At 47.1% G+C, this 72089-nt stretch overlaps 2 protein-coding genes across 2 annotated transcripts; one reads left to right on the plus strand and one right to left on the minus strand.

The window, feature by feature from the left end:
• Positions 1 to 8559: 8559 nt before the first annotated feature.
• LOC134984467 (zinc finger protein OZF-like) lies at positions 8560 to 35136 on the minus strand (the record flags this gene model as incomplete). The annotated part of the gene is made up of 2 exons (XM_063950038.1): positions 34764 to 35136; positions 8560 to 9740 (listed from the first exon to the last, which is right to left on the minus strand). Coding segments are annotated over exons 1-2 (1554 nt in total), but the record flags the coding sequence as incomplete, so codon positions are not given.
• Positions 35137 to 37103: 1967 nt separating this feature from the next.
• Positions 37104 to 53254, plus strand: LOC134984468 (gastrula zinc finger protein XlCGF17.1-like). The gene is made up of 2 exons (XM_063950039.1): positions 37104 to 37109; positions 51960 to 53254. Exons 1-2 carry the CDS (start codon positions 37104 to 37106, stop codon positions 52782 to 52784), a joined length of 831 nt encoding a protein of 276 aa, XP_063806109.1. The 3' UTR covers positions 52785 to 53254.
• The last annotated feature ends 18835 nt before the right edge of the window (positions 53255 to 72089 follow it).

Consider the following 72089-nt stretch of genomic DNA (forward strand, 5'->3'; position numbering starts at 1 on the left):
CTTCTCCTTATGGGAGATGTTACTCTTCTCCAGACCCTCATCTTGATAGATCCACCACTACTGATGAACAGACCAGTAATGCCGCCCGTTCCATAGCTTCCTCATGCTCCCTTTATTAGCTGAATCTGACCTCTATAATACTTGGAGCATTAGACATCCAGGTGTGCGTGATTATACTTATTACTCTGCTGTACACAGGTCATATTAGAGAATAGACCTTCTTCTAGGTCATTACAATTGATCCCTCGCATTGATCTATTTCTGTATGGGGTGATCTTTGTAAATACTTTTTAGATGTCATTTTGCCCATGTGTATCTCCAGTTTGTATATGTATGACCTCATTACTTTATATATGTACATTTTATTAGGATTAGTGCTTTAGACACCAGTTAGAAACATAGATTCACAGTTGTCTTTCACCTTTGACCTATTGTGAAGGACATAGTGAGTGGGAAGAATATACACAGATTTTAGGCTGGCTGATTATAATAGATATATCTTCCTATTATCAGCATCTCATATGGAAACTGTCTAGTAAGATGTTTGGGGTATTGTATTCATAAGTAGGTGAAAGGGGACAGTTGTCCAGGATAAGATAAATGACGTTATACTGAATGACTACTGCACCCAGCATCACAGACCCTGAATGTAATATCTGGTAAGACAATGTTAGTGTATCCTTGCAGGGTATAAAGCCTAGAGACTTACACATAGCAGGTTAGTTCTGATTGAAGCTAGTTCTGTCTGCAGCGGATATAGACTTCTATAAACCCTCCACAGTTTAATAAAGAGGTGCCCTGAGGGCGACTGAACTATGGCCCTCATTCCGAGTCGTTCGCTCGGTAAATTTCATCGCATCGCAGCGATTTTCCGCTTAGTGCGCATGCGCAATGTCCGCACTGCGACTGCGCCAAGTAAATTTGCTATGAAGATAGTATTTTTACTCACGGCTTTTTCTTCGCTCCGGCGATCGTAGTGTGATTGACAGGAAATGGATGTTACTGGGCGGAAACATGGCGTTTTACGGGCGTGTGGATGAAAACGCTACCGTTTCCGGAAATAACGCGGGAGTGGCTGGAGAAACGGGGGAGTGTCTGAGCGAACGCTGGGTGTGTTTGTGACGTCAAACCAGGAACGACAAGCACTGAACTGATCGCAGATGCCGAGTAAGTCTGAAGCTACTCTGAAACTGCTAAGTAGTTTGTAATCGCAATATTGCGAATACATCGGTCGCAATTTTAAGAAGCTAAGATACACTCCCAGTAGGCGGCGGCTTAGCGTGAGCAACTCTGCTAAAATCGCCTTGCGAGCGAACAACTCGGAATGAGGGCCTATATTGTTTAAACTACTTAATCGATGACTATCATCTGGGACAGATCATGAAACATCTGAGATAAGAGCGGAGTATTCTAATTTGTTCTTCCTATTACTGTAACTGAGTATAACTTGTTGTTTGCAGGTCTCATTGTTGTAACTTAGAGAAATAAATGATTATCCTTTATAATATGTCCTGTGCCAGTCTCCATATTTATCACATTGTATCCCAGAACCTGGTCACTTAAATTTTTCTACAGACAGCAATTTCATGGTCTGATCACACCCCTCTGATAGGGTCCTGGTCGCCTTTTCCCGCTACTCCTCCTTTACCACCTTGGAGATTGCAGGATTATATATTAATGGATGCTGAAGGCACCAGAATTTTTGCAAGATGCCCTGTCCTCCTACTTAGACGTGAACCTTCCTGAAGATACTTCCATTATGAACCACTGGTGTGCCCTTAAGGCCATGGATCAGAAGCCAGAGAAGGGCGTCATCCAAGTGCCAGGGGACAGGTAATCAGCAGGGAATGTGCAGGATTCTGAATGCTGGTTCCCATAAATTCTCAATAAATGTATTATATACCTAAGGCGACGGTAGCAAGACTCAGATGCTGCAAACTCAGTAACAGGAGCCGATCATTAGCCAATTCCCTGAGGCCGGCTGTTACAGGAGCATGTGGATACATGACAGGGGCTGCACCAGATATTTCCTAAGCATTGTGTCACGTGGCATGAGGAACCCCGAGCCTGTGCCCCAGCAAGCAGCCGTACCATGCCAGAAATATATGTAGTTATGGTAGACTTACCGTCGATAATTCTAATTCTCCTAAGTCCACAGTATCCACAGGATATACATTTGGGATATGAGGTAGCGTCAGCGCATTGGTACCAACGATCAAAAGCTTTCGGACTTCCAGAATGCAATAGGCCAGTCCCCTAAATCCCGGCCTCATGGCTCAGGCAATTCAGTTATTGTCCAAAGCTCAAGGCAGAAGCATCATAGAGAGCCCTAATCAGGCGAGAAGAACACACATGCACACCCTTCTGTACGAGAAGGAAGATGTTAGTAGGTGAAAGGATCCTCAAATCAGGTGCGTCAGGGTGGGATCCCTGTGGATACTGTGGACTAAGGAGAAATAGTTATCAACGGTAAGTCTACCATAACTAATATTTCTCCTGCAGGGTCCACAGGTTATCCACAGGATAACATTGGGATGTCCTAAAGCAAATTTAGTGGTGGGGAGGCTCCTGATTGGCAGGAGAATCCTTCGCCTGAATTCAGCATTCTGAGGTATCAAAGGCATAATGTATAATGAATGTGTTAATGGAAGACTATGTGGCTGCCTTACATATCTGTTTAGTTGAAGCACTACGTTGTGTTGCCCATGATGGACCTACCTTACGTGTAGGGTGAGCAGAGATATTAGCCGGAATAGGGAGTTCAGTTTGAGAATATGCTTCTGAAATCGTCATCCGAAGCCACCTCGCCAGTGTCTGCTTGTCAGCAGTCCATCCTCTCTTGTAAAATCCATAGAGAACAGAGAGTGTCTGTCTTTCTGATGGCACTGATATGATCCACATAAATCATATAGGCACGAACTATGTCCAATGATACATCTTCCACAGAAAGGTCCGGCCCTTGGAAGGCCGGGACAACAATTTCTTCGTTAAGGTGGAATTTAGACTCCACCGTAGGAAGATAACAAGATTTGGTTCTAAGAACCGCTTATCTGGATGAAAAATCAGAAAAGGAGCAACATAATAATGCCCCTCAATCTGACACTCTTCTAGCTGAAGCAGTAGCCAGTAGAAAGAGAGCTTTAGCTGTCCACCATTTATGATCCACTTGCTGCAGTGGTTCAAATGGAGCAACTTGAAGGTCCTTTAGGACTAAACTTAAATCCCAAGGCACTGCAGGGTGGTTGGATGTGAAGCGTTTCCTGGAAGAAAGTGCACACATCCTGTAGGTTAGCAATTTTCTTTTGGAACCATACAGACAATGCTTACACCTGATCTCTCTAGGAAGCCACCCGTAGACCTTTATCCATTCCTGCCTGAAGGAATGTTAGGACTCTGGAAACTCTGAAAGACCTAGGGTAAAATTTCCGGTCAGTGCACCATTGAATATAGACTTGCCATATTCGGTGATAAATACGAGCTGAGGATGGTTTCCTTGCTTTAAGCATTGTTTGAATTACCTGTTGTGAGAATCCTCTTGCTTTCAGAATGGAAGTCTCAAGAGCCACGCCATCAGAGACAGTTGATCCAGGTGCTTGTAATAGCAAGGACCCTGACACAGCAGATCTGGATGTTGAGGGAGTAGAAATGGAGCATCCATCGATACCCTCTGCAGATCTGTGTACCAATGTCTTCTGTGCCAAGCCGGAGCTATTAGTATCACGGCGCCCTTTCCCTGTTTTGCATTTCGCATCACCCTGGGTAACAGGGCGATCAGTGGAAACACATAGGCCAGACGAAATTCCCATCTCACTGACATCCACAAAGGTTGTCCTGGGATCCTTTGTTCTTGACCCGTATGCGTGAACTTTGTTGTTCTGACGGGACGGCATGGCATGAGATCTATCTTCAGTAACTCCCACTTGTCTACCAGAGTGTGGAAGAACTCGGGGTGTAAAGCCCATTCAAAAGAAGGGAATAGTTTACACCTGCGCTGGACAATGAAGGCAGCAATCAAGAATCTCTTCCAGTGTTATGAAGACTGGAAACAACAGGGAATACAATGCAAAAGAGGGGGATACTGTCATGCGCCAAACAAAGAAGGGTACCAGATACTTATAATACGAAATGTCCTTGTATGATGTTCACGGTTTCCGTTTCTTATTTCTTTATAATTCACGAATATACAGTCTCTTCCCAATGGATGACCATATGTGAATAGAAAACATAGAAAGAAAATCCAATGTGTAGTAGACTCCTCAAATGTCAAATTAATAATGGGGAATGGAGATAAATCCAGCAGAAATCTTTTACTTTGTGAACATGAAATGGACATTACGGGACCACCAGAAACGTGAGACGGTCAGAGAAGATTGATGCTCACTCATAAGCTTACATCAGACAGCAAATTCCATGCTTATAAAGGTATCGTTGCTTCATATATTCAAAATCTCTCACACTTAAAAGATCAGGAGAATATCACGCTTACACGTGTGCTTACTTGAGACAAGCTGTATATGGTCATGTAGCAGTTTCTTTATCTCCCCCACACGGTCAAGGATATTCCCACAGGTCAACGTCCATGAATTTAAAATAAATAAATAAAAAATACCAATGTGTAGTATTTCATTATAAAATATAGTATAAAATGTGGGTGCAGGTGAGACAGAACCCCCACTCCGTGAGCACACAATGTGTGTAACAGGACCACCCGAGGTGTGCAAAGGATATCATTCTATAAATGCTCACTCTCAAGTTTATACAGCCATATCTCTCAGGCTTTACAAAAGATTAGTTCTTTATAGGCTGATAAGGTAACTAGCCAGGCTTACACATAAGCTTACTTGAAACTGATGTTGTAAATTCCCGTAGCGGTTTCTTTTCCACACAGGTAACGTAGCTCCCAAAAAAACAACCATATAGTGATAAAAACGGTATTTAATGGGTATAAATATATAAAACACACAGGCACACCAAAATGGCCTGACTTGGGTCAATGGAAACAAAATCACAGCTGAGCGGATAAATAACAAAAAGGGCCCATCTATTCTCACCAGTCTGCTGGATGCCACAAGTACAGGTCTGGGTGTCCAAACAACCACCCCACCAACGCGTTTTGACTGCTTTAGTCTTTCTCAGGGTGATGGTGTGTGTCAGATCCCAGAGCCATCTATTTAAACTCTGTATAGTCCCGCCCACTCCTAATTCAATTAGGCAGATACATATATTACTTTGGAAAATGAGGATAATCCATAAACTAAATGTACATTTTGACCATTGAAGCTTGGTACAGTCACCGTTTGATATGTAATAAACAGTCACATTGTACAATTTCCATGGCATTAATGATGTTTACTTCTGTTTTTTCGGGTTGTCATGGCAACCATGACCACTGGCCAATGAATGTCAGAGGATTTAAGCCTATGACCAGGGCCAATGTGTCCGCTCCAAAGACATCTAAATGGGACGTGCTTTCAATTAAATAACTAAGCCAATGAGATTCGGCCCACCAGGTGACGCACTTCCCTTCCCATGCGTTCCACTAGTGCCCGTATGTTACGTTTTTACGTTTCAAACATCAAAATGGGATCGCCTGTGATTCGCATCTCCTTAATATGCGTTCCACCGGCTCAAAGGAATATGGCTGTGCGTTCCAAAACGTTGGAATATTTTACAATAGTGAATAATAAGGATTACCCCTAATTGTTATAGACCATTTTTTCTTAGATGATTTTATATACCTACCGGTAAATACTTTTCTCGTAGTCCGTAGAGGATGCTGGGGTCCATATTAGTACCATGGGGTATAGACAGGTCCACCAGGAACCATTGGCACTTTAAGAGTTTAACACTGTGGGCTGGCTCCTCCCACTAGATTTTACTAAAAGAGCTCTGTAGAGCTCCCCTAGCTGTGACCGGCTCCTCTGGGCTCATTTTCTAAACTGAGTCTGGTAGGAGGGGCATAGAGGCACGTGGAGGCCACACACACTACTGAGCCTCATTTTGACTTGTTTTAAGGACATTACATCAAAGTTGGATCATCCTGTAGTGTGTTTTTCCACTTTAATTTTGAGTGTGACTCCAAATCCAGACCTCCATGGGTTAATTTGATTTCCATTGATCATTTTTGTGTGATTTTGTTGACAGCACATTCAACTATGTAAAGAATAAAGTATTTAATAAGAATATTTCATTCATTCAGATCTAGGATGTGTTTTTTTAGTGTTCCCTTTATTTTTTTGGAGCAGTATACTTTACTCTGCACAACATGGATAAAATATCCTTTAAAGCACAGAAAACAATTCAAGTTACATTATAGTATTGCAGGTAAGTAAAACAGATTCATATCATGAGAGCCAAAACCCTATGGGGGCCATTCAGACCCAGCCGCAATAGCTGCCCGCAGCAGTTTGCTGGTGGTGGCAACATGCACATGCGCAGACACACACATTGTGGTCACATCCCTGAGGGGTGAACGCGGGCGGGACAGGACCATTTTCCAGGGGCTGCGTGATGTCACATCTGCGATCATCTCTGATTAACCCCCTATAAGCTTCCAGAGTGCACCTCATATCTCATCTTTTCCAAGTTACCACAAATGATATGAGATCGTTAGCAGCACTACTTTCAGGATTATTACACAGAACACACATAAAGGCTGACACAGCAAATAACAGTAACACATACAAGGGATTAATTATAAATAAGGAAGCATAATCATCATTAAGTCTAATTATCAACTGGTTCTGTGCGGGACCCATACACCTCTTTACTGCCTCCAGCAGCCCCTGGTACTGTACTGTGACCATCAGCCCTGTCTCCCCCCACTACTGCCACCTGCTTTGTCTCCTTCCACTACTGCCACCATTCTGTCTCCCCACACAACTGCCACCCACCCCATATCCCCCACTACTACCACCCTGTCTCCTTCCACTACTGCCACCACCCTGTCTCCCTCCACTACTGCCACCCACCCTGACTCCTCCCCACTACTGCCACCACCCTGTCTCTTACCACTACTGCCACCACCCTGTCTCCCCACACAACTGCGACCGGCCCCGTCTCCCCCCACTACTACCACGTTTCCTTCCACTACTGCCACCACCCCATCTTCCCCCACTACTGCCACCACCCTGTCTCCCCAAATGCCACCCACCCCACCCCACTACTGCCACTGCCCTGTCTCCCCTGACACCTTAGCGCTGCTTGGGGACAATATTACCCACAGACAGTGCCTCCGGCAGCCCCCGCTACAGCACTACTGCCACTGCAATGTCTCCCCCCACTACTGCCACCCGCCCTGACTCCTTCCCACTACTGCCACCACCCTGTCTCCCCACACAACTGCCACCCACCCCGTCTCCCCCCCACTACCACCCTGTCTCCTTTCACTACTGTCACCACCCCATCTCCCCCCACTACTGCCACCGCCCTGTCTCCCAAAATGCCACCTTCCCCTCCAGCTACTGCCACCAACCCCGCCTCCCCCCCATTACTGCCATTGCCCTGTCTCCACTCTGACACCTTAGCGCTGCTTGGGGACAATATTACCTATAGACAGTGCCTCCGGCAGCCCCCGCTACAGCACTAGTGCCACCACCATGTCTCCCCTTCTCTCATCTCAGAACTTCTTGAGGATTCTTTGTACTGCTGGTAACCGTCCTTCATCTGCAGGTGGAAGAAAGCAGGGCAGTAAGGAGGCAGAAGCTGCTTCTGGTACCATGGACCCTGGTCATGTAGGGCTGGGAAAGTCGGTAAGATTATATAATAGTCACCATCTTACAGGCAGCCAGTGAAGGGAGCAGAGAATGGGTGTTATGTGGCAGGAATGGGCTGGTTAGGTAACAGCCTGGCTGCTGCATTCTGTACAAGCGGTGCAATTATTTTGCTGGGAGACCCAGGTAGAGGACATTGCAGTTGTCTATGCGTGATGATACAAGTACACGTATGACTGTAGGTAGATCTTCTGCAGGAATAAAGTGCTGGAGTCTGGCTATGTTCCTCAGATGAGGATCTGATTGTGGCAGATACCGATGTCTAAGTGTCACTCCACCATCCAGGACACCAAGATTCCACACAGGATCAGCATTTTGTAACTCTGAACCCCCAAGCGCAAGTCTAGTTGGTTTGCAAAGCTGAGCTGTAGCCCTGCCCTTTGTTGGTGAGCTTCTATCACAAGGACCTGTTTCACCAGGACTGAGTCACAATCAACTGGCATTATCCACACTTGGAGCTCAGCTAGACAACCATTTAGGATTGTTATTGGGTTCTCAGTACCTGGAGCAAAAGACAGGTCATCGGCGTAGCAGTGGTAGAGGATGGCATGCCATCTGATTATTTCACCCAGTGGTAACATGTATATTGCAAAAAGCATAGGAGATAGGATAAGAACCTTGAAGAACAACGCATGGCAATGATGAGAATACTCCAGAAGATTAAAATGGTTCCTCACCTGAGTGATGTTTATTGTGTGCAAGAGCTGATTTATTTCTCAGAGTATAGAAATGGCCTCTCACCTGTGTGAGTTCGCTGATGTCTAACAAGATGTGATTTATTTGTAAAACATTTCCCGCACTCAGAGCAAGAACATGGCTTCTCACCTGTGTGACTTCTGTGATGTATAACAAGATCTGATTTCTGTGCAAAACATTTCCCACACTCAGAACATGGAAATGGCTTCTCACCTGTGTGACTTTGCTGATGTGTAACAAGTTGAGACTTCTGTGTAAAACATTTCCCACACTCACAGCAAGAAAATGGCTTCTCACCTGTATGACTTCTCTGATGTGTAAGAAGATATGATTTCTTTGTAAAACATTTCCCACACTCAGAGCAAGAAAATGGCTTCTCACCTGTGTGACTTCTGTGATGTATAACAAGATCTGATTTCTGTGCAAAACATTTCCCACACTCAGAACATGGAAATGGCTTCTCACCTGTGTGACTTCTGTGATGTACATCAAGATCTGATTTGTGTGTAAAACATTTCCCACACTCAGAACATGGAAATGGCTTCTCACCTGTGTGACTTCTGTGATGTATAACAAGATCTAATTTCTGTGCAAAACATTTCCCACACTCAGAACATGGAAATGGCTTCTCACCTGTGTGACTTCTGTGATGTATAACAAGATCTGATTTCCGTGTAAAACATTTCCCACACTCACAGCAAGAAAATGGTTTCTCACCTGTGTGACTTCTGTGATGTCTAACAAGATGTGATTTCCGTGAAAAATATTTCCCACACTCAGAACACGGAAATGGCTTCTCACCTGTGTGGCTTTTCTGATGTCTAACAAGATGTGATTTCCGTGAAAAACATTTCCCGCACTCAGAGCAAGAAAATGGCTTCTCACCTGTGTGACTTCTGCGATGTCTAACAAGATGTGATTTCCGTGGAAAACATTTCCCGCACTCAGAGCAAGAGAACAGCTTTTCACCTGTGTGACTTCTGTGATGTATAACAAGATCTGATTTGTGTGTAAAACATTTCCCACACTCAGAACATGGAAATGCCTTCTCACCTGTGTGACTTTTCTGATGTGTAACAAGTTGTGATTTCCATGTAAAACATTTCCCACACTCAGAGCAAGAAAATGGCTTCTCACCTGTGTGACTTCTGTTATGTATAACAAGATGTGATTTCGATACAAAACATTTCCCACACTCAGAACATGGAAATGGCTTCTCACCTGTGTGACTTTGCTGATGTGTAACAAGTTGTGAATTTTGTGTAAAACATTTCCCACACTCAGAACATGGAAATGGCCTCTCACCTGCCTTAGCTGGCTGATGGGTAATAAGCTTTATGTTCTGTGTAAAACATTTGGCATCTATAGAACACGGAAACACTGTATCTACTGTCAGAGCTGTAACAGATGCACCAATATCAGAGTGATCAGGAGAACATTTCCCAGGATCAGGGGGATCAGCTGATAGAGCTGGATGTATAATTGGGGTAATAGGGTTATCTCCTGGAGAATCCTGTCTTCTGTCATTATCTTTTATGTCACAATCCGGGGATAACATTAGATGTCCTCCTGAGATATTCCTGCTTGTGTGTCCATCTGCTGGAAATAAAATACATTATGGAAATGTGACATTTTCTGTAACAATATTAATCTTGTAAACAATAGTAGAAGACGACTCTCTGGGACACTTAATTGTAAATGTGTGTGTATAATAAAACATAACTTTTAATGACGCTTTATAATATTGTGTCTCAGACTATCATTGTGTCCACCCTCCTGAGAACACTCACAATAACAAATGTAATATTATAATAAGACTTAGATATATCTCTCTCTCTTGTACTGGTAACTAACCATGAAGTATAAATGGAGATGTAGTCACTCGCCAAGTCCTATGTCAGCACCAATGTAAAACAATGGATGAGGAACATATCGTATGAATTGGAGATTCTAGCTGAACAATAACATCAGTCATATGAGCTGATGGATCAGAGAAATGTCTCCTAACGTTACTCCTGGAAGCATTGGTAAGGTAGCATTCCTTTATGTGTGTGCTCATACGCTGGTAAGCCTGTATATGTGTTACTCACCCTTATATAAGGTATATTGCTACAGCAGAGTAGGTGTGGAACAAGGTACTTTACATGCAATACACCATATGATATCCTGTAATCATCATCATCTGCTAGATTATAATCAACTTTCTCTTATGTCCTAGAGGATGCTGGGGTCCATTTAGTACCATGGGGTATAGACGGGTCCTTTGGGAGCCACTGGCACTTTAAGAGTTTAATAATGTGGGCTGGCCCCTACCTCTATGACCCTCCTACCAGACTCAGTTTAGAAAATGTGCCCGGAGGAGCCGGTCACAGCTAGGGGAGCTCCTAGGAGGTTTCTTATTTTTTTATTTTCTAGAGTTAGTTAGGTTACAGGAAGGCTGCTGGCAACAGCCTCCCTGCTTCGTGGGACTTAGGGGAGGAGTAGGAACCAACTTCCTGAAGAGTTAATGGTTCTCTACTCCGCTGACAGGACACTGAGCTCCTGAGGGTGCTGATCACAAGCCCACGAGGCGAGTACTCACTCCTGCAGCATGGCCGCCACCCCCTAACAAAGCCAAAAGAAAGAAGAGTGGCGAGTACAGTGCCGGCTTCCCGGTTAGCAAATCGCCGGCAGATATGGCGGCACAAGGGTGGGAGCACAGCTCTGACAGGCTGCGCTAAGGAAGGCTCAGCAACACACAGTGTAGGCGCTTTGAGGGGCGTCCTGAGCCAGCAGCGGATAAACCCTACACTGGTCACGCAGCTAACAGGGGCTAATCCCCCTGTTATCACTAAAATCCTCAGGCCGGTATAAACAATTAGTGCGGGAAGCCGCTCGCCATTACAAGGGGCGGGGCTTCCTTTCAGAGTGGATCCAGCACTCACCAGCGCCATTTTCTCCCTGCAGATCATAGGAACTAGGACACTGACAGGGAGCGCTGCCCACCCTATTAAGGTTAGTCAGCGCCGGGCTTTTATCATAATAACTGTCTACAGGGGTGCTGTGTGGCTGGCTCCTTATACTCTGTGACTCTCTGAAGGTACTCTGGGGGAAACTGTGTCTGACATTTTCCTGTGTGTGAGTGTGTATATCCACATTACTATGTCTAAGGACTCTGTGTCCTGTGCTGCAGAGTGTGTATCTTCTCCTGAGGAGACTATTCCATGTACTCAGGACTGCAATGTGCTGTCTCAGCCTTCTGAATCCGAACCCCCATGGGTGGATAATTTAAGGGGAATAAAATCCCAGATTTCAACAAGGATGTCACATACTGAGAAAGAGACGCAGGTTTTGAGAAAATCTGTAGTGGGTTTGAAGTATTCAGCTCCCACTACTTCATCTAAATCCCCAACTATATACCCCAAAAAAACGTACACTTGTCCAGATAATGCAAGCTGACACTGATACAGACTCTGATACAGGGGACGGTGATGGGGATATGCAGGGGGGGGGGGGTGCATCCCTTGCTAAAGGGGTGCAGCTAATGATTGAAGCCATTAGGGATATTTTGCATATTTCTGAGAAGGTTCCGGAACAAGTAGAGGAATCTTATATTACAGTAAATAATAAGTACTCGCTTACATTCCCTGCTTCTAAGGAGTAAAACTCCTTGTTTGAAAAATCCTGGGAAAACCCAGAGAAAAAATTCCAAATCCCTAATAGAATTCTCATTGCTTTCCCTTTCCCTGAAGAGGATAGGAAGAAGTGGGAAAACCCACCTATAGTAGACGCTTCTGTATCTAGGATGTCTAAATAGGTGGTTTTACCTGTCCCTGGTTCAACCGCCTTAAAGGAGCCGGCTGATCGCAAGATTGAGACTACGCTCAAATCACTATACACTGCTACAGGCGTGGCTTTAAGGCCCACTATTGCTTGTGCGTGGATTTCTAAATCCATAGTAAAGTAGTCAGGCATCTTACTAGAGGACTTAGATTCTATGGATAGGAGCGACATTGACTTTTTACGTCACATACAGGATTCTGCAGGTTTCATGGTGGAGGCCATGAAGGACATTGGCCTGCTACTTCCATGGCTGTCTCGGCACACAGAGGACTCTGGATACGCCAATGGGCTGCAGATGCAGAATCCAAGAAAAGTGTGGAGAACCGGACATTCAAAGGTCAGGCACTATTTGTGGATGCATTGGATGCGTGGATTTCCACAGCGACTGCGGGTAAGTCGACATTTCTTCCCTCTGCAGCAGCCCCAGCTAGGAAATCTTATCCTACACCTACACTGCAGTCCTTTTGGACCGCAAAATTTAGAAAATCCAATCCCCCTCCCACCTTTTTTAGTGGAGGTCAGGGAAGATCCAAAAAACCTCACCAACATGTTCCCAGGAACAGAAACCAGGTTTTGCTTCCTCCAAACACTCAGAATGACAGTGGACCTCTCAGCCTGGAGATCAGACAGGTGGGAGCGACACTAAAAGATTTCAGTCACATCTGGGCGTCATCATGCCTAGACCCCTGGGTGACGGATATTGTTACCCAGGGGTACAGACTGTATTTTCAGGAACTCCCACCTCACAGATTCTTCAAATCAGGTTTACCAGCATCGCTGACAGAAAGTGCTATTCTACAGGAAGCCATTCAAAAATTGGTACAAACAAATGTCATTGTTCCAGTTCCACCTCACCCAAAAACCAAGGGTTATTACTCAAACCTGTTTGTGGTACCAAAACCGGATGGTTCGGAAAGGCCTATATTGAACCTGAAGTCGTTGAACCCCCCCTACTTGAGGGTTTTCCAATACGAGATGGAGTCTCAGAGAGCGGTGATCTCAGGTCTGGAGTAGGGGGAATTCCTAGTATCCCTGGATATCAAGGATGCGTACCTTCACATTCTAATCCGGCCACCACACCAGGCCTATCTATGGTTTGCAATACAGGACTGTCACTATCAGTTCCAGACATTGCCATTTGGCCTCTCCACAGCACCGAGGGTGTTCACCAAGGTCATGGCGGAGATCATGCTCCTCCTACTCAAACAGGGAGTGAACATAATTCCATATCTGGATGATCTGCTGATAGAGGCATCTTCCAAGGAGAAGCTGTTGCAGAGTATTGCGCTCTCAACAACTACTCTGGGATCATGGGTGGATCCTGAACCTTCCAAAGTCACATTTGGAACCGACAAGGAGACTGCCCTTCCTGGGGATGATACTCGACATAGAAGTGCAGAGGGTGTTTCTACCGCTGGAGAAAGCGTTGGTCATCCAATCAATGGTCCGAGATGTCTTGAAACCTCCCCGGGTACCCGTTCATTGGTGCATTCGCCTTCTGGGGAAGATGGTAGCCTCCTACGAGGCTCTACAATACGGAAGATTCCATGCACGGTTCTTCCAGTTGGAACTCCTGGACAAGTGGTCAGGATCTCATCTTCACATGCACCAGCAGATATGCCTGTCACCGAAAGCCAGAAATTCACTACTCTGGTGGCTACAAACTTCGCACCTGCTCGAGGGCTGTAGGTTCGGGATTCAGACTTGGATTCTTCTAACCACGAATGCAAGCCTCAAAGGTTGGGGAGTAGTCACCCAGGGGGAAAACTTCCAATGAAAGTGGTCAAGCCAGGAATTGGTCCTTCCAATAAACATTCTGGAACTAAAGGTCATATACAAATGGCCTTCTACAAGCGGCTCATCTTCTGCAAGATCGAGCCATTCCGGTTTAGTCGGACAACGTCACAGCGGTGTACTACATAAATAGGCATGGTGGAACGAAGAGCAGAGCTGCAATGTTAGAGGGAACAAGAATCCTCCTCTGGGCAGAAATATACACACTGGCGCTGGCGGCGATCTTCATTCCGGGAGTGGACAACTGGGAAGCGGACTTCCTCAGCAGACACCAGGAGAATGGAGCCTCCACCCGGAGGTATTTACAGAGGTAACAAGCCAATGGGGTGTACCTCAGATAGACATGATGGCCTCTCGCCTCAACAAGAAGCTTCGGAGGTACTGTTCCAGGTCACGAGACCCACAGGCAGTGGCGGTGGATGCCCTGGTGACTCCGTGGGGGTTCAAGTCAATGTATGTGTTCCCTCCACTTCCAGTCATCCCAAGGATTCTCAAACTAATAAAAAGATCAAGAGTTCCGGTGATCATCATTGCTCTGGACTGGCAAAGGCGGGCTTGGTACGTGGATCTTCTGGCATTAGTGCTGGAGGATCCGAGGCCCCTTCCTCTTTGCGAGGACCTTCTACTGCAGGGGCTGTTTTCCTATCAAGACTTACCGCAGCTACGTTTGACGGCATGGAGGTTGAACGCCAGATCTTAGCTCGGGAGGGCATTCCAAATAAGGTTATTCCAACTCTGATCCAAGCTAGGAAGGGAGTAATGTCTAATCATTACCATCGGCTTTGGAAAAAGTATGTGTCTTGGTGTGAATCCAAGAAGTTTCCTACGGTGGAGTTTCAACTGGGACATTTTCTCCTCTTTCTGCAAGCAGGTGTGGATGTTGGCCTATGCTTGGGTTCCCATCAAGCTCTATATTTTGGCATTTTCTATTTTCTTCCAGAAACAATTTGCTGCTATCCCTGAGGTTCAGACTTTTTTGAAAGGAGTTCTGCACATCCAACCACCCTTTGTGCCTCCTATGGCACCTTGGGCTCTTAGTGTGGTGCTGCAGTTCCTGCAATCGGATTGGTTCGAACCTTTACAGGAGGTGGACGTAAAGTTTCTTACTTGGAAGGCGGTCATGTTAGCCTTGGCTTCTGCCAGACGTGTGTCAGAATTGGGGACATTGTCGCACAAGAGCCCCCACTTGATTTTCCATGAGGATAGAGCTGAGCTCAGAATGCATCAGCAATTTCTCCCTAAGGTTGTGTCGGCTTTTCATATCAACCAACCTATTGTGGTGCCAGTGGCTACTGACACCTCAATTACCTCAAAGTCCTTGGATGTCGTGCGGGCTTTGAAAATCTATGTGAAGAGAACTACTCATCACAGGAAGTCGGACGCACTATTTGTACTTTATGATCCCAACAAGATTGGGTGTCCTGCTTCTAAGCAGACAATTTCAGGCTGGATCAGGCTTACTATCCAGCATGCTTAATCCACGGCAGGATGGCAAATTCCAAAACCTGTTCAGGCCCACTCTACCCGTAAAGTAGGTTCTTCCTGGACAGCTGCCCGGGGTGTCTCGGCTATTCAGCTTTGCCGAACAGCTACTTGGTCAGGATCGAACACGTTTGCTAAGTTTTACAAGTCTTATACTTTGGCCTCTGAGGACCTCAAGTTTGGTCAATCAGTTCTGCAGGAACCTCAGCACTCTCCCTCCTGTACTGGGAGTTTTGGTACATCCCCATGGTACTAAATGGACCCCAGCATCCTCTAGGACGTAAGAGAAAATAGGATTTTAATTACCTACCAGTAAATCCTTTTCTCGTAGTCCGTAGAGGATGCTGGGCGCCCGCCCTGTGTTTCGTCTAACTGCATTGTCACTTAGTTCAGTATTGTTGGTTCAGCCGTTGCTGAATTGTTCCAAGTTGGTTAGTTTGGCTTTCCTTTTTGTTATGTGTGAGCTGGTGTGAATCTCACCACTATCTGTGTATTTTCTTCTCTTGAAGTATGTCTGTCTCTTTGGGCACAGTTTCTAGACTGAGTCTGGTAGGAGGGAAACCAGCCCACATTATTAAACTCTTAAAGTGCCAGTGAATCCCAAAGGACCGGCCTATACCCCATGGTACTAAATGGACCCCAGCATCCTCTACAGATTACGAGAAAAGGATTTTCGGTAGGTAATTAAAATCTTATTTTTACATCCCCATCATCAGTGTCTTAACTCTATATTCTCAATAGTAATAAGGAAGATGTGTGTACGGTAAGTATGATATAGAGAATTACATATCAGAATCTATACTGCTGCCGCCGCTTCTCATACGTGTGCTACTGGCAGCAGTGAACATCTGAGTGAGAGTGCAGGGAAGACAGCAGAGTCTGATGAGAAAGAGATTGGATCTGCCTTTGCAGGGATGTACCACACCTGTCACCCCTGTTATTATATAAAATAATAAATAAGAGGGGCGTGGTCCATCCAGACGTGCTTTCTGGAGCTCTCCTCACTAAGTGGCTTCTTATCTACCCTACCTGATAGCTCTCAGCTGCCGCTGGGACCAAGACCCAATTTATTAAGTCCCCCACTCCTACTGCGCTAAAGCCGCTCGCTCCAATCACTCCGGGCACTGTTCACTGCTGCAGCCTAGTGACGCCTATGAAGCCATGGGCTGTATTCTGGGGCTATGTGCGCCCAGTCTTTTCTGTATGCTCCAGACACCTGACTTGGAGGCACTTTTGGCTCAGGCGGGAGTACTTGCTCTCCAGATAACATGGGTGCGCAGCTTCCGCTACTGTTGGGGACAAGCGTTGTAGGGAGGTCATACAGGCACGTGGAGGCCACACACACTACTGAGCCTCATTTTGACTTGTTTTAAGGACATTACATCAAAGTTGGATCAGCCTGTAGTGAAGTTTTCCACTTTAATTTTGAGGGTGACTCCAAATCCAGACCTCCATGGGTTAATAAATTTGATTTCCATTGATAATTTTTGTTTGATTTTGTTGTCAGCACATTCAACTATGTAAAGAACAAAGTATTTAATAAGAATATTTCATTCATTCAGATCTAGGATGTGTTATTTTAGTGATTTTTTTGAGCAGTGCATTTTGCCATTTGTGTTTCTCTGTGCTGAGTACTTCACGTCTGTGGTCACGCTGACCTCTAGTGGAATATCTCGCTCATTACTGTGTTATTTGAGTTGCATTACATCAGGTTTACTTGAAATTTTGGCTCAGATACCCCCATCACCCCGACTAAGAATGTCATTTTGAACTGAGTCATCTTGATGTAACCACCTAACAGCGTACTACTGCTCCTTTTATTTATAGATCGTTTGTATTTTCCTATCTCTGAGAGGTCAGTCTCTTTGTTGCCGGCTTATCATGCCTCCAAAAAAGGTTAAAAAGGTACCAAATCGGCCCCACCTGTCCACCTCTTTGGTACCTCGAATTCAGGTGGTCCTTCTGAGACCGCTACAACATCATCTGCTTCTTCTTGTCAGATGCACAGCCCAGCTGTAATAGCTAAAGACGTCTTAAAACACTCTAGATGGTCATGTTACTCAACGCTCTATACATTCTGTTATCTGCATTGAAGGACTGAACTAACCTCAGAACTTAACTCTAATATTCAAGCTTTGAGGTCCAGTATCAGTGAGATTGGCACACGTACAGACTAACATGAAAGAGATTGTTGCGTCTCACAAAGATCTGATTTCAGCACATGACACCCTTCAGGAAGACCTGGTCTCTATTCGTGATAAAATCATTCATTTAGAAGACAGGTCTCGGAGAAATAATATCAGAATAATGGGCGTTCCGGATTCTGTTACAAATTCTGAGCTTTATGATTATGCCACGGTTCTCTTTTCAGAAACTTCCACCAAAGGATTCTGTCGAGGACCTTCTTATTGATCCATAGACTCCCAAAGTCCAACCAGGCCCCTATCCAAGCACCGAGGGACACTCTGCTCAGGGTCCACTTTTTTCATATTAAAGAACGCATTCTACAGGCTGCTTTGCGTTCCTCATCCACAGCTGAGTGCCTGGATAATCTGTAGATATTTCCAGATATTTCTCCTGTGACGCTGGCCAAAAGGCATCTATTCCACCCAAGGAAATGTACAATACAAATGGGTATTTCCTACTAAAGTTATTGTAATGTGAAACGGCGACTTCGCACTGATACCTTCACCCGAGGATGGCCCTACTATTCTGAAAAAATAGGATTTGAATACCTACAGGTAAATCCTTTTGTCGTAGTCTGTAGGGGATACTGGGATAGTCTTAGTACCATGGGGTATAGATTGGGTCCATTGGAGCCTGTCACTTTAAAACTTCTTCAGAGTGTGCTGGCTCCTCCCCTCTATGCCTCTCCTGTAGACTCTGTCTAGGAAAACGGTGCCGAGGAGATGGACATACTTTGAAAGGAGGAAAAGAGACAAGAAAGTGGTGACAGAACGAACCAGCACACAACACAACACAACAAGAGGATAGCAATACTAACCACAACTTGAAAATAGGGACAGCAAAACCAGCCCCAAACTACAACACACAAGAACAACTCTTGCTGGAAAATATCAAAGCACAGAGGTGGGGGCCCAGTATCCCCTACGGACTACGAGAAGAGGATTTACCGGTATGTATTAAAATCCTATTTAATGTCCAAGGGGATACTGGTACTGTGATGGTCTTAGTACCATGGGGAAGTTCCAAAACTATATACCGGTGGGAGAGTGCTGAGACCCCATCAAAACTGACCAAACTGAAGGTCCTCATTAGCTAACGTGTTGAACCTTTAAAACTTTACAGCGTCTTCGAACCCAACCAAGTAGCTGCCCAGCATAACTGCAAAGCTGAGACACCCCGGGCAGCCACCTAGGAAGAACCCACTTACCGTGTGGAGTGGGCCTGAACAGACCTCGGCAGCAGCAAAGCAGCCGAAGAGTGAGCCTGTTGGATCGTAAGCCTGATCCAACACGCAATAGACTGCTTCGAAGCAGGACAACCAATCTTTGAAGAATCATAGAAAACAAAAAGCGAGTCTGATTTTCTGAGATGAGCTGGCCTCTTGACATAAATCTCCAAAGCCTGAACCACATCCAAGGATATTGGTGTAACAGACGTGCCAGTGACAACCAGAACCACCATCGGCCAATTGATATGAAATGCTGGCACCGCCTTAGGCAAGAATGTCTAGCGAGTTTTATGCACCGCTCTATCCTCATAAAACACCAGAGAAGGACTCTTACAGGATAAGGCCCCTAATTCCAAAACACGCCTCACTGAAGCCAAGGCCAACAACACGATAGCCTGCCATGTCAAATACTCCATGGCCACCTTGTGGAAAGGTTCAATAAAACCGATTGGAGAAAGGCCAGAACCAAACTGAGAACTCACGTCGCTGTGGGAGGCACAAAGGGTGGTCGAATATGAAGGACACCTCTCAGCCAATTGTTCCCTGGAAAGAAAAAGAATAGGCTGAGAATTTAACTTTTATGGAGCCTAAACGTAGGCTCACATCCACAACAGCCTGCAGGAAGTGCAAGAAATGCCCCAGATGAAAATCCACAGCAGAATACTGTTGACCCTCACACCAAGAGACACATTTTTTCCATATGCGATGGTAATGTTTTGATGCGACCATTTGGCCGGCTTTCAACATAGTTGAGATAACCTTGCCCGGAATCTCTTTACTGGCAAAAATCCTCCCAATATACTTCCACTGCATCAAACGTAGCCGTGGTAAGTCTGGATAGACGAACGGCCCTTGTGTAAGATGATCATCCTGAACTGGCAGAGGCCAGGGGCCTACGAGCAATAAGGCTAGAATGCCTACAGGGCCAGTCTGGGGCAATCAGAACTGCCTGAACCCTGTCACTTTAAGTCCTTTGAGAACTCTTGGAATTAGAGGAACTGGCGGGAACAAGTACACCAACCGATAAATCCACGGTGTTGCCAAAGCGTCCACTGCTGTGGCCTGTGGATCCCTCGTCCCAGAACAGTAACGCAGAAGCTTCTTGGTTAGCTGAGAAACCAACAAGTCAATTTGGCGGTAGCCCCACTGATGAAATATCTGCTGAAACATTTGCCGGTACAGGCCCCATTCCCCCAGGTGCAGATCGTGTCTACTGAGGAAGTCTGCTCCCCAACTGTCTACTCTCAGAATTAATATGGCGGAAATGGCCTTGGGATTCCGCTCCACCAAGAGGAGTATCTGTGACACCTCCCTCATTGCAGCTCTGCTGTTTGGACCTCCTTGTTGGTTTATGTACACCCCAGTTGGCGCGTTTTCCGACCATACCTGTATGGCCTGATACTGAAGGATATAAAGAGGTCAGCAGAAGGGCATTGTAAATCGCACTGAGTTCCAAAACATTTATCGGAAGGGAAGCCTCTTGATCAGAGTACCTTCATGGGAACCGAGCCCCTAGGGTCACTGCACCCCAACCATGGAGCCTTGCATCCGTTGTCAACAGACTCCAATGATGAATTCCAAAGTATCGACCCTCCGGGAGGGAGATCAGCAACCACCATAAGAGGGAAATCCTGGCATTTGGTGAAAGGCACATCATCTAGCGCATGTGCAGATGTGACCCAGACCATTTGTCCAGGAGATTCAGCTGGAATGGTCATGCATGAAATCTTCTGTACCGAATTGCGTCGTAGGAGGCCATCATCTTTCCCAGTAAGCGTATGCAAAGATGTACCGAGATTTTGTTCAGCTTCAAAATGAAACGTACCATCGTCTGAATTTTCTTTGCCTTTTCCATAGGAAGGAACACCTTCTGAGACACTGGGGTAAATTTACTAACATTCGTAATTTTCGGAAAAAGGTCAAAGTTCAATCACGAATGACATCGAAAGTGTAAAACTGCAACTTTTTGAATTTATTACGACTAATTTACTAAGCTGTCGTATTCGGGTTTTTCTTTTCTTCCGATGTCGATGTCATTCGTGTTTTTTTTTTTATTTTTACGGCAGTGATTAGCAAAACACTGCCGACTTTTTTTACAATGAATCTCGGCCGGATCTTTGTGATCCGTGCTGGGGTTCATTTTAAAAAAATAAAATAATTAAACAATGTAAAATCAGAAAAAAAAATTGCGTGGGGTCCCCCCTCCTATGCATAACCAGCCTCGGGCTCTTTGAGCCGATCCTGGTTGCAGAAATATGGTGAAAAAAATGACAGGGGTTCCCCCATATTTAAGCAACCAGCATCGGGCTCTGCGCCTGGTCCTGGTTCCAAAAATACGGGGGACAAAAAGAGTAGGGGTCCCCCGTATTTTTAAAACCAGCACCGGGCTCCACTAGCTGGACAGATAATGCCACAGCCGGGGGTCACTTTTATATAGTGCCCTGCGGCCGTGGCATCAAAAATCCAACTAGTCACCCCTGGCCGGGGTACCCTGGGGGAGTGGGGACCCCTTCAATCAAGGGGTCCCCCCCCAGCCACCCAAGGGCCAGGGGTGAAGCCCGAGGCTGTCCCCCCCCATCCAATGGGCTGCGGATGGGGGGGCTGATAGCCTTTGTTGTAAAAGAAAATATATTGTTTTTAGTAGCAGTACTACAAGTCCCAGCAAGCCTCCCCCGCATGCTGGTACTTGGAGAACCACAAGTACCAGCATGCGGCGGAAAAACGGGCCCGCTGGTACCTGTAGTACTACTACTAAAAAAATACCCAAATAAACACAAGTAACACACACCGTGAAAGTATAATTTTATTACATACATACACACATACATACATACTTACCTTATGTTCCCACGCAGGTCGGTCCTCTTCTCCAGTAGAATCCAAGGGGTACCTGTTGAAGAAATTATACTCACGAGATCCAGGGGTCCAGGCTCCTCGGGGAATCCAGGTGTAATCCACGTACTTGAAAAAAAAAAAAAAAAACGGACACCCGAGCCACGCACTAAAAGGGGACCCATGTTTGCACATGGATCCCCTTTTCCCGACTGCCAGAAACCCACTCTGACTGATGTCTAAGTGGGTTTCTTCAGCCAATCAGGGAACGCCACGTTGTAGCACTCTCCTGATCGGCTGTGTGCTCCTGTCCTAACTGACAGGCAGCACACGGCAGTGTTACAATGTAGCGCCTATGCGCTACATTGTAACCAATGCTGGGAACTTTCTGCCCTGCGGTTGACCTAAAGTGACGTCACCGCTGAGCAGAAAGTTCCCAGCATTGGTTACAATGTAGCGCATAGGCGCTACATTGTAACACTGCCGTGTGCTGCCTGTCAGTTAGGACAGGAGCACACAGCCGATCAGGAGAGTGCTACAACGTGGCGTTCCCTGATTGGCTGAAGAAACCCACTTAGACATCAGTCAGAGTGGGTTTCTGGCAGTCGGGAAAAGGGGATCCATGTGCAAACATGGGTCCCCTTTTAGTGCGTGGCTCGGGTGTCCGTTTTGTTATTTTTTTCAAGTACGTGGATTACACCTGGATTCCCCGAGGACCCTGGACCCCTGGATCTCGTGAGTATAATTTCTTCAACAGGTACCCCTTGGATTCTACTGGAGAAGAGGACCGACCTGCGTGGGAACATAAGGTAAGTATGTATGTATGTGTGTATGTATGTAATAAAATTATACTTTCACGGTGTGTGTGTCTTGTGTTTATTTGGGTATTTTTTTAGTAGTAGTACTACAGGTACCAGCGGGCCCGTTTTTCCGCCGCATGCTGGTACTTGTGGTTCTCCAAGAACCAGCATGCGGGGGAGGCTTGCTGGGACTTGTAGTACTGCTACTAAAAACAATATCTTTTCTTTTACAACAAAGGCTATCAGCCCCCCCATCCGCAGCCCATTGGATGGGGGGGGGGGGGACAGCCTCGGGCTTCAGCCCTGGCCCTTGGGTGGCTGGGGGGGGGACCCCTTGATTGAAGGGGTCCCCATTCCCACAGGGTACCCCGGCCAGGGGTGACTAGTTGGATTTTTGATGCCACGGCCGCAGGGCACTATATAAAAGTGACCCCCGGCTGTGGCATTATCTGTCCAGCTAGTGGAGCCCGGTGCTGGTTTTAAAAATACGGGGGACCCCTACTCTTTTTGTCCCCCGTATTTTTGGAACCAGGACCAGGCGCAGAGCCCGATGCTGGTTGCTTAAATATGGGGGAACCCCTGTCAATTTTTCCCCCATATTTCTGCAACCAGGATCGGCTCAAAGAGCCCGAGGCTGGTTATGCTTAGGAGGGGGGACCCCACGCAATTTTTTTTGAAAAAATAAGCACTTTCCCACCCCTTCCCACTGATATACATGCACGGATCTCATGGATCCGTGCATGCCTATCCAATCACGAATAAAAAAAAAAGGTCTGTTTTTTTTTAGCACTTTTTTACGAGTTGTAATTTTTCACAGCAGTGTTTGTTTTTTTTTTGCTTTGCACTTCTTAGTAAATGACCGAGATTCATACTTAAACAGCCACGTTTTGACCGATGGTGTATTCATTCGTGATTTTTTTCCTAGGACTTCAAAAATATTACGAATGCCCTCATCACTGCCGTGATTATTGCTTAGTAAATTACCGAGATGACACTTTGATGAAAAAACGGCATCTCGGTCAAAATCGGGAGCTTAGTAAATTTACCCCACTGTGTCCAGTATCATTACCAGGAACTGAAGCCTCTGCATAGGTTCTAGGTGGGATTTCTGCAGATTGAGAATCCACCCATGATCCGTGAGTAGTCGTGTTGGAAGGCTGATCTTTTCCATCAACTGTGCTCTGAATATAGCCAATATGAGGAGATCGTCCAAGTATGAAAAGATGTTCACTTCCTGCTTGCGGAGTTGTAGCAACATCTCTTCTATCACCCCTGATAACACCATCAGTGCTGATGAGAAACCGTACGGCAAGGCCTGAACCTGGTGGTGACTGTCCTGCAGTGCAAACCTGAGGAAAGCCTGAAGAGTCGGCCATATTGGGATGTGAAGATACGCATCCTTAATATCCAGTGAAACCAGGAATTCCCCTTCTTCCATGTCACGCTTGGCTTGAGTTGGGGATCTGATGACTGATAATTGACTGAGGGAGCAGCTATCGGCATGGGAAGGAAACGAGGTGGCTGAATGTAGTTCTTACTCATGGATTGAAGACTTAGGCCCGAAGATGTAGAGGGGTAGGCAATGAGGACAATGACCGAGAATGATACACTGAAGAAAGAGGAATTAAGTTTTAATGAGACCACAATCATACACTACGACTAGGAGAGAAGTCTGAGCGAAGAGCTCAGGGCACCTTACAGCAGCAAGTAATTTGAAGTACTGACAACATAGCTAAGCATCAACCCCTTTTTATAAGGGAAGCCGGATTGGTTGGACACAAACTGGGATACCTATTGTCTTGGATTGGTCTCCAACATGGTGGCTCCCTGCACAGAGGACACATGTGGAACCAGCACACAGCCACTACCTCTGGCCTCAGCCTCCCAGACGCCGCACTCCAGCAACAGGACACTTGGAAACAGACACTTCCGGCTGCCATGCACCGTTCCCCAGGACCTGGACCCCGGTCTCCAGAGCCCCGGCAGCCGCACCGGAGGACCTTGCTGCTGTAGTGCCTATCCATCGCAGCAACACCAGCCAGCTAAGAGGAAGGCCACAGGGATCAGAACCAGATGTAAGACTCCAGATGCTGACAGTACCCCCCTTTTTAGGCTGGTCTCCGAACACCCACACTGCTTAGTGGGATTCTTGGCATGAAAGGCACAACTCAGTCTTGGAGCATGAACATCCTCTGCAGCCACCCAAGATCTTTCCTCCGGACCATATCCTCTCCAATCTATGAGATACTGGAGACGACCATACCTCTTGCAGAAGTCAAGAAACTTATGAACCTCGACTTACTCATTTTGAGCAGCTTGAGCTTTGGGAGGTTAAGGGATAGCTGCCCGAAAATGATTTAGCACAAGAGGCTTTAGCAGAGAAACGTGAAAGGCACTGGGGATTTTCAAATAGGGAGGCAGTGTCACCTTGTAAGAAACAGGATTCAAAACTCTTTTAATAGGATACGGACCGATGAATCTTGGAGCAAACTTTTTGGAAGGAACTTTGAGTCTGAGGTCTCTGGTGGATATCTAATCACGATCTCCCACTTTGAGACTAGGAACAGCCCTACGTTTCTGATCAGCGTAGGTCTTTTATTTCTGGGAAGTATTAAGTAGCGCATTATTTATTTGTCTCCAAATCTTAGTGAACTGATGAAGAGTTGATTCAGCAGCAGGAACCTCAAGAGGTGGGAGAGATTAGAAGGAAGGAACTCGTAGATGAAAATAAGATTTTAAACCTACCGGTAAATCTATTTCTCCTAGTCCGTAGAGGATGCTGGGGACTCCGTAAGGACCATGGGGTATAGACGGGCTCCGCAGGAGATAGGGCACCTAAAAAGAACTTTGACTATGGGTGTGCACTGGCTCCCCCCTCTATGCCCCTCCTCCAGACCTCAGTTAGAGAACTGTGCCCAGAGGAGATGGACAATAGAAGGCAGGATTTAGAAATCCAAGGGCAAGATTCATACCAGCCCACACCAAGCATACCATGTAACCTGGATCATACATAACCAGTTAACCGTATGAACAACAACAGTAACGGTCCAAGACCAATTTCAACTGTAACATAACCCTTATGTAAGCAATAACTATATACAAGTCTTGCAGAGTTTCCGCACTGGGACGGGCGCCCAGCATCCTCTACGGACTAGGACAAATAGATTTACCGGTAGGTTTAAAATCTTATTTTCTCTTACGTCCTAGAGGATGCTGGGGACACCGTAAGGACCATGGGTTTTATACCAAAGCATCCAATCAGGCGGGAGAGTGCGTGTGACTCTGCAGCACCGACTGAGCAAACGCTAGGTCCTCATCAGCCAGGATATCAAACTTGTAGAATTTAGCAAAAGTGTTTGACACCGACCAAGTCGCCGCTAGGCAAAGCTGTAATGCCGAGACGCCTCGGGCAGCCGCCCAAGAAGAGCCCACCTTACTAGTGGAATGGGCCTTAACCGAATTTGGTACCGGCAATCCAGCCGTAGAATGAGCCTGCTGAATTGTATTACAGATCCAGTGAGCAATAGTCTGCTGCTTCGAAGCAGGCAGCATACAGGACAAACAGAGCCTCTGTTTTCCTAATTCTAGCCATCCTGGCTACATAAATCTTTAAGGCCCTGACTACGTCCAGGGATCTGGAATCCTCCAGGTCACTTGTAGCCACAGGCACCACAATAGGTTGATTCACATGGAATGAATAAACCACTTTAGGCAAAAATTGCGGACGTGTCCTCAATTCAGCTCGATCCACATGAAAAATCAAGTAGGGGCTCTTGTGTGACAAAGCCGCCAATTCTGACACTCGCCTTGCTGATGCCAAGGCCAACAACATGACCACCTTCCAGGTAAGAAATTTCAACTCAACCTTGTTAAGCGGTTCAAACCAGTGTGATTTTAGGAACTGCAACACCACGTTCAGGTGCCACTAAAGGCACAAAAGGGGGCTGGATGTGTAGCACTGCCTTTACAAACGTCTGGACTTCTGGAAGAGAAGCCAATTCCTTCTGAAAGAAAATCAAAAGGGCCGAAATCTGTACCTTAACAGAGCCTAATTTCAGGCCCATATCCACTCCTGTCTGTAGGAAGTGGAGAAAATGACCCAGATGAAGATCTTCCATAGGTGCATTCCTGGTCTCACACCAAGACACATACTTTCGCCAGATATGGTGATAATGCTTTACCGTCACCTCCTTCCTAGCCTTTATTAAAGTAGGGATGACCTCTTCCGGAATCCCCTTTTTCACTAGGATTCGGCGTTCAACCGCCATGCCGTCAAACGTAACCGCGGTAAGTCTTGAAATACAAAGGGCCCCTGTTGCAACAGGACTTCCCTCTGGGGAAGAGGCCAGGGATCTCCTGTGAGCATCTCTTGTAGATCTGAGTACCAGGCCCTTCGAGGCCATTCTGGGGCAACGAGTATCGTCTGTACTCTTCTTCGCCTTATGATACTCAACACTTTTGTGATGAGAGGAAGAGGAGGAAACACGTAGACCGATTTGAACACCCACGGTGTTTCCAGAGCGTCTACTGCTCCTTCCTGAGGGTCCCGAGACCTGGCACAATACCTCCGAAGCTTCTTGTTGAGGCGTGACGCCATCATGTCTATTTGAGGAGTTCCCCAAAGACGCGTTATGTTTGCAAAGACTTCTTGATGAAGACCCCACTCTCCTGGATGGAGATCGTGTCTGCTGAGGAAGTCTGCTTCCCAGTTGTCCACTCCCAGAATGATGACAGCCGACAGAGCGCTTACGTGATTTTCCGCCCAGCGAAGAATCCTGGTGGCTTCCGCCATCGCGACTCTGCTTCTTGTCCCGCCTTGGCGGTTCACATGAGCCACTGCTGTGACATTGTCTGATTAAATCAGAACCGGTAGGTTTCGAAGAAAACTCACCGCTTGACGAAGGCCGTTGTAAATGGCCCTGAGTTTCAACACATTTGTCACAACTGAGGGCCTGAGCTGACGGGAGGCAGCCTCAGTTGTAGGGGCTGAGATGTAACGGAACCTGGGAGGTTGTATCAGACCCCTAGACATGTAAGTAACATGTAGAATAACTGCCCGAAGGCGTGACCACGACAACCAGGATAAAAGTCAATGATGTTTATTATGACAAACTCCGTAACACAGCAGCAGTAAAGGAAACATAAAAGTCAACAGAGGATAAATACAATTCCTGGGTACTACAGGGTGGCAAGGGCCACAGGCACTGGTAGTGTGAGACAGTTCTTATAATCTTCTAGTTGGAAAGTCCTTACCAGGCCTGACTGTAGCAATGGAGAGAACCCAGGATCGTACCAGCTGGTGTTCCAGGAAAGGCTGGGCTGCTGAAGATAAAACGGCTGCTGTGGATACTGGCTGGAACCGGACTGTTGTTGGTACGGAGTGGATACTGGCTGGAACCAGTTAAATAATAAACAAACTTGAGAGCGATGAAATAATAATGAAGTTTGGAGTTTGAGAGCGCTGAAATAATAATACCGGTGGAGAGTGGTAAACTGCAGAAAGGACACCGGCCCTTTAAGAGAAGCTGTACACTGCTGGAAGCTGGGCTGGAAGCAGGTGATTGATAATGAAGTTTGGAGTTTGAGAGCGGTGAAATAATAATACCGGTGGAGAGTGGTAAACTGCAGAAAGGACACCGGCCCTTTAAGAGAAGCTGTACACTGCTGGAAGCTGGGCTGGAAGCAGGTGATTGTTGTAACTGGAAACAGGTGAGTCCAGAATGGATCGGAGAGTCAGGCTACACCGCAGATGGAATGCTGGTGCGGGTCTCTATAGCAGAAGTCTGGAGACAGGAGCTGGAACCTGGAAGACAACCACAGGAGAGAGACAAACTGGAACTAGGTTAGACAACCAAAGCACTGACGCCTTCCTTGCTCAGGCACAGCTTACTTATACCTGCAGCAAGGAAGGGGTTGGCTAGGCAATTATGCAATTATCAACAATACAGACAGCAGATTGGTGGAAATGATCAGATGACAAAATCCAAGATGGCTGCGCCCATGCAGACACTTGGAGGGAAGTTTGGTTTGTAATACATGTGAGAATTGAAACAGTAATGGCGACGCCGGCCACAGGAGACGCCAGACTGACAAGCGCACATTTAACCACGCGGGCACAGCGGAGGCCGCGGCTGATGAAATCACCACTCTGACATTCTGCATGTGGAAACTCAGGAACAGCGGGATCCGGTCCTGGAACGCTGAGCCAGCCTTAGGAGGCATCTGAAGGGTAAGTAATGGCGTCCAGATACCCGGATCGTGACAACATTGATGTGTAGACAGGACTCCTGGTCTGACCACAGTCCCTGAAAATTTCTTCCTTGTGTGACTGCTCCCCATCCTTGGATGCTCGCGTCCGTGTTAACCAGGATCCAATCTTGAATTCCGAACCTGCGACCCTCCAGCAGGTGAGCACTTTGCAATCACCACAGGAGAGACACCCTGGCCCCTGGGGACAGAGTTATTTTCCGATGTAAGTGCAGATGGGACCCGGACCACTTGTCCAGAAGGTCCCATTGAAAAGTCCTTGCATGGAACCTTCCAAAGGGAATGGCCTCGTAGGCCGCCACCATTTTTCCCAGAACTCAAGTGCATTGGTGAACTGACACCCTTTTCGGTTTTGGTTAAACATGTGTACCCTTGTGTCGGGGACCGAGAGTTCATCCTCAATATGCAAGGCATCCCTAATAGCCACAATCATACACTGAATGGTTTTAGTCACCCTAGGGTGCAATTTTACTTCGTCATAGTCGACACTGGAATCAGAGTCCGTGTCGGTAGTAGTGTCTTGTGTTAAGAGACGCTTTTGAGACCCCGATGGGCCCTGTGGGTCGGTCCAATCCAAGGATTGACCCCCTGATGTTCTCCCTAATTCAGCCTTATCAAGCCTCTTATTCAACATATGCCACATGTCCATCCATTCCTGAGTCGGCACAACCGACGGGAACACCACTCATTTGCTCCACCTCCTCCTTGGAGAAGCCTTCCGCTTCAGACATGTTGACACCACGTACCAACACCCCCCACACACAGGGATTACCTATAAGGGGACAAAACCCCAACCAGGCCCTTAGGAGAGACAGAGAGAGAGTATGCCAGCACACACCCAGCGCTTAATAACACTGTGGAAAAATATGACCAGATAGCGCTTTTTTATATATAATATTCCAATTCCCACTCACTGCGTTGCCATGTGCCCCCCTCCTCTTTTTTCCAGCCTGTGAAGTTCAGCAGGGGAGAGACCAGGGAGTCAGCGTATCTCATGCAGCTTCTGTGGAGAAAATGGCACTGGTTAGTGCTGAGGATCAAGCCCTGTCCACCCGTCGGCGGGCTTCAGTCCAAGTGCTTTTTTTATTAAAATGTCGGGGGATTCTTGGATTTACTGCCTCCGCAGCCTAATCCATCTTAACATGCCCAGAAGTGAGGAATATTGCTGCCCAGGGCGCCCCCCCCCCCAGCGCCCTGCACCCTTCAGTGCTGCTCTGTGTGTGTATGGGAGCAATGGCGCCCAGCTTACCGCTGCGCACCTTACCTCATGAAGATCTGATGTCTTCTGCTGCCTATGATGTCTTCTGCCTTCTCATACTCACCCGGCTTCCATCTTCGGCATCTGTGAGGAGGACGGCGGCGCGGCACCGGGTCGAACCCCAGGTGAGACCTGTGTTCCGACTCCCTCTGGAGCTAATGGTGTCCAGTAGCGTTAGAAATAGAGCCCAACCGTAAAGCCAGCTCTGCTTCTCTCTCCTCAGTCCCACGATGCAGGGAGCCTGTTGCCAACAGGACTCCCTGAAAATAAAAAACCTAACAAAATTCTTTTAAAACAGAAAACTCAGGAGAGCTCTCTGCAGTGCACCCTTCTCCTCTGGGCACAGAATCTAACTGAGGTCTGGAGGAGGGGCATAGAGGGAGGAGCCAGTGCACACCCATAGTCAAAGTTCTTTTTAGGTGCCCTATCTCCTGCGGAGCCGTCTATACCCCATGGTCCTTACGGAGTCCCCAGCATCCTCTAGGACGTAAGAGAAAACTATAGTTAATGAAGAAAGTAGTGGAATTGGTAGAAGAATGATATAGGTTATTGTATGCAAACTCAGCAAATGGGAGGTAATCCATCCAGTCTTCCTGAGCAGGGGACATGAACGTCCGTAAGAAAGTTTCCAGATCTTGGTCGACTCTTTCAGTCTGTCCATCAGTCTGGGGATGGTAGGCTGAAGAGATATACAACTTGATTCCTAGGACAGAGCTGAGAGCTTTCCAGAACTTGGTGACAAATTTAGGACCCTGATCAGAAACTATTTCCTGTGGAAGGCCAAGCAAATGAAAAATCCATGAGAAAAACAATTTGGATAGCTGAGGAGCAAAGGGAAGACCAGTGAGGGGTATGAAGTGAGCCTTCTTCGAAAATCATTCCACAATGACCCAAATGGTGTTGTGCCCTCTGGAGACTGGCAAATTGGTTATGAAATTCAGAGAGATGCGAGTCCAAGGCTTTTGAGGTGTTGGAAGTGGATGAAGAAGACCCGAGGGAGATGTTCGTGGACTTTTATGTTGAACACACTTGCAAAAGGCTGCTACAAATTCAAGGACATCCGTTTTAAGATGAGGACACCAGTAGAATCGCTGAATGAATTTGAGAGTCTTAAGACCACCGGCATGACCCATGAAATATAAAGAATGAGCCCACGTAAGTAATTTCATGCAAAATTTTGGTGCTACAGAAGTTCTCCCCGGAGGAGGTAGAGGAACAGTACGAGTTGAAGCAAATGAAGCCGGATTCAGAATAAATTGTTTCTCAGAGGAATTGAGTGAATCATCCGTTTAAAAAGAATAAGAAAGTGCATCTGCTCTTCGATTGAAGGTTCCTTGGCAGTTAAAGAGTTTGAAGGAGAACTGAGAGAAGAAAATAGCCCACCTGGCTTGCTATGGGTTTAAACAACGAGTTTAAACAATGGGTTTAAGCCATCATGGAAGGACTTGGAGAAGACGGGATGGGAGAAGATTCTGAATGATCAGGACTGGGGCTCAATGTTAGTTGATTAGGAAGAAGAAAAGGTCTCAAGTCAGTTTGAGAGGTTTCCTGTTGAGGACGAGGTTTAACTTTCTTATGAGATGATTTTCCAGCTCTGCCCATTCTTCAGCATAACATTACGGAGATTAGAGAACAAGGTCAGGAGGCCAGTAGCGACATAGATGAAGTTTAGAAGTGTTGAAATAGGGAGGCATCAGTGAGCATAGACCCACAGTGGCCATCGGTTACAGAAACATTGTGAGGTCAGTTGTTTATGGGTAATCGCAAGAAGGTGCCATCCTTGAGCGGTAAAGTAATTTATAGGAGCCAGCAACTGGAGCCTGCTACTGTCCTGGACACATGGACTGTTACACCGTAGCTATACTGATGCCCCAAGAGCTCGAATTGGTTCTTGCGGGGATTGAGGGGAGCAGGAGGGGAAAAAAAACCTAGCAGCAGTCAAACAGTACAGAGGATGTTGTCAGCACAGTCTGCCACCAGAGGGAGTCGACAGAGCAGGAGTGGAGGCCAGGCATCAGACGCCAGGAGAGCAGCTCCACTCCGTGTCTCCCACCACAGTCAGCTTCTCCACACGACTCCAACAGCACGGCTAGGCACAAGAGTGGACAGGGCGCACAGCCCTCGGTGAGTAGCAGCGCTACCTCGCTGTGGTCCGGTCCGCGGTGGGATCACTGCACAACTTTACTCGCGGCTTTGGATCTGGGTGTAGGCCGCAACCTGCAAAAGCCAAATTAATGGCTCCCCGGCTCCGCAACCTACAAAACACACAGAGGGGCAAGAAAGGGCCCGAAATAGCCCGTAGGACAGATGTAAAAGGCAGAAAGGACCTATATAAGCAGGAGATCCTTTATCCTGCTGCCTTTCCAGTCAGGCCGCACCCCCCGTGACATCATTTATTGATGTTGAAAACAAAAGTAATGTAGATTTTCGCACCAATCTAAGACCTGCGAATCTACTTTGGGAGCCACCTCCCTTCTTTTTTTTAAACAGTCCCCAGCTGGACGAGGATAACTGGAATTCCATTTCTTGGAATTCTAACTTCCTACTGGGCGTAACCCAAAATTTCCATCAGCTGTTTTGGGATGTTTTAAACACAGTTGCCTTAGTTTTTAACACAGGCTCTACTGCTTCTTCTAAGGAGAGAATGGCTTACATAGCACTAATTAGCTCAGGTATGTCCACTGAGCGGAGACCTTCCGAAGGATGCTGAGGTCCATATTAGTACCATGGGGATGTACCAAAGCTCCCAGAACGGGCGGGAGAGCGTGGAGGTTCCTGTAGAACCGCTTGACCAAACTTGAGGTCATCAGAGGCCAAAGTATCAAACTTGTAAAACTTAGCAAACGTGTTCGACCCAGACCTAGTATCTGCTCGGCAAGTTGCAGCGCCGAGACACCCCAGGCAGCCGCCCAGGAAGAACCCACTTTACGAGTAGAGAGGGCCTGAACAGATTTTGGACACGGCAATCCTGCCGTAGAATATGCATGCTGGATGGTGAACTTGATCCAACGAGAAATCCTCTGTTTAGAAGCAGGACACACAATTTTCTTGGGATCATACAGGACAAACAGAGAGTTCGATTTTCTGTGACGAGCAGTCCTCTTAACACAGATCTTCAAAGGCCTCACAACATCCAAGGCATTTGAAGCAATTGAGGAGTCAGTAGCCACTGGCACCACAATAGGTTGGTTGATATGAAAAGCCGACACAACCTTAGGAAGGAACTGTTGACGTTCCTGAGTTCCGCCCTATCTTCATGGAAGACCAAACACGGACTTTTACAGGACAAGGCCCCCAATTCCGACACACATAGCGCAGAAACTAAGGCCAACAAAGTGACAGCCTTCATTTGAGAAACTGGACCTCAACCTCCTGTAGAGGCTCAAATCAATCTGATTCCAGGAAATGCAACACCACGTCCAAATCTCAGGGTGCCATCGGCGCCACAAAGTGAGGCTGGATGTGCAGAACCGCTTTCAAAAAGGTCTGAACCTCAGGGAGGGCAGCCAATTGTTTCTAGAAGAAAATGTATAAAGCCGAAATCTGGACTATGAGGAATCCCAATCTCGGGCCCATATCCACACCTGCTTGCAAGAATAGGAGAAAACGCCCCAGTTCAAACTCCACCACAGGAAACTTCTTGGATTCATGCCAAGACACATACTTTTGCGATGGTAATGTTCAGACGTTACACCATACCTAGGAATAACAGAGCTCGGAATACCCTTCCGAGCTAAGATCAAGTGCTCAACCATGATGCCGTCAAACGTAGCCGTGGTAAGTCCTGATAGGCGAACGGCCCCTGTAGTAGAAGATCATCCTGAAGAGGCAGAGGTCTTGGATCTTCCAATAGCAGATCCGTGTACCAAGCCCCCTTTGGCCAGTCCGGAGCAAAGAGGACTGCCAGAACCCTTGTTCTTCTTACTAGCTGTAGAATTTGTGGAATGAGAGGAAGTGGAGGGAACACATACACAGATGGGAACACCCATGGTGTCACCACTGTGTCTACCGTCACTGCCTGCGGGTCTCTCGACCTGGAACAGTACCTCCGCAGCTTCTTGTTGACGCGGGAGGCCATCATGTCTATGTGAGGAACCCCCCACCAACCGGTTACCTCCTCGAACACCTCCGGGTGGAGGCCCCATTCTCCTGGATGGAGATCGTGTTTGCTGAGGAAGTCTGCTTCCCATTTGTCCACTCCCGGAATGAAGATTGCAGACAATGTCATTGCGTGTCTTTCCGCCCAAAGGAGGATCCTTGACACCTCTGACATTGCAGCTCTGCACTTGTCGGTTTATGTAGGCCACCGTGGTCACATTGTCTGACTGCACCTGGACCATCCAATCCTGTAGAAGGCGTGCTGCTTGAAGAAGGCCATTGTACACGGCTCTTAGCTCCAGGATGTTTATTGGAAGAAGGGACTCCTGATTTGATCATCTTCCTTGGAAGGTTTCCCCTTGAGTGACTGCTCCCCAACCTCTAAGACTTGCATCCGTGATTAGAAGGATCCAGTCCTGAACTCCGAACCGTCAGCCCTCCAGAAGGTGAGGCAGTTGAAGCCACCAGAGGAGTGAAATCCTTGTGACAGACGTATCCTCTTGTGCATGTGTAGGTGAGAGCCCGACCACTGGTCCAGGAGATCCAGTTGAAAGGGTCTTGCATGAAATCTCCCGTTATGCAGGAGGAGGCAACAATCTTTCCCAGAAGGTGGATGTATTGATGAACCGATACCCGGGTAGGCTTCAAGACATCCCAGACCATAGATTGTATCACCAACACGTTCTCCTCTGGGAGAAACACCCTTTTCACTTCCGTGTCGAGGATCAGCCCCAGGAAAGACAGCCTCGTTGTCGGTTCCAGATGAGATTTGGGAAGGTTGAGGATCCAACTGTACTCCCTGAGCAGCTGCATCAGGGGAGTACAGTTGGAGGACACCTTGATCAGGAGATCGTCAAGATATGGAATTATGTTCACCCCCTGCTTGCGGAGGAGAACCATCATCACCTTGGTGAAGACCCTCTGTGCTGTGGTGAGACCGAACAGCAGTGCTTGAAACTGGTAGTGATCGTCTAGCAGTGCAAACCGGAGAAAAGCTTGATGCGGCGACCAGATCGGAATGTGGAGGTACGCATCCTTGATATCCAGGGATACCAGGAATTCCCCCTCTTCCAGACCTGATATCACCGCCCTGAGAGACTCCATCTTGAACTTGAACTCCTTTAGAAAGGGGTTCAGCGATTTTAGGTTCAGAATGGGCCTGACTGAACTATCCGGCTTCGGTACCACAAAAAGGTTCGAATAGTAGTTCACACTCAAAATTACAGGACTTTATCTGGGCTTTACCGACTCTGTGGAATGCCCTCCCACGCACAATAAGACTCGCCTCTAGTCTCCAAACCTTTAAACGTTCCCTGAAAACTCAACTCTTCAGACAAGCCTATCAAATTCCAGACCCACCCACATAACCTTCACTGCTTCCCTATCTAATTACATCTTCTCTGTACAGTATACATAACATCACATATCTTGTCTTTCTTTACTCTCACACCCTCCTGACACTTGGCCAACATTAGGGGGTATCATCGTACAGCGCATTAAGAACCTAGCAATCTGGTGGACCATTATGCAATAGATAGCATCTATCCTTGTGTATCTATGCCCATTTCCCTATAGATTGTAAGCTTGCAAGCAGGGCCTTCCTACCTCCATGTCTGTCTGTTTTTACCCAGTTTTGATTTATTAATGTTGCTCTAATTGTAAAGCGCAATGGAACATGCTGCGCTATATAAGACACTGTTAATAAATAAATAAAATAATAGTAGCCTTTGGTTTGCATGAGAGGAGGTACCGGTACAATGACCTGTGCCTCCACTGGCTTTCGGACAGCGTCTTGTAATAGAAGATAATGCTGTCTGCCAACAGAGTCGGTGAGCCTGATTTGAAGAAACGATGAGGGGGGAGGTTCTGAAATTCCAGCTTGTATCCCTGGGATAAAATATTTAACACCCAGGGATCCAGGCCGGACGCAACCCAGACGTGATTGAAGTGTCTGAGTCTCGCACCTACCGGCCCCACCTCCCGGCTACGCGGTCCACAGTCATGCGGAGGACTTTGGTGCAGCAGATACCCGATTTTTTCCTGTGAACCAATAGCGGCAGGTTTCTTGGACTTAACCCGACCTCCTTTAAAAAAGGTATTGGACTTTCTAGACTTGTGAGGCCGAAAGGACTGCATAGCAGAAGAGGAAAATAGGATTTTGGTACTTACCAGGTAAATCCTTTTCTTTGAATCCATAGGGGGCACTGGAGTACTCTTGGGATATGGACGGCTTCCACCGGAAGAAGGCACTGAATAAATTAATTTTTGAGACTACTCCTCCCCTCCATATCCTCGAGCACCTCAGTGTTTTTTACTGAGCCGAACAGGATCGATAGAGAGATTGACAAAAGGAGAATTACATATAATCTCACGGACAACAATAAAGTTGACACAAAACGTAACAGACAACTAAACAGTTGACACCATAACTGATTAACCTTTGTTAAATTTAAACCAGTCGTGAAAGTGTGTTACCATAAGAACCACTGAACTTATCTAAAACAGGTAAACTGCTCTGGGTGGGCGTCCAGTGCCCCCTATGGATTCAAAGAAAAGGATTTACCTGGTAAGTACCAAAATCCTATTTTCTTTTTCATCCACTAGGGGTCACTGGAGTACTCTTGGGATGTACCAAAGTTTCCTCCGTGGGCGGGAGAGCTGTTTGGCACTTGTAACACTAAGCGGCCAAAGCTAGATGCTGATGCCGCAAACGTATCAAACTTGTAAAAGCGCACAAACGTGTGCACTGAAGACCAAGTAGCCGCACGGCAAAGCTGTGTCGTAGAAGCCCCACGACTCGCTGCCCATGATGTTCCCACAGAACGTGTGGAATGAGCTGTTACTGATGTAGGTGGCTGTAACCTAGCATGAAGGTAAGCCTGACGTATGGTCAGTTTGATCCATCTGGATAAGGTCTGCTTAGAGGCTGGCCAACCACTCCTGGCCGCATCTTAGAGAACAAACAACGTATCCGTCTTACGATCTGTAGACGTTCGGGATACATAGACGCGTAATGCGCGAACCACATCCAACGTTCCAGAATTCTCTGTTAATACCGGAACTACTATTGGTTGATTGATGTGAAAAGACGACACTACCTTTGGTAGAAAAGCGGGATTCGTCCGAAGTTCCGCTCTGTCATCATGAAAAACTAAATACGGTGACTTGCACGACAAGGCATCCAGATCTGAAACACGCCTTGCCGAAGCTAAGGCTAAAAGAAAAATCGTTTTCCAAGTGAGAAATTTAATATCCACTTGTTGTAAGGGTTCAAAGTAAAAGGACTGTAAGAAATCTAAAACCAGATTCAAGTCCCATGGCGCTGTAGGTGGAATGAATGGAGGCTGTATCCTCAGTACACCCTGCAGAAACGTATGTATTGACGGCAACAAAGCCAATTTCCTTTAAAAGTAAATTGACAACGCAGATACCTGCACCTTTAGTGTGGAAAGACGTAGTCCTCCATCTAACCCCATCTGTAAAAATAACAAAAGACGGGATAAATTAAAAGATGATGTCGGAAACTTCCGAGCTTCACACCAACCTATATAAGTACGCCAGATTCTGTAATAATGAGCTGCCGTAACCGGCTTCCTAGCTCGTACCATGGTTGGTATAACAGACTCAGGAATGCCCTCTCTTCTTAAGATGGCCTTTTCAACAGCCACCCCGTCAAACGCAGCCGCGCTAAATCGGGGTAAAGGAACGGACCCTGTTGTAACTAGAGATGAGCGGGTTCGGTTTCTCTGAATCCGAACCCGCACGAACTTCATGTTTTTTCTCACGGGTCCGAGCAGACTCGGATCCTCCCGCCTTGCTCGGTTAACCAGAGCGCGCCCGAACGTCATCATGACGCTGTCGGATTCTCGCGAGACTCGGATTCTATATAAGGAGCCGCGCGTCGCCGCCATTTTCACACGTGCATTGAGATTGATAGGGAGAGGACGTGGCTGGCGTCCTCTCCATTTAGATTATAAGAGACTGAGAGAGATTTACTGGAGCTGACTAGGAGGAGTTACTGTAGAAGTGTAGAGACTGAGGAGAGAGTTTACTAGTGAGGACAGTACAGTGCAGTTTATATCCGTTCTCTGCCTGAAAAAAGCGATACACAGCACACAGTGACTCAGTCACATACCATATCTGTGTGCACTGCTCAGGCTCAGGCCAGTGTGCTGCATCATCTATTATCTATATATAATATTATATATAATATATCTGTCTGACTGCTCAGCTCACACAGCTTATAATTGTGGGGGAGACTGGGGAGCACTACTGCAGTGCCAGTTATAGGTTATAGCAGAAGCCAGGAGTACATACTATATTATATAGTGAGTGACCACCAGACACACAGTGCAGTTTATTTAATATATCCGTTCTCTGCCTGAAAAAAGCGATACACACAGTGACTCAGTCACATACCATATCTGTGTGCACTGCTCAGGCTCAGGCCAGTGTGCTGCATCATCTATTATCTATATATAATATTATATATATCTGTCTGACTGCTCAGCTCACACAGCTTATAATTGTGGGGAAGACTGGGGAGCACTACTGCAGTGCCAGTTATAGGTCATAGCAGAAGCCAGGAGTACATAATATATTATATAGTGAGTGACCACCAGACAGACACACAGTGCAGTTTATTTAATATATCCGTTCTCTGCCTGAAAAAAGCGATACACACAGTGACTCAGTCACATACCATATCTGTGTGCAGTGCACTGCTCAGGCTCAGGCCAGTGTGCTGCATCATCTATATATATTATATATCTGTCTGACTGCTCAGCTCACACAGCTTATAATTGTGGGGGAGACTGGGGAGCACTACTGCAGTGCCAGTTATAGGTTATAGCAGGAGCCAGGAGTACATAATCATATTATATTAAAATTAAACAGTGCACACTTTTGCTGCAGGAGTGCCACTGCCAGTGTGACTGACCAGTGACCTGACCACCAGTATAGTTAGTAGTATACTTATTACTTATATTGTGTTTGCCTGAAAAAGTTAAACACTCGTCGTGTGACTTCACTTGTGTGTTTTTTTTTTTTTATTCTATAAAAATAAAACTCATTCTGCTGACAGACAGTGTCCAGCAGGTCCGTCATTATATAATATATAATATATACCTGTCCAGCTGCAGTAGTGATATATATATATTTTTTATATCATTTATCCAGTCGCAGCAGACACAGTACGGTAGTTCACGGCTGTGGCTACCTCTGTGTCTCTGCAATCGGCAGGCAGTCCGTCCATAATTGTAATACCACCTAACCGTGGTTTTTTTTCAGTTTTCTTTATACATACATAGTTACATAGACATCTTCTCTTTATCAACCAGTCTATATTAGCTGCAGACACAGTACAGTACGGTAGTTCACGGCTGTGGCTACCTCTGTGTCTGCACTGGGCAGGCAGTCCGTCCATAATTGTATACCACCTAACCGTGGTTTTTTTTCAGTCTTCTTTATACATACATAGTTACATAGACATCTTCTCTTTATCAACCAGTCTATATTAGCTGCAGACACAGTACAGTACGGTAGTTCACGGCTGTGCCTACCTCTGTGTCTGCACTGGGCAGGCAGTCCGTCCATAATTGTATACCACCTAACCGTGGTTTTTTTTCAGTCTTCTTTATACATACATAGTTACATAGACATCTTCTCTTTATCAACCAGTCTATATTAGCTGCAGACACAGTACAGTACGGTAGTTCACGGCTGTGGCTACCTCTGTGTCTGCACTGGGCAGGCAGTCCGTCCATAATTGTAATACCACCTAACCGTGGGTTTTTTTCAGTCTTCTTTATACATACATAGTTACATAGACATCTTCTCTTTATCAACCAGTCTATATTAGCTGCAGACACAGTACAGTACGGTAGTTCACGGCTGTGGCTACCTCTGTGTCTGCACTGGGCAGGCAGTCCGTCCATAATTGTAATACCACCTAACCGTGGGTTTTTTTCAGTCTTCTTTATACATACATAGTTACATAGACATCTTCTCTTTATCAACCAGTCTATATTAGCTGCAGACACAGTACAGTACGGTAGTTCACGGCTGTGGCTACCTCTGTGTCTGCACTGGGCAGGCAGTCCGTCCATAATTGTATACCACCTAACCGTGGTTTTTTTTCAGTCTTCTTTATACATACATAGTTACATAGACATCTTCTCTTTATCAACCAGTCTATATTAGCTGCAGACACAGTACAGTACGGTAGTTCACGGCTGTGGCTACCTCTGTGTCTGCACTCGGCAGGCAGTCCATAATTGTATACTAGTATCCATCTCCATTGTTTACCTGAGGTGCCTTTTAGTTGTGCCTATTAAAATATGGAGAACAAAAATGTTGAGGTTCCAAAATTAGGGAAAGATCAAGATCCACTTCCACCTCGTGCTGAAGCTGCTGCCACTAGTCATGGCCGAGACGATGAAATGCCAGCAACGTCGTCTGCCAAGGCCGATGCCCAATGTCATAGTACAGAGCATGTCAAAACCAAAACACCAAATATCAGAAAAAAAAGGACTCCAAAACCTAAAATAAAATTGTCGGAGGAGAAGAGTAAACTTGCCAATATGCCATTTACCACACGGAGTGGCAAGGAACGGCTGAGGCCCTGGCCTATGTTCATGGCTAGTGGTTCAGCTTCACATGAGGATGGAAGCACTCAGCCTCTCGCTAGAAAAATGAAAAGACTCAAGCTGGCAAAAGCAGCACAGCAAAGAACTGTGCATTCTTCGAAATCACAAATCCACAAGGAGAGTCCAATTGTGTCGGTTGCGATGCCTGACCTTCCCAACACTGGACGTGAAGAGCATGCGCCTTCCACCATTTGCACGCCCCCTGCAAGTGCTGGAAGGAGCACCCGCAGTCCAGTTCCTGATAGTCAGATTGAAGATGTCAGTGTTGAAGTCCACCAGGATGAGGAGGATATGGGTGTTGCTGGCGCTGGGGAGGAAATTGACCAGGAGGATTCTGATGGTGAAGTGGTTTGTTTAAGTCAGGCACCCGGGGAGACACCTGTTGTCCGTGGGAGGAATATGGCCGTTGACATGCCAGGTGAAAATACCAAAAAAATCAGCTCTTCGGTGTGGAGGTATTTCAACAGAAATGCGGACAACAGGTGTCAAGCCGTGTGTTCCCTTTGTCAAGCTGTAATAAGTAGGGGTAAGGACGTTAACCACCTCGGAACATCCTCCCTTATACGTCACCTGCAGCGCATTCATAATAAGTCAGTGACAAGTTCAAAAACTTTGGGTGACAGCGGAAGCAGTCCACTGACCAGTAAATCCCTTCCTCTTGTAACCAAGCTCACGCAAACCACCCCACCAACTCCCTCAGTGTCAATTTCCTCCTTCCCCAGGAATGCCAATAGTCCTGCAGGCCATGTCACTGGCAATTCTGACGATTCCTCTCCTGCCTGGGATTCCTCCGATGCATCCTTGCGTGTAACGCCTACTGCTGCTGGCGCTGCTGTTGTTGCTGCTGGGAGTCGATGATCATCCCAGAGGGGAAGTCGTAAGACCACTTTTACTACTTCCACCAAGCAATTGACTGTCCAACAGTCCTTTGCGAGGAAGATTAAATATCACAGCAGTCATCCTACTGCAAAGCGGATAACTGAGGCCTTTACATCCTGGGTGGTGAGAAACGTGGTTCCGGTATCCATCATTACTGCAGAGCCAACTAGAGACTTGTTGGAGGTACTGTGTCCCCGGTACCAAATACCATCTAGGTTCCATTTCTCTAGGCAGGCGATACCGAAAATGTACACAGACCTCAGAAAAAGAGTCACCAGTGTCCTAAAAAATGCAGCTGTACCCAATGTCCACTTAACCACGGACATGTGGACAAGTGGAGCAGGGCAGGGTCAGGACTATATGACTGTGACAGCCCACTGGGTAGATGTATGGACTCCCGCCGCAAGAACAGCAGCGGCGGCACCAGTAGCAGTATCTCGCAAACGCCAACTCTTTCCTAGGCAGGCTACGCTTTGTATCACCGGTTTCCAGAATACGCACACAGCTGAAAACCTCTTACGGCAACTGAGGAAGATCATCGCGGAATGGCTTACCCCAATTGGACTCTCCTGTGGATTTGTGGCATCGGACAACGCCAGCAATATTGTGCGTGCATTACATCTGGGCAAATTCCAGCACGTCCCATGTTTTGCACATACCTTGAATTTGGTGGTGCAGAATTATTTAAAAAACGACAGGGGCGTGCAAGAGATGCTGTCGGTGGCCAGAAGAATTGCGGGACACTTTCGGCGTACAGGCAGCACGTACAGAAGACTGGAGCACCAACAAAAACGCCTGAACCTGCCCTGCCATCATCTGAAGCAGGAGGTGGTAACGAGGTGGAATTCAACCCTCTATATGCTTCAGAGGTTGGAGGAGCAGCAAAAGGCCATTCAAGCCTATACAACTGAGCACGATATAGGAGGTGGAATGCACCTGTCTCAAGCGCAGTGGAGAATGATTTCAACGTTGTGCAAGGTTCTGCAACCTTTTGAACTTGCCACACGTGAAGTCAGTTCAGACACTGCCAGCCTGAGTCAGGTCATTCCCCTCATCAGGCTTTTGCAGAAGAAGCTGGAGACATTGAAGGAGGAGCTAAGACAGAGCGATTCCGCTAGGCATGTGGGACTTGTGGATGGAGCCCTTAATTCGCTTAACAAGGATTCACGGGTGGTCAATCTGTTGAAATCAGAGCACTACATTTTGGCCACCGTGCTCGATCCTAGATTTAAAACCTACCTTGGATCTCTCTTTCCGGCGCACACAAGTCTGCTGGGTTTCAAAGACCTGCTGGTGAGAAAATTGTCAAGTCAAGCGGAACGCGACCTGTCAACATCTCCTCCTTCACATTCTCCCGCAACTGGGGGTGCGAGGAAAAGGCTCAGAATTCCGAGCCCACCCGCTGGCGGTGATGCAGGGCAGTCTGGAGCGACTGCTGATGCTGACATCTGGTCCGGACTGAAGGACCTGACAACGATTACGGACAGGTCGTCTACTGTCACTGCATATGATTCTCTCACCATTGATAGAATGGTGGAGGATTATATGAGTGACCGCATCCAAGTAGGCACGTCACACAGTCCGTACTTATACTGGCAGGAAAAAGAGGCAATTTGGAGGCCCTTGCACAAACTGGCTTTATTCTACCTAAGTTGCCCTCCCACAAGTGTGTACTCCGAAAGAGTGTTTAGTGCCGCCGCTCACCTTGTCAGCAATCGGCGTACGAGGTTACATCCAGAAAATGTGGAGAAGATGATGTTCATTAAAATGAATTATAATCAATTCCTCCGCGGAGACATTGACCAGCAGCAATTGCCTCCACAAAGTACACAGGGAGCTGACATGGTGGATTCCAGTGGGGACGAATTGATAATCTGTGAGGAGGGGGATGTACACGGTGATATATCGGAGGATGATGATGAGGTGGACATCTTGCCTCTGTAGAGCCAGTTTGTGCAAGGAGAGATTAATTGCTTCTTTTTTGGTGGGGGTCCAAACCAACCCGTCATTTCAGTCACAGTCGTGTGGCAGACCCTGTCACTGAAATGATGGGTTGGTTAAAGTGTGCATGTCCTGTTTATACAACATAAGGGTGGGTGGGAGGGCCCAAGGACAATTCCATCTTGCACCTCTTTTTTCTTTTATTTTTCTTTGCGTCATGTGCTGTTTGGGGAGGGTTTTTTGGAAGGGACATCCTGCGTGACACTGCAGTGCCACTCCTAGATGGGCCCGGTGTTTGTGTCGGCCACTAGGGTCGCTTATCTTACTCACACAGTCAGCTACCTCATTGCGCCTCTTTTTTTCTTTGCGTCATGTGCTGTTTGGGGAGGGTTTTTTGGAAGGGACATCCTGCGTGACACTGCAGTGCCACTCCTAGATGGGCCCGGTGTTTGTGTCGGCCACTAGGGTCGCTTATCTTACTCACACAGTCAGCTACCTCATTGCGCCTCTTTTTTTCTTTGCGTCATGTGCTGTTTGGGGAGGGTTTTTTGGAAGGGACATCCTGCGTGACACTGCAGTGCCACTCCTAGATGGGCCCGGTGTTTGTGTCGGCCACTAGGGTCGCTTATCTTACTCACACAGTCAGCTACCTCATTGCGCCTCTTTTTTTCTTTGCGTCATGTGCTGTTTGGGGAGGGTTTTTTGGAAGGGACATCCTGCGTGACACTGCAGTGCCACTCCTAGATGGGCCCGGTGTTTGTGTCGGCCACTAGGGTCGCTTATCTTACTCACACAGTCAGCTACCTCATTGCGCCTCTTTTTTTCTTTGCGTCATGTGCTGTTTGGGGAGGGTTTTTTGGAAGGGACATCCTGCGTGACACTGCAGTGCCACTCCTAGATGGGCACGGTGTTTGTGTCGGCCACTAGGGTCGCTTATCTTACTCACACAGTCAGCTACCTCATTGCGCCTCTTTTTTTCTTTGCGTCATGTGCTGTTTGGGGAGGGTTTTTTGGAAGGGACATCCTGCGTGACACTGCAGTGCCACTCCTAGATGGGCACGGTGTTTGTGTCGGCCACTAGGGTCGCTTATCTTACTCACACAGCGACCTCGGTGCAAATTTTAGGACTAAAAATAATATTGTGAGGTGTGAGGTATTCAGAATAGACTGAAAATGAGTGTAAATTATGGTTTTTGAGGTTAATATACTTTGGGATCAAAATGACCCCCAAATTCTATGATTTAAGCTGTTTTTTAGTGTTTTTTAAAAAAAACCACCCGAATCCAAAACACACCCGAATCCGACAAAAAAAATTCGGTGAGGTTTTGCCAAAACGCGGTCGAACCCAAAACACGTCCGCGGAACCGAACCCAAAACCAAAACACAAAACCCGAAAAATTTCAGGCGCTCATCTCTAGTTGTAACAGGTCCGGACGTAGTGGGAGTGGCCAAGGATCGTCTGCGAGTAATCCAAGGAGATCCGAGAACCAAGTTCTCCGAGGCCAATGAGGCGCTATTAGTATGACTGTGACGGACCCTCTCTTGATCCGTTTTAGCAACAGCGGGAGCAGCGGAAACGGTGGAAACAGATACACGAGGCTGTACGGCCACGCGGCTGTGAGAGCATCCACCGCCACTGCCCTTGGATCTCTCGTTCTGGACACATATCGTGACACTTGATGATTGTGGCGGGATGCCATCAGATCCACCTGAGGGTAACCCCACCTCTGGATCAACATCTGAAACACTTCTGGATTTAATGCCCACTCTCCTGGATGAAAATCCCGACGACTGAGAAAATCTGCCTCCCAGTTGTCCACTCCTGGAATGAACACTGCCGACAATATCACCTGGTGATATTCGGCCCATCTGAGGATCCGAGCTACTTCCCGCATTGCCATGCGGCTTCTCGTTCCTCCTTGTTTGTTTATGTATGCGACTGCCGTCGCATTGTCTGACTGCACCTGAACAGTCTGAAAACGAAACATGTACACTGCTTGTCTTAGCGCATTGTAAATCGCCCTGAGTTCCAGAACATTTATAGACAGCAATCTTTCGTGATCTGCCCAGAGGCCCTGGAGCCGATAACTCTGAACTACAGCTCCCCAACCTCTGAGACTTGCGTCTGTTGAAAGAATTATCCAATTCCCGACGCCGAATCGTCTCCCTGCAGATAGATTGTGTATTTTTAGCCACCAGAGAAGAGACACCCTGACCTGTGGCGACAATCTCACCCTGTGGTGCATCTGCAGATGTGAGCCCGACCATTGTGCTAACACCTCCAGTTGAAACGGACGTGAGTGAAATCTTCCGAACTGAAAGCCGCGGCTTCGAAAGCCGCCACCATTGTGCCTAAAAGGCGAATGCACAAATGTACTGAGACTGTGCGTGGCTTGAGCACTAATTGCACCAGATGACGAATGACCTGTACTTTCTGTTGTGGTAGGTAAACCTTTTGATTTACTGTATCGAAAATCATCCCTAGGAATTGAAGTCGTTGAGACGGAATTAGATGTGATTTCTTTAAACTGACTATCCAACCGTGCTGAACTAGTACATTGTACGTTAGCAACGCATGCTGGCGAAGCATTTGTTGAGACGGAGCCTTGATGAGTAGATCGTCCAAATACGGAACAATTATTACTCCTAGGGACCTGAGATGAGCTATCATCACGGACATCACCTTGGTGAATACCCGAGGCGCTGATGAGAGGCCAAACGGCAGAGCCTGAAACTGGTAGTGGTCTCGCCTTATTGCAAACCTTAAGAAACTCTGGTGAGGTGGCCAAATCGGAATGTGTAAGTACGCATCTTTGAGATCCAGCGCAATCATGAATTCCTGTGGCTCTAACCCTGCAATTACTGACCTGAGAGATTCCATCTTGAATCTGTGGTAAGTGACGTATTGATTGAGACCCTTTAGGTTCAATATTGGCCTGACTGAGCCATCTGGTTTTGGTACCAGAAACAGACTGGAATAATAACCCTGCCCCTGTTCCTGCACGGGGACCGGAATTACAACTGCAGCATTCAGCAGAGACTGAATGGCAACCTGCAGAACTGCTTTCTTGTCGTCCGACACAGGCAGTCCTGTCGTGAAAAATCTCCCTGCCGGAAGATAATCGAACTCTATTTTGTAACCCTCTAACACTAAATTGCGGATCCACCCATCTGTGGACGTCTGCAGCCACGCCCCCTGAAAGCTCTGAAGGCGTGCTCCCACAATTGGAGATCCGAGATGGGCTGGGAGCCCGTCATGCCACTGGTTTGTTAGTGGTCTTAGTGTCTTGACGACGTGCATTGGATTGTCGGGCACTACGTCCCCGACCTCTTCTACCAGGCGTGACCGCTCCTGTGCCCTGCCCACGAAAGGGCTGAGTTCTAAAGGATTTGAACGCCGGACCAGAATATTTCCGTTTAGGTATAGTTGTAGGCGATGGAAGAAACACAGAATTTCCTCCTGTAGCCTCAGAAATCCATCTGTCCAATTCAGGACCGAAAAGCTTCTCGCCATCATAAGGCAATGCCTCTATACCTTTTTTAACCTCCGTCTCCGCTTGCCAAGAACGCAGCCAAAGTGCTCGTCGTGCTGTGACTAGCGATGAAGACAGGCGAGAAGTAAGCTGACAGACGTCAGTAGAAGCTGTACATAGATATTCAGCAGCTTCCCAGATTTGATCCGCGAGAAGTATAAGATGGTCATCTTGCAGAGCCGACTTGAGCTCTTTTATCCATACCATTAATGCTTTAGTAACCCAAATGCCAACCAACCCAGGTCTCAGCAGCACTCCTGCTGCTGTATACATGGACCTTAGCATAGCCTCTATTTTACGATCTGCAGGGTCTTTAAGCGTAGTAGCAGTTGGTACTGGTATGGTTAACTTCCTTGTAAGTTTAGATACGGATGAATCCACCAATGGTGGGTTCTCCCATGTAGCTGTCATGGACTCTGGAAACGGGTAACTCGATTTAAATCTACGAGGAATAGAAAACCGTTTATCCGGATTTTTCCGTGATTCCAGTAACATTTTATTAAGAGATTCCGAAATAGGAAAACACATCGGAGATCTCTGTCGTTTAGTAAAGACTACCTCATCGTTCGTCAAAATCGTCACTATCTGACTGTTGGTCTATTTCGCCCTCCACATACTCATGTTCAGTGAGGTCTAGCATCCCAGAAACTGGCAAATTATTAGGAAAAGGAAACTTATCTTTTCCACCCAAGGTGGACCTTTGACCAGATTGAGACTCCTCTGGTAACTCAAATGGTCTCATTTTAAACTCAGATCTTGCCGCCTCCCTTTCTTCACGAGAGGCGGCCAGCTCTGATTGCAAACCAACTAATACATCTGCAAGTAAAGCCCATGGAGGGTCCAGAGATGCTGGCTTTACTTCTGGAATGGAAATCGTATTTGTGGCTGTATTAACAACACATGCTGTACATGTGGTGGATCCATCAGGCAACACACTCTTACAGACATGACATGAAAAATGTTTCTTAGATTTTGCTGGTGTCTTACTCATTATGAAGACAGACAATACAAACTACACACAGACAGTCTGCACGACTCAGTAATAACACCAAGGTTCTTTGTATATATCAGGCAAGTGTAGTGCCTGCCAGCAATAAGAAAACTGAACCCCAAATTCCCCTAGTACCACTCTTAAGCAGAGATGTAATATAGGAATCCTGGAACAGACAGGAGAAACATTAAATATGTTAAATACCAAGTTTTTCTTCAAAGCTTAATACTGCTAATGTCTCCCCCCACCCCCACGACCTCCGTGTACAGCACCGGGTCGGGGCACCGTGGAACATATCGCATAGGGCCGTGTGAGCGGCCTATACCTGTGTAGGCCAAGGCAGCGGGGAACTCCTCGGCTGCTGCGGCACTGGAGCAGCGGTCAGCGGGAGCAGAGAGCGTACTGCATAGAGCCGTGGAGCGGCCTATGCACACGCGCTCCTGGCCCGCCACACACAGCATAGAGCCGTGGAGTGGCCTCCTGTGTAGCCAGGCAGCGGGGAACTTATCGGCTGCTGCGGCGCAGGGAGCGGCGGTCAGCGGGAGCAGAGAGCGTAGTGCATAGAGCTGTGCGGCCTATGCACACGCGCTCCCTTGTAGCTAGGCAACTCCTAAGGTGCTGGGAGCGGCGGAGAGAGAGCGCACTGCATAGAGCCGTGAAGCGGCCTATGCACACGTGCTCCGGGCAGCGGTTAATTCAAAAAATGCGCTGGCGTTAGTGAAACATGCCCAATACAATCCCCAACAGTGGGGCGGCAGCATAAGCTGACCGCCCCTACCCAACATACCTGGACCGTAACAAAAGTCTATGACGGGGCTTCTCATTCAAGCTCCGTCCAGCTTTTTGCAGGCAGCCTGCAGGTGGAGTGAGGGAGCTCTTTACAGAGAGGTCCGACACTCACAGCTGTTCTCAGCCGCTTCCACTATCCCTGACCCACGCCTGTTAGAAGGGGGGAAAGGACGTGGAAATCCTTGTAAGGGAAAAAAAAAAAAAAAAACTTAGAAAAAAATTCCAATACTTTGTGGACGAGCTCCACTATGCCTTCTAACTGTGTCGAGCACAGAAAAAACACTGAAGTGCTCGAGGATATGGAGGGGAGGAGTAGTCTCAAAAATTTATTTATTCAGTGCCTTCTTCCGGTGGAAGCCGTCCATATCCCAAGAGTACTCCAGTGACCCCTAGTGGATGAAAAAGAAATCTTATTATTTCTCCGATAGCAGCCTTCTAAATCAGTGACTTTATCACGAATAGAGACCATGTCTTCCTGAAGGGTGTCATGTGCTGAACTCAGATCTTTGTGAGACGCAACAATCTCTTTCATCTTAGTCTGTACGAGTGCCAATCTCACTGATATCAGACCTCAAAGCTTGATTGTTAGAGTTAGTTAGTTAGTTAGTTAGTTCTGAGGTTAGTTCAGTCCTTAAATTTAGATAACAGAATGTATAGAGCGTAGAGTAAAAAGACCATCTAGAGTGTCTTAAGACGTCTTCAGCCATTACAGCTGGGCTGTGCATCCGACAAGAAGCAGATGATGTTGTAGTGGTCTCAGAAGGACCACCTGAATTTGAGGTACCAAAGGGATGGACAGGTGGGGCCAATTTGGTACCTTTTAACCTTTTTTGGAGGCATGGTAAGCCGGCTACAAAGAGACTGACCTCTCAGAGATAGGAAAATACAAACGGTCTATAAATAAAAGGAGCAGTAGTACGCTGTCAGGAGGTTACATCAAGATGACTCAGTTCAAAATGACATTCTTAGTCGGGGTGACGGGGGTATCCGAGCCAAAATGTAAAGTAAACATGATGTAATGCAACTCAAATAACACAGTAATGACTGAGAAATTCCACTAGAGGTCAGCGTGATCACAGACGTGAAGTACTCAGCACAGAGAGACACAAATGGCAATATATATTCAGTGGATAAATCCACAAAATAATACACTGTGAGGTTGTAATCAGAGTGTAATGAGCTGTACTCAGACGATACTTGATATTGGGCTCTGCATGTAGACTGAGAGGAAGTAGATGATAGTGGTACCATATAAATAGAAGGTAGTTTCACCTCCAGGCAAATGCTTCAATTTAGTGTAGTGACCCCGGTCCAGCCGTCAGGACACTTATTTAGCAGTTTATATCAATTTTACACATTATTGAAGGCAGAAGGCAAATCATGCGATGGCCGGGTACCAGGATCCAAAATGGCAGCCACCTCACCTCCCAATATCACCGCCGGGCTCCAGTGACTGTGGGCAGCCCCTTCTGTCCTCAGTAGTAACGGGAGCTGCGCACCTGTTAGCAGGAGAGTAAGTGCTCCCGCCTGAGCCAAAAGCGCCTCCAAGTCAGGTGTCCGGAGCGTGCAGGAAAGACCAGGCGTGCACAGCCCCAGAATACAGCCCGTGGCTTCAGCGGCGTCACTAGGCTGCGGTAATGAACAGTGCGCGGAGCGAGCAGCTTTAGGGCAGTAGGAGTGGTGGAATTAATAGATTGGGTCTTGGTCCCAGCGGCGGCTGAGAGCTATCAGGTAGGGTAGATAAGAAGCCACGTAGTAATTAAAGCTCCAGAAAGCACGTCTGGATGGACTCAGGCCACGCCGCTCTTATTTATTATTTTATATACTAACAGGGGTGACAGGTGTGGTACATCCCTGCAAAGGCAGATCCAATCTCTTTCTCATCAGACTCTGCTGTCTTTCCTGCACTCTCACTCAGATGTTCACTGCTGCCAGTAGCACACGTATGAGAAGCAGAAGTATGGCGGCAGCTGTATAGATTCTGATATGTAATTCTCTGTATCATACTTACTGTGCACACCATCATCCTTATTACTATTGAGAGTATAGAGGTAAGACACTGATGATAGGGGTGTAACAGGGTATTATAACCTAGCAGATGATGATGATGATGATGATTGCAGTGTATTATATGGTGTATTGCATGTAAAATTCCTTGTTCCACACCTACTCTGCTATAGCAATATACCTTATATAAGGGTGAGTAACACATGTACAGGCTTACCAATATATGAGCGCACACATAAAGGAATGCTACCTTACCAATGCTTCCAGGAGTAACGTTAGGAGACATTTCTCTGATCCATCAGCTCATATGACTGATGTTATTGTTCATCTAGGATCTCCAATTCATACGATATGTTCCCCATCCATTGTTTTACATTGGTGCTGACATAGGACTTGGCAAGTGACTACATCTCCATTTATACTTCATGGTTAGTTACCAGTACAAGAGAGAGATATATCTAAGTCTTATTATAATATTACATTTGTTATTGTGATGTTCTCAGGAAGATGGACACAATGATAGTCTGAGACACAATATTATAAAGCCTTCATTAAAAGTTATGTTTTATTATACACACATTTACAATTAAGTGTCCCAGAGAGTCGTCTTCTCCTATTGTTTACAAGATTAATATTGTTACAGAAAATGTCACATTTCCATAATGTATTTTATTTCCAGCAGATGGACACACAAGCAGGAATATCTCAGAAGGACATCTAATGTTATCCCCGGATTGTGACATAAGAGATAATGACAGTAGACAGGATTCTCCAGGAGATAACCCCATTACCCCAATTATACATCCAGCTCTATCAGCTGATCCCTCTGATTCTGGGAAATGTTCTCCTGATCACTCTGATATTGGTGCATCTGTTACAGCTCGGAGAGTAGATACAGTGTTTCCCTGTTCTATAGATGCCAAATGTTTTACACAGAACACAAAGCCTATTAACCAACAGACAGGTAAGGCAGGTGAGAGGCCATTTCCATGTTCTGAATGTGGGAAATGTTTTACATATAAATCAAATCATGTTATACATCAGAGAAGTCACACAGGTGAGAAACCATTTCCATGTTCTGAGTGTGGGAAATGTTTTGCACGGAAATCAGTTCTTTTTATACATCAAAGAAGTCACACAGGTGAGAAGCCATTTTCTTGCTCTGAGTGTGGGAAATGTTTTGCACACAAATCACATCTTGTTATACATAAGAGAAGTCACACAGATGAAAAGCCATTTTCTTGCTCTGAGTGTGGGAAATGTTGTGCAAGTAAATCACATCTTGTTATACATCACAGAACTCACACAGATGAGAAGCCATTTTCTTGCTCTGAGTGTGGGAAATGTTTTGCACGGAAATCAGTTCTTTTTATACATCAAAGACATCACACAGGTGAGAAGCCATTTTCATGTTCTGAGTGTGGGAAATGTTTTGCACACAAATCATATCTTGTTATACATCAGAGAAGTCACACAGGTGAAAAGCCATTTTCTTGCTCTGAGTGTGGGAAATGTTGTGTAAGTAAATCACATCTTGTTATACATCAAAGAAGTCACACAGGTGAGAAGCCATTTTCATGTTCTGAGTGTGGGAAATGTTTTGCACACAAATCATATCTTGTTATACATCAGAGAAGTCACACAGGTGAAAAGCCATTTTCTTGCTCTGAGTGTGGGAAATGTTGTGTAAGTAAATCACATCTTGTTATACATCACAGAACTCACACAGATGAGAGGCCATTTCCATACTCTGAGAAATAAATCATCTCTTGTTTCACACAATAGACATCACTCAGGTGAAGAACCATTTTATTCTTCTGTAGTATACTCGTCATTGCCATGGAATGTTCTTCAAGGTTCTTATCCTATCTCCTATGCTTTTTGCAATATACATGCTACCACTGGGTGAAATAATCAGATGTCATGCCCTCATCTACCACTGCTATGCAGATGACCTGTCCTTTGCTCCGGGTACTGAGAACCCAGTACCAATCCTAAATGGTTGTCTAACTGAGCTCCAGATGTGGGTGATGCCAGTTGGCTGTGACTCAGTCCTGGTGAAACAGGTCCTTATGGTAGTCTCACCAACAAAGGGCAGGGCTACAGCTCAGCTTTGCAAACCAACCAGACTTGCCACATAACACCCATTCTCTGTTACCTTCAACGGCTGCCTGTAAGATGGTGACTCTATTACATAATCTTACTGACTCTCCTAGCCCTACATGACCAGGGCCAAGTACCAGAAGCAGCTTCTGCCTCCTTACTGACTTACTGTAGGCCCCTATTACACAATCTTACTGACTCCCAGCCCTACATGACCAGGGCCAAGTACCAGAAGCAGCTTCTGTCTCCTTACTGCCCTGGTTACTTCCATCTGCAGATGATAAACTGTTACCGGCAATACCAAAAATCCACAAGCAGTGCTGATATGTCAGGGGGGAGACAGGGTGGGTGACACTATTGCTGTATCAGAGGCACTGTCTGTGGGTAATATCTCCAAGCAGTGCTGAGGTGGCAGAGGGGGTACACAGGGGGGCTGACAGTAGTGGGGACTGCAGGAGGCAGTGTCTGTGTGAGAATCTTGTCCTCAAGCAGAGCTAAGGTTTCAGAGTGGGAGACAAGGTGGTGGCAGTAGTGGAAGGAGACAGGGCGGGTGGCAGTAGTGGGCGGAGACAGGGAGGGTGGCAGTAGTGGGGGGAGACAGGATGGGTGGCAGTAGAGGGGGGAGACGGTGGGTAGCAGTAGTTTGGGGATTCAGGGCAAATGGCAGTAGTGGGGGGAGACAGGGCGGTGGCAACAGTGGAGGGAGGCAGGGCGGGTGGCAGTAGTGTGGGGGAATACATGGCGGTGGCAGTAGTGGGGGCGACAGTGGGTAGCAGTAGTAAGGGAGAAAAGGCAGGTAGCAGTAGTGGGGAAGGCAGGGTGGGTATCAGTAGTGGGGGAAGGCAGGGTGGGTGGCAGTAGTGGAAGGAGACAGGGCAGGTGGCAGTAGTGGGCGGAGACAGGGAGGGTGGGGGAGACAGGGTAGTGGGTGGAGACAGGGCAGGTGGCAGTAGTGGGGGGAGAGGGTGGGTAGCAGTAGTGGGGGGAGACAGGGAGGTGGCAATAGTGGAGGGAGACAGGGCGGGTGGCAGTAGTGTGGGGGAATACATGGCGGTAGCAGTAGTGGGGGGAGATGGTGGGTGGCAGTAGTGGGGGAGAGACGGTGGGAAGCAGTAGTAAGGGAGACAAGGCAGGTAGCAGTAGTGGGGAAGGCAGGATGGGTAGCAGTAGTGGGGGAGACAGGGCGGTGGCAGTAGTGGGGGGATACAGGGTGGGTAGCAGTAGTGGGGGAGACCCTGGTGGCAGTAGTTTGGGAAGGCAGGGCGAGTGGCAGTAGTGGGTGTAGACAGGGCGGCGGCAGTAGTGGGAGGAGACAGGATAGTGGCAGTAGTGGGGGGAGACAGGATGGTGGCAGTAGTGGGGGGAGACAGGGCAGTGGCAGTAGTAGAGGGAGACAGGGCGGGTGGCAGTAGTGGGGGAAGACAGGGCAGGTGGCAGTGGCAGTCTGGGGAGACAGGGTGGGTGGCAGTAGTGGGGGGGAGACAGGGTAGTGGCAGTAGTGGGGGAGGACAGGGCAGGTGGCAGTAGTAGGGGGAGACAGGGCAGGTGGCAGTAGTGTGGGGAGATGGGGCGGGTGGCAGTTGTGTGGGGAGACAGGGCGGTGGCAGTAGTGGGGGAAACAGGACGGTGGCAGTAGTCGGGGGAGACAGGGTGGTGTCAGTACTTGGAGGAGACAGGGCGGGTGGCAGTAGTGGGAGGAGACAGGGCGGGTGACAGTAGTTGGAGGAGACAGGGTGGGTGGCAGTAGTGGGGGGAGACAGGGTGGATGGCCGCAGTACAGTACCAGGGGCTGCTGGAGGCAGTAAAGAGGTGTATGGGTCCCGCACAGAACCAGTTGATAATTAGACTTAATGATGATTATGCTTCCTTATTTCTAATTAATCCCTTGTGTGTGTTACTGTTATTTGCTGTGTCAGCCTTTATGTGTGTTCTGTGTAATAATCCTGAAAGTAGTGCTGCTACCGATCTCATATCATTTGTAGTAACTTGGAAAAGATGAGATATGAGGTGCACTCTGGAAGCTTATAGGGGGTTAATCAGAGATGAACGCAGAGGTGACATCACGCAGCCCCCCGGAAAATGGTCCTGGCCCACCCGCATTCAACACTCAGGGATGCGGCCGCAATGTGTGTGTCTGCGTGGCCGCTGCGCATGTGCATTTTGTCACCACCAGCAAACTGTGCTGCGGCCCGCTATTGCGGTTGGGTCTGAATGACCCCCATAGGCTGTTGTGTAGAGTAAAGTATTTTTAAGTTTAAAATATAGAGAGAAATCTGTGTATTAAAGATATGAAATAAAGTTGTTTAAAAACAAAAGATTTCCATTGAGTCTTTTTATGTGTCTGTGTATTATGTTATTTCCAGATAATTGTCACTATGGTGACAGAAACAATTTCCTGTTAATGTGTCACTTGTGTTGTTACTTTTGTGTCCACATAATATCAGTGTTGCTGTGTATAAATATCCTGTCTGGTGTATAAAGGTGGGTACACACGCTGTCATTGTGACTGTGCGATTTCCCTTGAACTGGCCGGAGCCCAGAACCACCAATAGTGACTGTATGTACTTGTGATTTTGGCTATGTCTGATTGTGACAGCTCATGCGAATAGTGGGTGACATTACATGGGGGGGGGACTCTTTCTGTGTAACTAAATAGTGGCAGACATTTTATATCAGTGCATTATGTGGAGTGGGGGCAGTGGCCTGGCAGGAAGCTGCAATTACATCATGTGACTTCCTCTGGTTTCCAAATTCCCTTCTGGTGTGGGGAATGTGTGTGTGTATATATATCTATATTTAGTTTCAGGGTAGTTAGTAGCCCCTTGCTTCTGTTTGTTTTAGTTAGAGGTCCCCTTGTTATTATCCTGTCTCGGTTCACGCTTTGTCTCACAAGACCTGAGGGCATCGGAGTTGGGCAGACCTAATCCGCCCTTCAAACGCGGCTGCCGTGGGCCCTAGAAACCATAGTCACTCAGGCGTGAATTGACCACACGGGTAAGACAACGGAGGTAGGGTGCTAGGGGCTATTCCCGTACCACTCCTTAGTTCAGCGTCACGTTCTGGTGCTCTGAACTCACCTCGCAACATCTCTCCAGTTCTGAGCATCAGGAACGTAACAAATACTCTCCTGATCAGAAGAACTTCTGCATGGATTCATCCCAATGACGGATTCCTTTGTGTATCCCAGTCGATAGCATACTTGGATCTAAGATAAACTGAAAGATGGGTATTAGTACACATGAACCATTCAGTAATACTCACATAGAGCATCAGAAATTTTCCTAAAGGAACCACTTCAACTCCAAGTCTTTATTAAGACCCCGAGGCTGAAGGGTTCTGTAGGAATAAATACAATTAATTTCCATCTTTGGCAACATTATTTAAATATTACCGCCCCTTATATTTCCCTTTGCTAACCGAGTTCCAAAAAAAACCTTCAATGTGTTATGGAGAGCACCCGTGAACTTCTTTAAAATGGAGTGACAATGCATGGGTCTTGGGTGTTATAAAGTCCTTTATATGGACATCTATGTCCTTAATGATCATTTTCTCAAATTTACTTATACCTTTATAACTGATGTTTTTGCAACCCAGCATCCCCCACATCTATAGAAGCCCTGGGACTTGATTTCTGGTTCTTTGGGTTTAAATAAAAATGCACTTGACACGAGTTTTGTTTTTATTCTGTGTGCTCTTCTGTAGATGTGTGTTGGTTTTTCAGGCAGTAATGTACCGATCATGGGGTGTTTTTTGTTTTTTTTATACATTTCTTTATTAGACAGCCAAAGAGTCACAACATAATTTTCCAGGAATCAGTTTACAGGGATATTCAGCAGTGACAAATACTCAAATTCAATAATGAATAGAATGAAGAAGATAGAAGGCTGTACGATTTTTTTGCTTTTTAGTAAGAAATAAAGAAAGGCAGAAACATATCACATAGAGTAATACATCCTCAGGTGTCTAGCAGCAATTGCAGGGGGAATGGGTCACCTAGGTGTCCCATTATCCCCAACATCAAGCAACATACATAATATATAAACTAAATACCATCTCTGCTAGAGAGGAGGAGAGACAGGAAAGAAAAGTAATAGAGATAGAAAGTAGAGAAAAAGAAATAGTACAGAGATACTATAGATAGGTGATGTACAATGCCGGGGGGGGGGGGGGGGGGGGGTGATCAAATATACATTCCGGGTGGGGAGAGTAAATCGTGGTTTTGGGGTGAACCTTTTAGCGTGCAGTACCATAATTTTGGAGAGTCGATGTCATAATTGGGGCCTACCCAGTAACCCTACCCTTCAAATTACAGAGAATCAAATAATAGTTCCCGCTATCCGACTAGTCCAGTACCACGTTGCGTCACGGAATACCCTCCAAATACATTCGCATCTAGCTGGGGGTAACTTCTCTATATAAATTCCCCATTTTTTATGGAAGAGTATAACTCCATTTTCAATTTGGAAAGTGGCCATTCGTCTCTCACAAAATAGTATGTCTAATAAAGCGGATTCCCATTCTCCCACCGATGGGGCAGTTTTATATATCCAATGCCTCAGTATCACTTGTTTTGCCACTGTGACCATCACAGTCAGCAAAGGGATCACAGGGGTGAGGTCAAATCGTGACAGCCAGGGTGAGAAGTCAACGAAAAACAACGGGCCCACTAGTCCAGGAAGAGTTAATTTGAGTAGTCGGGATAAATATTGGAGAATCTTATACCAGAAGCGTTTAATTTTCCCACATAACCATAAATTATGTGCGAGGGATTCTCCGCTTACTCCACATTTAGGGCAGGTGCCCGATTCACCAGGGCGGAAGTGTTGCCTTTGGGAGGGGGATATATACATCCTGTTCACAATCCTCAAATGTATTTCTTGTAATGTAGCGGATTTTAGAGCTTTTAGAACCACGTTAGTGTTCTTAGAAACCCCGCCCATCTCAGGAGCTTCTGGGAGTTCCCGTCGCCACGAATCAGTGAGAGGGGACCAAGATGGGGCAGACACCTCAATCAGGTCGTTGTAAAGATAGCGAATTTTAAATGGATTTTGTATGCAAAACGTGAGAGTGTCAAGAATTGTTCGGGTAGAGGCCATTCTGCCTAATGGGTCACTAAGAGAGTTAATATAATGGCGCGCTTGGAGAAACATGAAAAAGTCTGAGGCAAACTTAAATAGTGCTGATCTAGCAAACATCGTTACATTGGGCATACTCAGTCCTCCTTTTCGTTTGTTAACATAAGTTCGGGCTTTGGGCATGCGAGGTCTTGAGTTTTTCCAGATAAATTTTGAAAATATTTGCGAGCAGAATAGGGAGTCTTGTTTAGTGATCGTTAGGGGGAGCATTTGAAGCAAATAAGCCAGTTTTGGGAAAATAACCGCCTTTATCACCACTATCCTGCCCAACAGAGAAAGCTTGAGATCTTTCCAGGAGTATAAGCGTGTTTCTCTGACGTCCTAGTGGATGCTGGGAACTCCGAAAGGACCATGGGGAATAGCGGGCTCCGAAGGAGGCTGGGCACTCTAGAAAGATTTATGACTACCTGGTGTGCACTGGCTCCTCCCACTATGACCCTCCTCCAAGCCTCAGTTAGATTTTGTGCCCGTCCGAGGTTGGATGCACACTAGGGGCTCTCCTGAGCCCTTAGAAAGAAATAGACTTAGGTTTTTTATTTTACAGTGAGACCTGCTGGCAACAGGCTCACTGCAGCGAGGGACTAAGGGGAGAAGAAGCGAACTCGCCTGCTTGCAACCGGATTGGGCTTCTTAGGCTACTGGACACCATTAGCTCCAGAGGGATCGACCGCAGGCCCAGCCTTGATGTTCGGTCCCGGAGCCGCGCCGCCGCCCCCCTTACAGAGCCAGAAGCAAGAAGAGGTCCGGAAAATCTGCGGCATGAAGACTCAGTCTTCACCAAGGTAGCGCACAGCACTGCAGCTGTGCGCCATTGCTCCTCACACACACTTCACACTCCGGTCACTGAGGGCGCAGGGTGCTGGGGGGGGCGCCCTGAGCAGCAATAAGAACACCTTGGCTGGCAAAAATACCACAATATATAGCCCCTGAGGCTATATATGTGGTAAATACCCCTGCCAGATTCCAGAAAAAAAGCGGGAGAATAGTCCGCGGAAAAGGGGCGGAGCTATCTCCCTCAGCACACTGGCGCCATTTTTCCCTCACAGCTCCGCTGGAAGGAAGCTCCCTGGCTCTCCCCTGCATTCTGCAACCACAGTAAGGGTAAAAAAGAGAGGGGGGGCACTAAATTTAGGCGCAATATATAGATTATACATAAAAGCAGCTATAGGGGACATAACTCAGTTAGTCCCTGCATTATATAGCACTCTGGTGTGTGCTGGCATACTCTCACTCTGTCCCCCCAAAGGGCTTTTGTGGGTCCTGTCCTCGTTTAGAGCATTCCCTGTGTGTCTGCGGTGTGTCGGTACGGCTGTGTCGACATGTTTGATGAGGATAATGATGTGGAGGCGGAGCAGATGCCTTTGGAAGGGATGTCACCCCCTGCGGGGCAGACACCTGAGTGGATGAGCTTATGGAAAGAAATGAGTGCACGTATAGACTCCTTACATAAAAAATTTGACGACATGCCTAATGTGGGACAGCCGAGTTCTCAGCTCGTGCCTGTTCAGGTGTCTCAAAGGTCTTCAGGGGCTGTAAAACGCCCGTTACCTCAGACAGATGTCGACACTGATACTGACACCAGTGTCGACGACGATGAGTCTAATCTGATGCCCACTAAGGCCATTCACTGCATGATTGAGGCAATGAAAGAGGTGTTAAACATTTCTGATTTACATCCAGGTACCACTAAAAAGGGTATTATGTTTGGGGAGAAAAAACTACCCGTAGTTTTTCCCCCATCAGAGGAATTAAATGAAGTGTGTGAAGAAGCGTGGCTTTCCCCTGATAAAAAAATTGGTAATTCCTAAAAAGATACTAATGGCGTTCCCTTTCCCGCCAGAGGATAGGTCACGTTGGGAAACACCCCCTAGGGTGGATAAAGCGCTCACAGGTTTGTCTAAAAAGGTGGCACTACCGTCTCAGGATACGGCCACCCTTAAGGAACCTGCTGATAGAAGGCAGGAGGCAATCCTGAAGTCTGTATACACACACTCAGGCATTATACTTAGACCAGCTATTGCGTCAGCATGGATGTGCAGTGCTGCCGCTGCGTGGTCAGATAAACTGTCAGAAAATATTGACACACTAGACAGAGACACGATTCTGCTAACCATAGACCATATCAAAGACTCTTATATATGAGAGATGCACAGAGGGAGATCTGCCGGCTGGCATCTAAAGTAAGTGCATTGTCCATTTCTGCCAGGAGAGGGTTATGGACTCGGCAGTGGATAGGGGATGCAGATTCTAAAAGGCATATGGAAGTCTTGCCTTATAAGGGTGATGAGTTATTTGGGGACGGTCTCTCAGACCTAGTTTCCACAGCAACAGCTGGGAAGTCAGCATTTTTACCCCATGTCCTCTCACAGCCTAAGAAGGCGCCATTTTATCAGGTTCAGTCCTTTCGGACCCAGAAAAACAGGCGTGGAAATGGCGGGTCTTTTCTGTCCAGAGGCAGAGGTAGGGGAAAAAGGCTGCAACAAACAGCAGGTTCCCAGGAGAAAAAGTCCTCCCCCGCTTCTTCTTCCAAATCCGCCGCATGACGGTGGGGCTCCACGGGCGGAGCCAGGTACGGTGGGGGCCCGCCTCAAGAATTTCAGCAATCAGTGGGCTCGCTCACAGGTGGATCCCTGGATCCTTCAAATAGTATCTCAGGGGTACAAACTGGAATTTGAGGCGGCTCCACCCCACCGGTTCCTAAAATCTGCCTTGCCGATTGCTCCCTCAGACAGGGAGGCGGTGCTAGCGGCAATTCACAAGCTGTATTCCCAGCAGGTGATAATCAAGGTACCCCTACTTCAACAAGGCCGGGGTTACTATTCCACACTATTTGTGGTGCCGAAACCGGACAGTTCGGTAAGACCCATTTTAAATTTGAAATTTTTGAACACATACATAAAAAAATTCAAGTTCAAGATGGAATCGCTCAGGGCGGTTATTGCAAGCCTGGACGAGGGGGATTACATGGTATCCCTGGACATCAAGGATGCTTACCTGCATGTCCCCATTTATCATCCTCACCAGGAGTACCTCAGATTTGTGGTACAGGATTGCCATTACCAATTCCAGACGCTGCCGTTTGGACTCTCCACGGCACCGAGGGTATTTACCAAGGTTATGGCGGAAATGATGATACTCCTTCGAAAAAAGGGAGTTTTAATTATCCCGTACTTGGACGATCTCCTAATAAAGGCATGGTCCAAGGAACAGTTGTTGGTGGGAGTAGCACTATCTCAGGAAGTGCTGCACCAGCACGGCTGGATTCTGAATATCCCAAAGTCACAGCTGGTTCCGACGACACGGCTAATGTTCCTGGGGATGATTCTGGACACAGTCCAGAAAAAAAGTGTTTCTCCCGGAGGAGAAAGCCAGGGAGTTGTCTTCGCTAGTCAGAGACCTCCTGAAACCAAAACAGGTATCGGTGCATCACTGCACACGGATCCTGGGAAAAATGGTGGCTTCTTAAGAAGCAATTCTATTCGGCAGGTTCCATGCCAGAATTTTTCAGTGGGACCTGTTGGACAAGTGGTCCGGATCGCATCTTCAGATGCATCGCTTGATAACCCTGTCTCCGAGAACCAGGGTGTCTCTTCTGTGGTGGCTCATCTTCTGGAGGGCCGCAGATTCGGCATACAGGACTGGGTCCTGGTGACCACGGATGACAGCCTTCAAGGCTGGGGGGCAGTCACACGGGGAAGAAACTTCCAAGGACTATGGTCAAGTCAGGAGACTTCCCTTCACATAAATATTCTGGAACTAAGGGCCATTTACAATGCCCTAAGTCAAGCAAAATCCCTGCTCCTACACCAGCCGGTGCTGATCCAGTCAGACAACATCACGGCAGTCGCCCATGTGAATCGACAGGGCGGCACAAGAAGCAGGATGGCAATGGCAGAAGCCACAAGAATTCTCCGATGGGCGGAAAATCATGTACTAGCACTGTCAGCAGTGTTCATTCCGGAAGTGGACAACTGGGAAGCAGACTTTCTCAGCAGGCACGACCTCCACCCGGGAGAGTGGGGACTTCATCCAGAAGTCTTCCAAATGATTCTAAATCAGTGGGATCGTCCACAGGTGGACATGATGGCGTCCTGCCAAAACAAAAAACTAGAGAGGTATTGCGCCAGGTCAAGAGACCCTCAGGCAATAGCTGTGGATGCTCTAGTGACACCGTGGGTGTATCAGTCAGTTTATGTGTTCCCTCCTCTGCCTCTCATACCAAAGGTATTGAGAATAATAAGAAGGCGAGGAGTAAACACAATTCTCGTGGTTCCGGATTGGCCAAGACGAGCGTGGTGCCCGGAACTTCAAGAGATGATCTCAGAGGACCCGTGGCCTCTGCCGCTCAGACAAGACCTGCTACAGCAAGGGCCCTGTCTGTTCCAAGACTTACCGCGGCTGCGTTTGACGGCATGGCGGTTGAACGCCGGATCCTGAAGGAAAAGGGCATTCCGGAGAAAGTCATTCCTACGCTTATTAAAGCCAGGAAAGAGGTTACAGCAAATCATTATCACCCCATATGGTGGAAATATGTTGCATGGTGTGAGGCCGAAAGGGCCCCAACAGAGGAATTTCAACTAGGTCGATTTCTGCATTTCCTGCAAGCAGGAGTGAATATGGGCCTAAAATTAGGTTCCATTAAGGTACAGATCTCAGCTCTGTCGATTTTCTTTCAAAAAGAACTAGCTTCAGTACCTGAAGTTCAGACATTTGTAAAAGGAGTGCTGCATATTCAGCCCCCGTTTGTGCCTCCTGTGGCACCTTGGGATCTCAACGTGGTGTTGAGTTTCTTAAAATCACATTGGTTCGAGCCACTAAAGACCGTGGATCTGAAATATCTCACGTGGAAAGTGGTCATGTTATTGGCCTTGGCTTCGGCCAGGCGAGTATCAGAATTGGCGGCTTTATCATTGTGAGGATATTGGGTTCAAAATCACTCAGTCACGGTGGTAGATGAAAAACCAACAGTGGTTTATTGACAGAATAGGTTATAACACAGCTCAGCACACTTCTGTGATCCAATTCTACACGACAATCCCTCCTGGAGCTCCTGACAGAACATTACTTCTTAGTCAGTCTCCTGCCACTCTCTCAACTGTCTCTCTACTCTGTCTCACGTCCCCTCTTTGCTATTATCAAACCTTTGTCTTTTCTACAATAAGGCGACACCCCCAGACAGTTTCAGAGCAACCCTATTTTCACATGCCCAGGCATGTCCCCTAGGCCACAATAGATGTTAACTAAAGTAACCTTACTTAATCTGATTGTGTGGCCTGGAATCCATTGTGTGGGGAAGAATGAGGGGGGTGTATGGCCTGACATCTGAGACTGGCTGTATCTTCCCAGACAGAGCAAATACATAGGTTATCTGATCGTCACATGGGGAAACATTATTTTACAAACTATAGCAGAATAACCAATACATTCATATATATTCATTGAAAACATAACTGTACCCTTGTAACAATAATATCATACAATATAATACAATATTGCCTAACATATAACTAATAACATATTGGCAATTGGTGAAGTCCATGTGTAGGACCAGGGCTAGGAAAGTAACCACGTGTCTTTTACCACTAAGCGACACGACGCGCCAGCTGTGTCATCACATGTCGTCACATTACCTTCCCCTACTTTCTCGCCCTGTGTCCTAAGTAGCTTAAGCTTGCTGAGCGCAGTGATGCTCTTCTACATCAGACAGTCTGTGCCCCATCATAACAATGACTGGCTGGTTTCTCACGTGGGTCTGGTGGTTTTTGTGAATAGCACTTTACAGTTTGTACGGAGCCCACCAGCGTCCCAGGTCCAAAGTCTGTGGTAATTGTCATGAGGCTTGTGTGGGAATTTCTTTCCCCGGTCTGGTGGGTGTGTGGCCCACAGTACATAACTCAATACAGTCTTACCAGGGTCTGGTGGAAACGTGATCAGCAGTACATAGTTCTTGTATTTCCCCCCGGTGTCCCATCCAAATACATTAATCAAAGTCCCCTTTGTAGAGAGCCGCTGGGTTGGGGTAACAGCATGTGCAACCGTATAATTCAGTAAGTCCAATAACTGCACCTGGGGACTTAATAATTCCCCTACACCCAACTGGGTAACCTCACATTTCAGATAGTCACAATTTTCCTCCATAAACAAAATCTGATCTCTGGGGCCCTCACTCTCCCTCCCCAACAATGTATTCCCTGGGAACCCCACCTCCATCACCTCTGGTGCATCAGGACAGTGGCTTCCCTTCCCCAACCATGAACCACGGGTATGGTAATTGTCAGGGCACAATGGGGATTCCTTCATGCCAGAAGTTTCTTCTGTGCTATCCTGTGTAAATGCTTCCTCCAGCCTGGCTGGCTGGGTAACTTGTGGGATCCTACTCTGAGTCTTGTAGGCTGTGGCCTGGAGTACAATCTGCTCAGCTTCCTTGTGTGTAGCCACCAACTCGACCATCGTTGTACTGGAACATGGATGTAGGTTCACAGGGACAGTGGTATTACCTTCTCCATTCACTGCTACATGTCCTGGCTGACCACCATTGTCCTGGTTAGAGTCAGTCATTTCACCTTGCACACAATGCCAGTCCAAAACACATTCAGGTGCCCTAGAGTAGAGCAACATGTTCCCTTCCAGTTCCTGAGCTGATGCTATTTTCACCAGGTCTGATACCTGGATTTTCTCTGAGTCATAGGGAAGATTCTGGCATTCAGACTGCAGCTCCTTACCATCAAGTTCACTGAATGGGCACAGACCTCCAGAATCTTCTGGGAGAGATACAATAGCTGGGGGTACACTGGGCCCTTCCTGAACATCCTTTTCTGATAAAATAACTGGGGCAGCCATGAACATAGCTTCACAATAGGCCTCCCTCAGCCGAATATGCTGATCAGCCTGAAGTGCGACCCTGTCTGCACTAGCCATGCTTATAGTTGGGACATTACCACCTACTGCTGCCCTCGCAGAGATCTCCTCTTCCCCCTCTGCCAATAGGAAGGCATAGTGCATCTTCTCCTGGGGTGTTTGGATGACAGACCCCACTTCCTTCTCATTTTCAGTAGCCTCCCCCAAACACAACACTGTAAATGGCTCAATAGCCAGGACTGGTTGGTGCTCACCTGAAGGATTCCCTTGGAGGCTCTGTTGCAGAAGTGGTGGTTGGGTGATAGTAGCGACTTCTTCCTCAATGTCTCGCTGGCACTCTGCAATGGTTTCTATATCCTCCAAGGCCGCAAATGGGCACTTGTAACACAGCTCATACTGGTCACCAAGTGTTTTACTGCGACATTCCCCCAGGGACAAGAAAACGGGTTGCAGACAGTGCTTCCTTGCATCCACCTGGTCAAGGTCATCCTTTTCCAGTGTAACATACTGGGCAGACAGTTCTTGACGCTCTCTCACTAAGTCCTCATCTTCCGTCTCAGCAACAGGGAAGTTGTAGTGCAGTTCCTCCTGGGGTGCCTGGATTGTGCTCACTGCCTTCTTCACTTCAACGCGTGCTTCCTTCCATATAGACCACTGGGCAACTTCTTCCCTTGGGTATGGGAGACGCTGTTGCAGGTGGTGCCTTTCCGCATCCACCCTGTAACCCTGGTCTCGCCATGCTGGGGTATCTAGGGGCCCCCGATCCAATGCCACTTCCTCTGGCTCTGTCCGGGAAGGCAATTTACTCTGCACTTGCTCTTCTGTCTCTGTATATTGTATGCTTTGTGTCATTTGGGCCACTGTGGCGATCACTTCCTCCCTGAATTCCTCAAACTCTGGCTCCCCCAGCAGATTCCATGTGGCTGCTTCACTTCTGCAGTGCATGAACGCATTCCCAAGATGACACAACTTGTCCTGTATGCTGGATACTCTCCACATGCTGATTTCCCACTGAGCTTCATTCCAGTACTCCCAAATGTACTGCATTTTGGAAACTATAAATAACAGATCCGGCTTCTCAGCCTGCCGATATGCTGACAAACTTCCAACCACAAGCTCCACTGCCCTGGTTCCATTACTGGTCTCCTCCGCTGAGGCCTCGACCATATCCTCCTCTTCCTCCTTATCACAAGGGTGCTCAACGTCCCATTGAGACAGTTTTCCAATTAGGGATTCCTTGGTATCCACTGTATTAAACTCAATCCGTCTTGCTCGACAGAGGTCCTGTAGTTGATCCTTCTTGCTGTAACGGTAGCATAGCGGGGCGGAATCCATTGCCTGCTGTGGTATATACCTTTCTGCTGGTGTCTTGAGTGATCCCACTGCTGCCGCCAAATGTGAGGATATTGGGTTCAAAATCACTCAGTCACGGTGGTAGATGAAAAACCAACAGTGGTTTATTGACAGAATAGGTTATAACACAGCTCAGCACACTTCTGTGATCCAATTCTACACGACAATCCCTCCTGGAGCTCCTGACAGAACATTACTTCTCAGTCAGTCTCCTGCCACTCTCTCAACTGTCTCTCTACTCTGTCTCACGTCCCCTCTTTGCTATTATCAAACCTTTGTCTTTTCTACAATAAGGCGACACCCCCAGACAGTTTCAGAGCAACCCTATTTTCACATGCCCAGGCATGTCCCCTAGGCCACAATAGATGTTAACTAAAGTAACCTTACTTAATCTGATTGTGTGGCCTGGAATCCATTGTGTGGGGAAGAATGAGGGGGGTGTATGGCCTGACATCTGAGACTGGCTGTATCTTCCCAGACAGAGCAAATACATAGGTTATCTGATCGTCACATGGGGAAATATTATTTTACAAACTATAGCAGAATAACCAATACATTCATATATATTCATTGAAAACATAACTGTACCCTTGTAACAATAATAGCATACAATATAATACAATATTGCCTAACATATAACTAATAACATATTGGCAATTGGTGAAGTCCATGTGTAGGACCAGGGCTAGGAAAGTAACCACGTGTCTTTGACCACCGAGCGACACGACGCGCCAGCTGTGTCATCACATGTCGTCACAATCATGTAAAAGCCCTTATCTGATTTTCCATACGGATAGGGCAGAATTGAGGACTCGTCCCCAGTTTCTCCCTAAGGTGGTGTCAGCATTTCACCTGAACCAGCCTATTGTGGTGCCTGCAGCTACTAAGGACTTGGAGGACTCCAAGTTGCTAGACGTTGTCAGGGCCCTGAAAATATATGTTTCCAGGACAGCTGGAGTCAGAAAATCTGACTCGCTGTTTATTTTATATGCACCCAACAAGCTGGGTGCTCCTGCTTCTAAGCAGACTATTGCTCGTTGGATTTGTAGTACAATTCAGCTTGCACATTCTGTGGCAGGCCTGCCACAGCCAAAATCTGTCAATGCCCATTCCACAAGGAAGGTGGGCTCATCTTGGGCGGCTGCCCGAGGGGTCTCGGCTTTACAACTTTGCCGAGCAGCTACTTGGTCAGGGGCAAACACGTTTGCAAAATTCTACAAATTTGATACCCTGGCTAAGGAGGACCTGGAGTTCTCTCATTCGGTGCTGCAGAGTCATCCGCACTCTCCCGCCCGTTTGGGAGCTTTGGTATAATCCCCATGGTCCTTTCGGAGTTCCCAGCATCCACTAGGACGTCAGAGAAAATAAGAATTTACTCACCGGTAATTCTATTTCTTGTAGTCCGTAGTGGATGCTGGGCGCCCATCCCAAGTGCGGTTTATCTGCAATACTTGTACATAGTTATTGTTAACTAAATCGGGTTATTGTTGAGCCATCTGTTGAGAGGCTCAGTTGTTTCATACTGTTAACTGGGTATAGTATCACGAGTTATACGGTGTGATTGGTGTGGCTGGTATGAGTCTTACCCGGGATTCAAAATCCTTCCTTATTGTGTACGCTCGTCCGGGCACAGTGTCCTAACTGAGGCTTGGAGGAGGGTCATAGTGGGAGGAGCCAGTGCACACCAGGTAGTCATAAATCTTTCTAGAGTGCCCAGTCTCCTGCGGAGCCCGCTATTCCCCATGGTCCTTTCGGAGTTCCCAGCATCCACTACGGACTACGAGAAATAGAATTACCGGTGAGTAAATTCTTATTTTTAATTTGTTGTATAATGGGTGTATAATTAAATTGATATAGTCGGGAGAGTTCTGAGGGAATATAAATACCTAAGTATTTTAGTTTGGTAGGAGTCAATGTGAATTGGGAAGAGTAGTCTGTATAGAGAAGAGGGTCCTGTATGTTAGTCAGAGGGAGTAGTTCAGATTTATGGGTATTTATGCGGTAACCAGCAAAGGTACTAAAACAGTGTATAGTGTCAAAAATAGTAGGTATCGAAATACGGGGGTTAGAGACAAATAAGATCATATCATCTGCAAATAGTCCAAGTTTAACTTCCCTTTTTCCTACAGATATCCCCGAGAAGGCCGGTAATTGTCTCAGTGCTATAGCCAGGGGCTCCAAAGCTGCCGCAAAGGGGATAAGGGGCAGCCTTGTCTGGTCCCCCTATGAATCGTTAAGGGTTGAGACAGGTATCGATTAGTGAATACTTGTGTAGATGCATTATGGTATATGGTATGTAAAATGTCCACAAATCGGTCAGAAAATCCAAAACATCGGAGCGTCTCAAACAGGTGGTCCCACGTCACCAGATCAAATGCCTTTTCGGCATCCAATGATAATAGGAAAGTAGGACCATCCGTTTCCACCCCTCTCAGAGATTGTAGAACTGTTAGGACTTTACGGATATTGGTCACCGAGTGTCTGCCTGAAATAAAACCAGTTTGATCACTGTGGATTATTCCAGGCAGGATAAATTTTAGTCGGTCCGCTAACAGTTTAGTAAACAATTTGTAGTCCACATTAAGTAGGGAGATAGGGCGGTAAGAAGACGGGAGGAGCTGGTCTTTGCCGGGTTTGGGTATAACCCGGATCAGTGCAGAGTTAAAATAGTGTGGGATAGTAAGGTTGGAGAAAATAGAATTAAAGAAGGCTGTCAGAGGGTCCACTATTTTAGGGGAGAGCAATTTAAAGAATTCCCCAGATAAGCCATCAGGGCCTGGGGTCTTCAGCGGTTTAAGGGCTTTAATAGCCTCCGTCACTTCAGTGACAGTAACAGGGGCCGTAAGGGAGTCTGATTGATCTGGGGAAATCTGAGGTAACTGTTTCCCAGAAGGAGGTCTTGGTAGTTTGGTCAACATTGCCGTGTGAGTAGAGATCACTAAAAAAGGAATGGAAGATGTCAGCGATTACTTTCCCATCGGATTGCACAGCTGAGGTCGAATCCCTCAAAGCTGTCACATGTTGGGGTCCCTTATCGGATTTAAGTAAATTTGAAAGCATGCGGCTCTGCTTATCTCCATATTGAAAAAATTAATTTCTCTGACGTCCTAAGTGGATGCTGGGACTCCGTAAGGACCATAGGTGGTGTGCACTGGCTCCTCCCCCTATGACCCTCCTCCAAGCCTTAGTTAGATTTTTGTGCCCGGCCGAGAAGGGTGCAATCTAGGTGGCTCTCCTGAGCTGCTTAGAGTAAAAGTTTAAACTTACCATAGGTTTTTTTATTTTCAGTGAGTCCTGCTGGCAACAGGCTCACTGCATCGAGGGACTAAGGGGAGAAGAAGCGAACTCACCTGCGTGCAGAGTGGATTGGGCTTCTTGGCTACTGGACATTAGCTCCAGAGGGACGATCACAGGCCCAGCCTGGATGGGTCCCGGAGCCGCGCCGCCGGCCCCCTTACAGAGCCAGAAGAGTGAAGAGGTCCGGAAAATCGGCGGCAGAAGACGTCCTGTCTTCTATAAGGTAGCGCACAGCACTGCAGCTGTGCGCCATTGCTCTCAGCACACTTCACACTCCGGTCACTGAGGGTGCAGGGCGCTGGGGGGGGGGGCGCCCTGAGACGCAATGTACATACTTTTATTGGCTAAAAATACATCACATATAGCTCCTGGGCTATATGGATGTAGTTAACCCCTGCCAGTTGTTCCATAGAAAAGCGGGAGAAAGGCCGCCGAGAAGGGGGCGGAGCCTATCTCCTCAGCACACAAGCGCCATTTTCCCTCACAGCTCAGTTGGAGGGAAGCTCCCTGGCTCTCCCCTGCAGTCACTACACTACAGAAAGGGTTAAATAAGAGAGGGGGGCACTAATTAGGCGCAGTATGACAAATTACAGCAGCTATAAGGGGAAAAACACTTATACAAGGTTATCCCTATATATTTATATATATATATATATATATATATATAGCGCTCTGGTGTGTGCTGGCAAACTCTCCCTCTGTCTCCCCAAAGGGCTAGTGGGGTCCTGTCCTCTATCAGAGCATTCCATGTGTGTGTGCTGTGTGTCGGTACGTTTGTGTCGACATGTATGAGGAGAAAAATGATGTGGAGACGGAGCAGATTGTCTGTAATAGTGATGTCACCCCCTAGGGGGTCGACACCTGAGTGGATGAACTGTTGAAATTACGTGACAGTGTCAGCTCTGTATAAAGACAGTGGTTGACATGAGACAACCGGCTACTCAGCTTGTGCCTGTCCAGACGTCTCATGGGCCGTCAGGGGCTCTAAAGCGCCCGTTACCTCAGATGGCAGATACCGACGCCGACACGGATACTAACTCCTGTGTCGACGGTGAAGAGACAAACGTGATTTCCAGTAGGGCCACACGTTACATGATTGTGGCAATGAAAAATGTTTTACACATTTCTGATAATATGAGTACCACCAAAAAGGGGTATTATGTTCGGTGAGGAAAAACTACCTGTAGTTTTCCTGAATCTGTGAAATTAAATGAGGTGTGTGATGATGCGTGGGTTTCCCCCGATAACAATTGATAATTTCTAAAAAGTTATTGGCAGTATATCCTTTCCCGCCAGAGGTTAGGGTGCGTTGGGAGACACCCCCTAGGGGGGATAAGGCGCTCACACGCTTGTAAGAACAAGGGCGGGCTCTACCCTCTCATGAGATGGCCGCCCTTAAGGATCCTGCTGATAGAAAGCAGGAGGGTATCCTAAAATGTATTTACACACATACTGGTGTTATACTGCGACCAGCAATCGCCTCAGCCTGGATGTGCAGTGCTGGGTTGGCGTGGTCGGATTACCTGACTGAAAATATTGATATCCTAGATAGGGACAGTATATTATTGCCTATAGAGCATTTAAAAGATGCTTTTCTATATATGCATGATGCACAGCGGAATATTTGCCGACTGGCATCAAGTATAAGTGCGTTGTCCATTTCTGCCAGTAGAGGGTTATGGGCACGACAGTGGTCAGGTGAGGCGGATTCCAAACGGCATTTGGAAGTATTGCCTTATAAAGGGGAGGAGTCATTTGGGGTCGGTCTTTCAGACCTGGTGGCCACGGCAACAGCTGGGAAATCCACGTTTGTACCCCAGGTCGCCTCTCAGCAGAAAAAGACACCGTCTTTTCAGCCTCAGTCCTTTCGTCCCCATAAGGGCAAGCGGGCAAAAGGCCAGTCATATCTGCCCCGGGGTAGAGGAAGGGGGAAAAGACTGCAGCAGGCAGCCTCTTCCCAGGAACAGAAGCCCTCCACCGCTTCTGTCAAGTCCTCAGCATGACGCTAGGGCCTTATAAGCGGACTCAGGTACGGTGGGGGTCGTCTCAAGAGTTTCAGCGCGCAGTGTGCTCACTCGCAAATGGACCCCTGGATCCTGCAGGTAGTATCTCAGGGGTACAGATTGGAATTCGAGACGTCTCCCCCTCGCCGGTTCCTGAAGTCTGCTTTACCAACGTCTCCCTCCGACAGGGAGGCGGTATTGGAAACCATTCACAAGCTGTATTCCCAGCAGGTGATAATCAAAGTACCCCTCCTACAACAGGGAAAGGGGTATTATTCCACACTGTTTGTGGTACCGAAGCCAGACGGCTCGGTGAG

Source organism: Pseudophryne corroboree, assembly GCF_028390025.1.
Source record: "Pseudophryne corroboree isolate aPseCor3 chromosome 3 unlocalized genomic scaffold, aPseCor3.hap2 SUPER_3_unloc_57, whole genome shotgun sequence".
In the NCBI taxonomy this organism is placed as follows: Eukaryota; Metazoa; Chordata; class Amphibia; order Anura; family Myobatrachidae; genus Pseudophryne; species Pseudophryne corroboree.